At 42.5% G+C, this 72,089-nt stretch overlaps 3 protein-coding genes across 3 annotated transcripts; 2 read left to right on the plus strand and 1 right to left on the minus strand.

The window, feature by feature from the left end:
- Window positions 1-11,006: 11,006 nt before the first annotated feature.
- Window positions 11,007-27,789, minus strand: LOC124272597. The gene is made up of 4 exons (XM_046707797.1): window positions 27,463-27,789; window positions 15,618-16,852; window positions 13,406-13,549; window positions 11,007-12,271 (listed from the first exon to the last, which is right to left on the minus strand). The coding sequence occupies exons 2-4, from the start codon at window positions 16,803-16,805 to the stop codon at window positions 12,095-12,097; spliced, it is 1,509 nt and encodes a 502-aa protein (XP_046563753.1). The 5' UTR covers window positions 16,806-16,852; window positions 27,463-27,789; the 3' UTR covers window positions 11,007-12,094.
- Window positions 27,790-28,012: 223 nt separating this feature from the next.
- On the plus strand, window positions 28,013-39,302 carry LOC124272598 (succinate dehydrogenase [ubiquinone] iron-sulfur subunit, mitochondrial-like). The gene is made up of 9 exons (XM_046707798.1): window positions 28,013-28,169; window positions 29,167-29,244; window positions 30,405-30,463; window positions 31,092-31,235; window positions 34,882-34,960; window positions 35,312-35,434; window positions 36,130-36,239; window positions 36,921-37,035; window positions 38,172-39,302. The coding sequence occupies exons 1-9, from the start codon at window positions 28,092-28,094 to the stop codon at window positions 38,250-38,252; spliced, it is 867 nt and encodes a 288-aa protein (XP_046563754.1). The 5' UTR covers window positions 28,013-28,091; the 3' UTR covers window positions 38,253-39,302.
- Window positions 39,303-42,206: 2,904 nt separating this feature from the next.
- On the plus strand, window positions 42,207-48,862 carry LOC124272599. Its single transcript, XM_046707799.1, has 6 exons — window positions 42,207-42,583; window positions 45,257-45,329; window positions 46,494-46,767; window positions 47,620-47,928; window positions 48,183-48,359; window positions 48,714-48,862. Exons 1-6 carry the CDS (start codon window positions 42,495-42,497, stop codon window positions 48,833-48,835), a joined length of 1,044 nt encoding a protein of 347 aa, XP_046563755.1. The 5' UTR covers window positions 42,207-42,494; the 3' UTR covers window positions 48,836-48,862.
- The last annotated feature ends 23,227 nt before the right edge of the window (window positions 48,863-72,089 follow it).

Below are 72,089 nucleotides of genomic sequence, written 5' to 3' on the forward strand. Positions count from 1 at the left end.
TGTGTTTATTCAGGGTCTGTCTTAGAGCTGAAATTTCAGACAAAATGTCTTTCCGGGACAAGTTTCACCTTTTCAAAGGTAACAATACAACAGTAAATAGTTTTTCTTAATTTGGAATACTCTTTTCTTCTTACTGGAATTATACCTCCAACTGACATAAAACTTAAATGAACATTATATTGAATGTGGAATTTTAACCAAGTATTTTATCAGGTAAATATTTTTACTGCAATTTTCTGTTTGAACACTGTTTATTGCAGGTAGCTTTTTGTGTATTTTAGCTGGATGCAGGAGTTTGGTGCTACTTTTTTGTAGTTTAAAGATGAAGTGCGAGTCTATTTACAGGAAAGCGTAATACCTCCCAGACACAACCACGGAACAACCGATTTTCAACGTTGATAAATATGTCAGACTTCAACATTGATTCCACGTCGGATATCTACGTCAAAAAAACTTTCATATACAACCTATTTTCAACGTTGAGGATCAACCTTTTTTCAACGTTGATAATCGGTCAAACTTCAACTTTGATTCCACGTCGGATATCTACGTCAAAAAAACTTTCATATACAACCTATTTTCAATCTATTTTCAACGTTGAGGATCAACCTATTCTCAACGTTGAAACAACGTTGATGTGCCTGCTGGGAATGTCACACAATACGTCAGACAGACGTACTCCAATATACAATATCACACAATACGTCAGACAGACATACATGCAATATACAATATCACACAATACGTCAGACAGACATAGTGCAATTTACAATATCACACAATACGTCAGACATACATACTGCAATATATAATATCAAACAATACCTCAGACAGACATACTGCAATACACAATGTCACACAATACGCCAGACAGACATACTGCAATATACAATATCACACAATACGCCAGACAGACATACTGCAATACACAATATCACACAATACATCAGACAGACATACTGCAATATACAACATCACACAATACACCAGACAGACATACCGCAATATACAATATCACATAATACGTCAGACAGACATACTGCAATATACAATATCACACAATACGTCAGACAGACATACTGCAATACACAATATCACACAATACGTCAGACAGACATACTGCAATATACAATATCACTCAATACGCCAGACAGACATACTGCAATATACAATATCACACAATACGTCAGACAGACATACTGCAATATACAACATCACACAATACGCCAGACAGACATACTGCAATATACAATATCACACAATACGCCAGACAGACATACTGCAATATACAATATCACACAATACGTCAGACAGACATACTGCAATATACAATATTACACAATACGTCAGACAGACATACTGCGATATTCCACAATCGTTATCAGATTTCATAGTTCAGATCTCCAGTGTAGGTTAAATGATTTCTTAAAGTCAACAACAATGCTTACATTTTGTATATTCGTACTTACTTTCTGTCAGCACTAACAATGAAATCTTTCTGTTCGCATTTTCATCGCGGCCCAAACTGTATGCCAGTACATCATAAGCCTGGAAAAAAGCCTGTACCAATTCCGGGATTTCATACTCTATACCCGAGCATTTATTACCATTCATTATCCGCAAATGACTTAAAATATTTCCTCCTTTGTAATATGAAATATAGTAGGGGATATTCGATTTTGGGGGTATAGTATTTGAGATTTAGAAAATCAATATTCCTTTCACAACATGTTATGAATTTCGCGCAAACCCGCCAGTTTCGGTGCAAGCGTTTTTCATGATGTCCAGGTAAACTTCGATACTGACAATGACACGTGACAGTGTGCTGCTGTACATTGGGCGACAGTTGGCAGAACGACTGTGTTACGAAACCGTGGTCAAAGTGCCTCTCAAATTGGAGATGAGCTGCACAGAGCTACAGGTGTTAGAGTGAGTGGACAGACCATTCGTAGTCGGCTGCAAAGATGGAGTGAGTGAGTTTAGTTTTCCGCCGCACTCAGCCATATTTCAGCTATACGGCGACGGTCTGGAAATAATCAAGTCTGGACCAGACAATCCAGTGATCAACAGCATGAGCATCGATCTGCGCAATTGGTAATCGATGACATGTGTCAACCAAGCCAGCGAGCCTGACCATCCATCCCGTTAGTCGCCTCTTGCGACAAGCATGGGTTACTGAAGGTTCATTCTAACCCGGACCTTCACGGGTCTACACAGATGGAACTAACGTTATGTTTTCTGATGAATTCAAGGTTTACTTTGGACTTCCTTGGCGCAAGAATGGCGTTCAACGACTAATGGAAATCTCTGTATGTCTAAACTGTATGTAATTGGGTCTGCAGAGCTCGTCTGCCAAGCACCAGATGCTGGTCTGCCCGCTAGTGACCGGGTTGTTATTCAGCCCGTGCCCGTCTGGGTTGCATACTCCCCAGGGAGTTGATGATGACCGTTGCAAATCATACGGATTCACTGGTCGGGCTACAAATAAAACGCACTTGAGCTGATACCAATATCTGGATAAGTTTGTCACATAAATGGATGATAAAATACACTCAGGAAATAGAACCGGAACAGAAGGTGTGTGATATCAACAACACGCTCAACTGCGTCATAAAAGGTGAATTATATCTACAACATACCCATCTGCGTCACAAAAGGTGAATTACACCTACAACATAACCATCTGCGTCACAAAAGGTGAATTATATCTACAACATACCCATCTGCGTCAAAAAAGATGAATTATATTGAAAACATACCCATCTGCGTCACAAAAGTGAATTATATCTACAGCATACCCATCTGCATAAAAAAGGTGAATTATATGTACGGCATACCCATCTACGTCACAAAAGGTGAATTATATCTACAACATACCCATCAGCGTCACAAGGGTGAATTATATCTACAACATATCTAACTGCACAAAAAGGTGAATTATATCTACAACATACTCATCTGCATAAAAAAAGGTGAATTATATCTACAACATACCTATGAGCGTCACAAAGGTGAATTATATCTACAACATACCTAACTGCAGCAAAAAGGTGAATTATATCTACAATACACCCAACTGCACTCCAAAAGGTGAAATATACCTACAACATACCAGACTTGCACGTTTATACACTGGGAAACCTACAGTTACAACCTGGCCTTTGAAGAATCAAACTTGATACCAGCATGTTTGTAAGTAGAAGGTCAATAAGACAACCATTACACACATCTTCTGACTGTGGACCTTTGTTCTGCCCTTGGCGTGAGAGATAGAAGCGAATCACTTCGGCACTGAAATGGATCAACTCTAACTTCCTTGTTCTCTGTGCAGAGAGGGACTTCAGAGCAGGGCACCTGTGTTTGTGATTATACTCTCGCTGACTGGAGGGGGTCTGTCTTTCACCCAGCGCCCATCTAGAATCCTCATAAACGTCATTTCACGACATCATAATCACTCATGATAATCAATACCATCAGAAACAACCTAACATTTAACCGGGAGATCCCCGAACCTCGTGCCCCGTCAGTTTCCACATTTGACCTGCGCAAAAGCTTTAAGAAGATGATTTGACTTCAGGTCAAACACACCGAACAAAAAACTTTCATAGGACGTCCTGAAAAAGACTAGTCTTGTGGTTACCTTAAAATGATTGGCGCCTCCCTCTAGAAGTAATCGGTATTTCCTGAGGAGCGCTGACGTGAAATGAGTTTTAACGTTGCTTTCAAGATTACTGCACTTGGATAGGGGCTTGTGTACGTGTGTATCGGATTGTTTTAGTCCACTCCGCTCCGACCAGTTCTTGTTTATGTCCCATTAACACTTCAGTGTTGAAGCCAGCTGTCTCACGTCCTGCCCGTACAGACCAACATGCAGCTGTTCACTACCCACACGTCCTGCGCCATACAGACCAACATGCAGCTGATCACTACCCTCACGTCCGCCCAATACAGACCAACATGCAGCTGTTCACTACCCTCACGTCCGCCCAATACAGACCAACATGCAGCTGTTGAGTACCCTCACGTCCTGTCCCATGCAGACCAACATGCAACTGTTCACTACCTCACGTCCTGCCCCATGCAGACCAACATGCAAGTGTTCACTACCCTCACGTCCTGCCCCATACAGACCAACATGCAGCTGTTCACTGCCCTCACGCCCTGCACCATACCTACCAACATGCAGCTGTTCACTACCGTCACGTCCTGCCCCATACAGAACAACATGCAGCTGTTCACTACCTCAAGCCCTGCACCATACAGACCAACATGCAGCTGTTCACTACCCTCACGTCCTGCACCATGCAGACCAACATGCAGCTGTTCACTACCTCACGCCCTGCACCATACAGACCAACATGCAACTGTTCACACCCTCACGTCCTGACCCATACAGACCAACATGCAGCTGTTCACTACCCTTACGTCCTGCCCCATACAGACCAACATGCAGCTGTTGACTACCCACACGTCCTGCCCCATACAAACCGACATGCAGCTGATCACTACCCTCACGTCCGCCCGATACAGACCAACATGCAGCTGTTCACTACCCTCACGTCCTGCCCCATACAGACCAACATGCAGCTGTTCACTACCCTCACGTCCTGCCCCATACAGACCAACATGCAGCTGATCACTACCCTCACGTCCTCCAAATACAGACCAACATGCAGCTGTTCACTACCCTCACGCCCTGCCCCATACAGACCAACATGCAGGTGTTCACTACCCTCACGTCCGCCCCATACAGACCAACATGCAGCTGTTCACTAAGCTCACGTCCTGACCCATGCGGACCAACATGCAGCTGTTCACTACCTCACGCCCAGCACCATACAGACCAACATGCAACTGTTCACACCCTCACGTCCTGCCCCATACAGAACAACATGCAGCTGTTCACTACCCTCACGCCCTGCACCATACAGACCAACATGCAACTGTTGACTACCCACACGTCCTGGCCCATACAGACCAACATGCAACTGTTCACTACCCTCACGTCCTGCACCATACAGACCAACATGCAACTGCTCACACCCTCACGTCCTCCCCCATACAGACCAACATGCAACTGTTCACTACCTTCACGTCCTGCCCCATACAGACCAACATGCAACTGTTCACTACCATCACGTTCTGCCCCATACAGACCAACATGCAACTCTTGACTACCTCACGTCCTGCCCCATACAGACCAACATGCAACTGTTCACTACCATCACGTTCTGCCCCATACAAACCAACATGCAGCTGTTCACTACCCTCACGTCCTGCACCATACAGAACAACATGCAACTGTTCACTACCTCACGTCCTGCCCCATGCAGACCAACATGCAAGTGTTCACTACCCTCACGTCCTGCCCCATACAGACCAACATGCAGCTGTTCACTGCCCTCACGCCCTGCACCATACCTACCAACATGCAGCTGTTCACTACCGTCACGTCCTGCCCCATACAGAACAACATGCAGCTGTTCACTACCTCAAGCCCTGCACCATACAGACCAACATGCAGCTGTTCACTACCCTCACGTCCTGCACCATACAGACCAACATGCAGCTGTTCACTACCTCACGCCCTGCACCATACAGACCAACATGCAACTGTTCACACCTATGTCCATACAGACCTCAACATGGTCAGCTGTTCCTTTCTTACCTGTGGTCTTTGTGTGTTCCATACATTCTATCCTGGGACTGTGTGCAACTGTTCACTACCTTCACGTCCTGGATGTGTCTGTGTTCTGTCCGTTCTGTGTGTGTGATTCTCGGTGTTCTGTGTGTTCCTTGGTCGGTTGTCCGTTCCTTGTGTGGTCCTTCTGGGACTGTTCCACGTTCTCCACTGTGTGTGGTCCTGGTGTGGTCGGCCATGTGTTCCTTCCTGGATGTGTCTGTGGTCCTGGGTCCTGGGGCGTCCTGGGCGTTCTGTCCGTTCCTGGCTGTTCCACTGGGCTGTGTGTTCCACGTTCCTGGGCTGTTGTCTTCCTTGGTCCTTGGCGTTCTGGTTCGTTCTGTGTGTGTGTGGATCCACGTCCGCTGGGGCTGTGTGTTCCTTCTTCAGTTGTGGTCTTGTGTTCCTGGGCCTGGGTGCTGTTCGATCCATACTGGGTCGTTCTGGGACCAACATGCAGCTGTTCACTACCCTCACGTCCCCCCATACAGACCAACATGCAGCTGTTCACTACCCTCACGTCCTGCCCCATACAGACCAACATGCAGCTGTTCACTACCCTCACGTCCCCCACATACAGACCAACATGGAACTGTTCACTACCCTCACGTCCCCACATACAGACCAACATGCAGCTGTTCACTACCATCACGTCCCCCACATACAGACCAACATGCAGCACTGTTCACTACCCTCACGTCCCCCACATACAAACCAACATGCAGCTGATCACTAACCTCACGTCCTGCCCCATACAGACCAACATGCAGCTGTTCACTACCCTCACGTCCCCCACATACAGACCAACATGCAACTGTTCACTACCCTCACGTCCTGCCCCATACAAACCAACATGCAACTGTTCACTACCCTCACGTCCTGCCCCATACAGACCAACATGCAACTCTTGACTACCCTCACGTCCTGCCCCATACAGACCAACATGCAGCTGTTCACTAACCTCACGTCCTGTCCCATACAGACCAACATGCAGCTGTTCACTACCCTCACGTCCTGACCCATACAGACCAACATGAAACTGTTCACACCCTCACGTCCTGACCCATACAGACCAACATGCAGCTGTTGACTACCCTCACGTCCTGACCCATACAGACCAACATGCAACTGTTCACTACCCTCACGTCCTGACCTATACAAATCGGCACATCCTGTGCTGTGTCCTGTTGTTGTCCCCCAGTTTGATAACCACCCTCTTGCTATACGACGTATTTATGGATGACATTGCTAGGTCACGCCGTTCTCGTGCATCGACAGCTTTCATTTTGGAATAATGCAGGAACTCACCTTCTGTGGCCCGCCTTGAGACTAGACCTGAAGCCCCTGGAGCCCATTTGGGACTTTATCGGACGACGGATCCAAACACGTGTACCACCTGTTCAAAATGTGCGCGAGTTGGAAGCAGCTTTGCATCAAGGATGGCGACAGTTTCATCTGCAACGAATACGACGGGGTATGCGACACATTGGGTAGAGACAGTTATCCAAGCACGTGGAGGGTACTCTGGAACGTTTTTCTCATCACATACAGGCCATGTTGTCTGATCATGTCTCTAGCTCTATACTTGTAACAGATTATCATCCTGAGTCAAAACAGATCATTTGTGTATTGTGCCATATCCAGTATTAAGGAAACTGTCCTTTTGTGTGTTCTTTCAGTCAAGACATGGTCTTACGGTAAAAACATTCAGCTTTTTTATACACCACTGATCTTAGTCGAAACATACAACTTTGTAAAATTTACAAGGGTGCTTTTCCAGGTGTATATTTCTAAGAAACCGTCCTATTAGAAATCACAAGGCTTGCAAAACTTAATCTTTGGTATCATGTGATAACACAATCGGATACAGATACAGTTCCAGTCATAGTACCCATAATTGTTACATCACAATAATCCCAAATCTCATCCAATGACCTGATTTTGTTCATTGCGTGAAAACAGTTTTGTTTTGTTCGTTTGTATGAACAGCTGCCTGAATCACATGCAGGGTTTAGAGCTGGTTACAGCACTTTAGACAACATTTTTGTTTTACAATGTTTAGTACAAAAGTATCTTACAAAGACCAATGTTTGTTTTTACTGCTTGTTTGTTGATTCCAAAAAAGCATTTGATTCTATTAATAGAAAATTATTATGGTATTATGGTATTGAAAAGGGGCATTCATGGTAAACTATTTAATGTTTTGTTTGATATGTATGCAAATGTAAAATCTGCTGTTAAAATAACTAATTTGTCAATATCCAATTGTTTTGATACATTGAGTGGTGTGAAACAGGGATGTGTACTCAGTCCCTTGCTGTTCTCATTGTTTGTGGTAGAACTTGAAAATTTGTGGTATGAATCCAATGTATTTTGTAGGTCAAGAATTTATGGATACATTGTTGTTGTTTTATACAAATGACTTGTGTGTGTTTGATGACAGTGTTGTTGGTTTGCAGACAAAGCTTGATGTACTTAAGCAGTATAGTATATGAATATTGAAATTGAATATGTTGAACGTTTTCACATTACATTTTGTTAATATGTTTTAGGTGTTGGGTATTATGTCTCAAATGATGCTGCTTTGGGTGAATGCGGTATACATGGTCTGTTTATTGATTATCATAAACGATTTATTCATTTTGGTTAAAACTGTTAGCAATGCCAACTGTAACAATGTTATTTATTATGTAAATCATCAGATGAATGCAACCGTATAACTTGGGCATCAAAGGTTAACACTTACTATTTAGTTATGGCTTTGGTTGAGTGTAGATCACACATGGAGTGGGTGATAAAAACATGTTTCTCAATACCTTTGTACAAAGACTTAAAGACTGTAATCAACAAAATTGGTACTCTAAAATTTGTGATTCAAGTAAATTGTGTAATTATAAAGAAAATAAATATCTTTTGTCAATTGAATATTATTTGTGTGCTATCCCAGAAAGAGAATACAGAAGACTTTTATGTTTATTTCGTATATGTGAGCTCCCTTTAATGGTTAATACCCCTGAAGGTCCGGGTTAGAATGTACCTTCAGCAACCCATGCTTGTCGTAAGAGGCGACTAACGGGATCGGGTGGTCATGCTCGTTGGCTTAGTTGGAACATGTCATCGGTTTCCAATTACGCAGATCGATGCTCATGCTGTGGCCACTGGATTGTCTGGTCCAGACTCGATTATTTACAGATCGCCGCTATATAGCTGGAATATTGTGCGGCGTACAACTGAACTCACTGATTCACTTTAATGGTTAATATTGGTAGAAGGTGTGGCATTCTCCGCAGTAATAGAATATGTACATTTAGTGCGTTAGGTTGTGTAGAGGATGAATATCACTTTCTTCTAAAATACCAGTCGTATGACTGTCAGATCAAAACATATACCAAGATATTATTGTAATTCACCCACGATGCTTAGAAAAACTCTTATAACATATAATAAAATAAATTTTGTGTTAAATGTTGCAATGTATATTAAGGAAGCTCTATTTCTCAGAAATTCCCATCTGTCATCAAAATTATTATTTTGTATTATGTTGTACCGTGGCCTATAAACCGAATAAAACGAATTGAATTGAAATATACTGGACAAAATAAGTTACGGAAATTGGTATTTTTATGATTGATATTTTATCAGTGTGTCAATTAATAAATAGATCATTATTCATTATTTCAAAATCCCTAACTATTTTTGTCCAGTATAGGTTCTAAAGACCGATACTAAGACCGGATTTTGTTCATGGCGTGAAAACAATTTTGTTTTGTTAGTTTCGTGAAAATCATATTCTCAGAAACTACTAGGCCCTGTTAGCTTAGAGATTGTTCCATGCACTACAATTTGATTTTTATTTAACCTCGACATTATTATTGAAAAATATAGCGTTTTAAAACGGTTACAAAATGGCTGAGACCATGGAATATCACATACACTTCACAAATGCTGTATCAAACGTTATTATGTAACATGGGTGTTTGTTTCCATAACTTATGTCTTTGGGGAACACATTGACGTCTTACAGGCCAGCGTCCAGTAAGATTCCGGTTAGGAGAGGTTCCAGAAACCCAAGCTTTTAATTCCAAACTCCGTGACTTGTCCATGACATCGATGGTTGCTCATAATATGTGAACGAAACCAAGACCTAGTAGGTATTAGAAACTCTCGATATTTACAATCTCACTGGTTACTAACAGATTACAGTATACACCTGGAACAAAGGCTTTGGATTTTAAATACAGTCAAAATATAACTGCATCCGAAAATATTCAGTCTTTTATGATAATTCATGTAAGAGCTTCTCAGTTGAAATAGACTGACTGACTGACTGACTGAGTTTGGTTTTACGCCGCTTTTAGCAATATTCCAGCAACATCACGGCGGGGCACACCAGAAATGGGCTTCACACATTGTGCCCATGTGGGGATTCGAACCTGGGTCTTCGGCGTGACGAGCCAACGTTTAACCATTAGGCTACCCCACCGCCCCAGTTGAAATAGAGAGAAAACGAATGTTTCCAATCCTTTGTGTGTGATATTGTACAGCCGCTTCGCTGAATAAGTGATCTATTTCCGAGGCGTTAACATTGGTCCAGTGTGTGTACGCATCATTATGTCCATACCAGGTGTTTGTGGTAGTGTTGCTTTATCACTGTATGCACTAAGGTAGCTACACGTATCTCAATTGTCATAAAAGGCGGCTAAAGATGATCAGGCCGGGGAGCCCTGGTGAAGCTCTTGGCTACGACATAACTACACGTTTCTATAGGTTAATGCAAATATGAGTCAGTCTTCTCATCAAGACCTGTTAAGTTTAATTTTCATGCCAATACAAATTAGTGTACATTTCCTGCATCAGCGAAAATGATATGATATGCATGTTCCCAGCTACTTCTACAGTAGAGTAGATTGCCACTACAACGTCAACATCCTGCTTGGACATGTTACTTCTCAGCATGCATTTTGCATCACCAATATCCTTCTGAAGCATGTGATGTAGAACATAACTGATACGTAACATATATGTTATAAAACCTTACCTGTCTGTTTCTTCAAATAATGCTCACTATAGAGGATAGGCCACATACACAAATATTCTTATTTCTCATCAATTTACATCTTTTTAAAATTTTATGTCCAAAACCCCTTGATTTCTGTGGAAATTTACACCTTTCCTCCAGTAGAAAATCAAAACTTAAAAGTGTGGAAAATTCATGCAGGATCAGGGTCGATTTTTCGGGTTGGGCGGTAATGAGAAACAAGAGTATTTTTATATATGGCCATACATAATGTTATGATTAATACATCTTAGAAATAAATAGTCCACATTTTGTGCGAATTGGATTCAGTTTTATTGCTGAAACTGTCATAAATGAAATAGCAACTCCAACATGTGTATGAAAGTTAAGGACTTCTGACAATCCTTTTCCTTGATTTGTGTTCTGTGGTTTGTATGTACAATATAAATAACCCCTGTGTAGAAACATGTCACAGTCATTTGTGTGACCCAGAATGTACACAGATGCACTGCTCAGACAATAAATCACCCACATAAACCTGCTTCCCTAAAACCTCAAGCCTTGTTGTTTCTATATTCCTTCAAGACTTTTGATCTAGTTTTAATGTCCCTGCTGCACAGGTTTTTTTCAGTAATTTTGGCCATTACTGACCCATGTTTCCTTGAATTGTGGCAACATTTGCCATGGAGTTGTAAAATGAATAGAAAACTCTCTCTAACCACACAAGTTAGTCAGACACAGATACCTGACAACCTGTCCACAATAACAGTCACCATACACAGAGTCTGATGGAGGTGTCAAGATGGGCCTTCTTGTGAGACAAATAGTTCATGCCCCAATGATGAACTGTTACATGTATACAGGACATTTCTAAGCTGAATGTTCCTGTAGGCACCTTACATTTTTCTCATGGCACACAAGTCTATTCAGCTTGTAAAGTCCTGAATACTCACACTGGGAACAGCAATCAACCAAGTAGGTCTGCCAGCCTAAACAGTGAGAACATACACATTTAGCAATAACCCTGTAAATGTTTGACATTCTACTATTAACACTCTGGAGAGCTAGACCTGCTTTTCATCACTGCACACATAAAGAGAGCAGGAAGTGGTGTGAGACTGAAAAGCGATGTGAGGTGTTTATTTCCACCTTCAGTTTCCACAATAGCCAAGTAATTTGACTGAAAGGTAATGAAGGAAAATCATGCACGTTTTTTGTAAGTTTACTGGCAATGAAAATATTATGTACCTGACCAGTACTTGCAAGACCATTACTTCCTCATGACTTGTTACAAATGAATATATTACTTGCACATAGTCAATATATATTAATTCTAGTATCGTTAGCAAATCCAATCATATTAGAGGCAACTAAGTTTCGGCAAGCTTTTAAATTGGCTATAAGCTGCCCTCCCATGCTCTGTTGTGTCGGTAGAGGTCAAAGGCCAGCAGGGGTGGTGCAGTGGACAAATGTTCTGATGGGGATGTCATCCCCAGCAGCTTCAGGTCAGGAGCCTCCTTCTGAAGATCATGGCACAGGAATTCCAGCAAATCCGGCTCATGCTGATTTGAGGGCTGTAGAACAATATGAAGATATATACATATAACATTTATACATATCTGGCATACAGAGCTATCAGACTAAACTTTGTTACAGTTCCTGTTGGTATCCTTGAAGTAATGAACTGAGGACCTCTAAGGTCCAGACAACATATGGCCTGGCAGTGGTAGAGACATAGGGTGTAGTGATTCAATGTATTGTATGGGTAGGTCAATGGTACACATATGGCCTGGCAGTGGTAGAGATATAGGGTGTAGTGATTCAATGTATTGTATGTAGGTCAATGGTACACATACGGCCTGGCAGAAGTAGATATATGGGGTGTAGTGACTCACTGTTTTGTATGGGTAGGTCAATGGTACACATATGGCCTGGCAGTGGTGGAGATATAGAGTGTAGTGATTCACTGTATTGTATGGGTTACACATATGGGTAACAGCTAAAATGGTTGGCACAAATGCAATGGTTTAGATTAAAACAAAATACAGATTCCATTACATTTAGGTTTTTCAGCAGCAATGCCATAGTGGTCACATTGAAAAATTAAGTTTTTTGAAGGAAACTATATGATTATAATTAAGGGAGACAGACACATGAAAAGCAGATCATAACATGAGCTCTCTTGACTTCCAACTGTGCAGATTGATGGTCATGCTTTTGATCACTGGATTGTCTGGTCCAGAATCGATTATTTACAGACTGCCACCATATAGCTGGAATATATTGCTGAGTGTGGCATTAAACGACAAACAACAACCACAACAATCCATGCAGAAAAGCTACAACAGTAACATCAAGTATTTAATATGATTAAGGGACCTTTCATAATTTATGACTAGGGGGGGTGATGATGATTTTAAGGGGGTCACCCATTTTGTTCTGGGAGGTAGGGGGTCAACAATTTTGCACACGTTTGTAGAGGGGTCAGCAATTTTGCACATAAAAATATTTAAAAATTATGCTTTAAAAATACGGAAAAGGGGAGGGGGAGGGTCATTGACTTTGTACATGACATGCTGGGGGGTCACTTACTTTGTACATACATTTGGGGGTGGGGGGTGGTCCCATTCACATTGTACATGCTTCACCATAAAAATCATCATCATACCCCCTAGCCATAAATTATGAATGGTCCCTAAGAAATTCACCTTACGACTTTGATGCATGACAGTTTTTCCCTTCAGAGTTATCTCCCTTTCGGTTTTTCGTTGTAAGTCTTCAGCAGATGCTTGTAAGCCAACAAGACCATTAAACTGACTGGATTTGAAACACAGGTTCACCTTGGAAGATGCCTGAAATGACCAATCAGTTCATCTGTGTAACAACACATAAGGATCAACATGATTAAAAGATTTAAGCCAGTGAAACAATGTTTGTCAACATATTACTTTCCAAACATCAATGTAATGTGGTTCTGATTACTCATTCTAACAATACAGACCAACTGAAACATGTATGTGGGTTATATAGGCCATCTCGGTCCATCAGTCTACACAAACTTTACTGATGTTTTACTGAAGTACGGAATTGTCTACTCATAACCTAAAGGCAAAACTGTATTTCACCAGAGGTGCAGATAAGCTGCATATCCGGGTCAATACGCATAGAAACTTTCTAATTACGCATTGAAAAATAACTGTTGCATACCAATTACGCATTTATAATGTTATATACGCTAAAAGTTTAAAACAAATGCGTACGGAATATATTTATAAAAATCGCTCGCGTAATTAAAAAGACACCGATTGCTATCAAGTTGTACTGTTAGTAAACACTAGTGTTGTACTGTCAGTATAGGATGAGAGATTTTTTTTATGAAATTATTTCCATTATATTTAAGTTGATTTGGATTAGGTATGACATAAGGCAGAACATACCTGCTTTTAAACCTACTCAATGACATAATACTTAGGTGAGTAAAATAACTGAAATACGCACATATTTGAAAGCAGTGGGAAATGGAAAATGAAATACCCACTCAACATTCATAATACCCACTCCAAACAAATACAGTGGGTACAGTACCCGCATGAGATAAATCTTATCTGGAGCTCTGTTTCACAATATCAAAACATTTGAATGCATGACCAAAGTCAAAGCAGATATTAGGTTATCTTAGGATTTGCTGAATATGCATTGAGAGTAACATAGTCGAGTTCAACAGTATTTCATGAGTAATTGACTTAAGAGAAGGGTTGGAGGTCCTTGAGTTGATGGCCACAGGATTAGCTGAATTGGTAAAAATGCTGGCCCACTATTTGGGCAGTTTTGACCTTTTACAGCTGTGTCACTATTTCTCATCATGCTAAAGTTAATAACATCTCACTATGCTGAACATATATATCATGTACATATTGGGCCCTACTATTAACCACAACACGCATGCCAAAATAAATGACAAACTTATAACGGTCATTAATGTGTTCTTAATATGACTGTTGTGCATCATTTCTAAAAGGTTTAAACAATCTTAATGTAGTCATGTTAAAAATTCAAATGGACAATCTATTTTGCATTACAAAGTGAGGTACATCGTAATTAAACCTGTTAAGTAATGTGAAGTTGTTTTGTCCATGATCTATCACACCACCAACTTACGGAAACATCAAGATAAATATCTAATAACATGTTTAAAACTGTTTTTGTTCTGTGTGGGGATAGACTATTCCAAAATCTGATATTTTACCATGTTAACAGTTAAATATTATTATTTATCTCAGATATCAAAGTCTCAGGTAAAGAACATAAAAAAATAGATGCATTATTTGCATCACATTTGTTATATTTAACAGATGTGAGTAAACATAATATTTTGCCAGGTAGGTCCACTTTTTGTTTCATTTTTCAAACAGCCATACTCAACATTCTGAAAGGTACTTGAGAAATCTGTTTTTATTTCAGCATTTCTGTCTTTAAAAATGTCAAACACCACAAGGCAAGGGACAGGTGAAATCCAGTCTCCACAGTTTCATGCTTGCTGAGGCAGTTAGATTAGCTTGGGCTGTGGTAGATAATGCTTCATACCCAGTGGTTTTAGGGTGATAATGATAAAGTGTACATTCTTGTCGATGTGTCCTTGTAGTCAGAGCATAATACTGACAAAATGTACTTTCTTGTTGATAATGTCGAAAATATATTGATAAAGTATACTTTCTCACTGATGAGTCAGATATATCGTAAACTGTAGCTTGAGGTTGATATTGATAAAGTGTACTAACTGTACTTTCTCACTGACAAGTCTTGATATATTTGACCTTACATTTCGAGAGCAATATCGACAAAGTGTACCTTCTCACTGATGAGTATGATAAATTGTACCCTGTATCTTAAAGTGATCATGGTGATATCAGTAAAGTGTACCTTCTCACTGATTTCGGTCCACTTTTCCTCATTCAGGTGTTCTTGGACAGCAGATGCCACATCAGGGACCATCCCATCAACTTTCCTCATTTCATTATACACTTTCAATGAGTTATTATATTCAGGACGTGAAAACACATGTTCCACATCTGATTCTCTGTCCTCTGCATCAAAGGGGTATTGATACTCTGTGACAATAGGATGCTCCTGTAGTTCCCGTGTGACAACAACCTTCCTTTTTGATGGACCTTTATTAGAGCTGGAAATGATGAAGTCTGGTCTTTCACAGCCTTCAAAGGCACTTTTATCAGGCTTCCTAATTCCCTCAGATTCATTTTTCAACTTGGGATCTTTGCCAGCATTTACATCAGAATTCATGTTTACTGCTCTATGAGTACGAGTTGTATCTGATGAGGGACATGTCATATACTGGCTAGTTCTTTGTTGTGATAATGGTTCATGAAAATCTTCATCTGGTTTGTCCTCTTCAAAATATAAATCAGGCTTGTATACTTTGCTTATAGTCTTTCCAAAACTTGTTTCATTATCTGTTACGACATCTTGTCCAAAGCTTTTATCATTTGCATTACTGTCAGCAGCATTTAGATCAAATCTTACTTTGTATTTCAGTTTATATTTTGCCTCTGGGTCATTTCTTTCAGTCCTCAAACTACTTTTGGCTTTAGAACTGCCAGATAATTTATGTTCTGGTGTCACAGTCAGAAGCGGATCGGGCACCAACACTGTAGGTACAGCAGGAACCACACCAGTATCCAATTGTTTTGCACCATGTCTAAGTCTTGATGTTGTTGTAATGGACTGGGGTGTAAGACTCAGACGTGGATCAGGGCTGGGAAGAGCTTGGTAGAAAGTTGTTCCCTCAGAGGGCAAGTTCTGTTTTCCTGAAGTTACACCCTGACATGACTTATCTGGAGTGATACACAGGGTAGGATCAGTCTGAGACCTAAACAGTGCTGCTGGCTTTACAGATGGTATGGGCGCAGAAACAAGTGGTATGAAATCGGCAAGAAAGTCTTCATTACATGCAAACATAGTGTGTAATTCTTTTGAATAGGTTTGAGGTTTATATTCAGAAACAGGTTCGTAGTCCCTGTCACCGCGTCCAGGAGGGCAGCTGCGAGGGATGGACTCCATCCTGTGACAAACAGCATGAGCCATGACAACCATGTCAAGCTGTCACTATTCAGCAGCTCCTTCTCTGATCATTTCACATTCTGGAATTTAGAAAAAATACAGTCAAGTTTGAGAATCATTAAAATATCTTAAGGCACACATTGACTGATTGAGTTAAATTTATGCAATACCAAATTATAGTGTGGCAAGAACTAGTCTAGCTAACCTAATTATCAAATACTTTCCCAAATAACAACAAACAAAAACAGACAGGACCTCAATTATTTTGTTGATGTTGGGAAGATTGCAGTATTTCGTTTACGTATTTAACCCCCTTGATGCCCGAGTTTTTTTCAGGAGCACATTTTCATACAGTTTGAAAAGTGAACGTTGTGCGAGAATTGCGCTCGCGTGGTCCTGGATCTACGTACGGCTATAAAATTACACAGAAATGTAGAATATTAAATTTCCTTTCCGTTGGTATAAATATAAGTGCAACTACCTTGGCGGTTTGAGAAATATACACTGCTAAATGATGTCCAAAATTTTGCTATGCGTTAAAAAACAGTAATATTATCCGCTTTTTATCGCGCACCGATAAAAGCACTGTGCTACGAATTTTTTAATGTGGCTTCTTTATGGAAAGTGTGAGCGAAGAAAATACAGCCTGATATCTGAACGACATAAGTGTATATGAATTGGGTTTATGTGCTTGTGCATAACGTTATGCGCTCAACATTAAATATGACTCGCAATAAATGTCAAAAATGGATTTTCTTCTATGACGTCAAACGACGACAGAGAGGTCATACACGTACAATGATAAGGGGGCATAACTCCGTTATGGCGTAACACTAGGTCAATGTAACTCAGATCACTTGGTGAGAATTTGTTGTGGATACGGACGCTATATTTTCGTTATTTTATGTTCATGGTGAACCAAACTATTCCAATTCAAAGTTCCCCAATGTGAGCGGATGCAGTTTGGTAGTTTCACAATTTACAAGAAAAATTACAACGTATTACATGTGAAAGCACGTAATAGCGATTTGGATGGCCCTATCCAATATATAAGTTAGTTCTTAGATTCCCATATTCTCCTGTTTGTGTAGATGTAATTTGACTAATTTTGCATCGTTATTACCAGAATACTAGCCATATCTTCAAATGTAATGAAATTGCTGAAAATAATACAACATTTTAGTTGACGTCATTGCTTGACGTTTATGCATTTGCGACGTCGGAAAAAGACGACATTGGTATGCTGATTAGTAGATATCTCACCTAATGTCCATTAATTGTATAAAAGGTCTTGGCTTCTACGTCAGAATTTAACACTCTTTAGACAAAACATAAAATGACTGATTTTTCCATTTAAACAGTGTCCTGAATATATCAACAATTAGACGGTTTGATAGCGTATCTTATTGTGAACAACACGCGCACCTGTTTGGCATAAACTTAACGTAAATAAAAATAATATTTCACAACACACGAATATTTTGTTTGGGAAAAGAATTTTGTTTGTTTATGATTATGTAGCTATTTCTTTTCATACGTACGCAATGAAAGAGGCAAAAACATAGCTTTTTATATATGGAACTATATATTAGAATATGGATGTAAGATTTGTCCCGAATTAACACATGAGATGGTATATATATTTTTCAACAATTTTCCTATAAATGTAGTTAGAGTTTGATATCCTGTCATCACAATATTATTTAATCGAATATGAATTGATTATATTATCGAAAACAATGATAGAGAATTATAAAACGTTTCCAACAAACGCGCACCTGGCCGATCAATATGCATCATTCTTTTGTCTATAAAACGACACAAAATTATGCAATGAACAAGACATTCCTTTAAATATGTGTGCATATACATTTCTTAACATATATAAATCATTTTCATTAATATTATCAGTTTTACATATAACGTTGAATTAAATATCATATATGAGATTGCAATATTAGTCCAAATAAATTGAATATTATACATCATAGGAACTACAGTAGTTGCAGTTATGGCTACGTTTGATCTTCTAACACTTGTGTAAAGGTTTAGAATATGGTGTATTGCACTAAATATGTCAATTTCTTATGTAAATATGATTCAAACAATCAAAAACTTTCAAAGAATAAAACACTGTAAACCCTATATGCACGTATGATATGATATTGAACAAGGCTAAATGTAGATACTGAAGTCAGTTTCATGAAAAAGTATCTGAACTATACCCAAAATATACACCATAATATACTGACAGCGTAGTCGGAAAGATTGGGCGATTGTGTTTACTCTTGTTCAACCGACTTTCACCTCAAAGAAATTGCCTAATATGTACAACAATGTTGACGTATGACATCACTACCGCTGACCGATTTCTTACAAAATGGCGGCTTTGCTGACAAAGGTACACAGGATTTCGCGAGGACCCTTCCATTGATTCAGGGATCGTTTGTACATAAATATGACATGTAAGTAATCAGAATGATTCTGACTATCTGTGTATTGTTATATGTTTTTATCGTTTTCACTATAAGTAAGAGAAAAAGCCAGAAATGCAGATAATTACCGTTGTCGATTCTGCGTGATTTTCGTCAGTCATGGCGTCGCGCTGCACGGAAACTTTGACAATTTCTTATGAATTATCAAATCATTGCATTGTATCCATTTATAATTTCCTATTGCTTGCTACGATACTCTTTCCGTGCATATTCCAAAGGTATTGAGCCATTGCAAGCAATGAATAGACGGATGAATGTTGAAAAATTTCAGAAAATGCTCACGAGTGCAAAAATCGAATTTGTCTTTGTTTACATTTCAGACATAAGCGCAGTCTTTCAATCATAGTGTTCGTTTTCACACCCAATATGTTTTCGTCTCATTTTATCTAGACAGTTGGTATTGGTGACAAAGACCAGTTGCAATTCGATTCTAAAATGTATGGGGAATTCAGTGATACATGTTTCGAAGCTGAATATGAAATATACGTGATGTAATAGGCGTCTCAATACCGGCCTTCGCGAAACGTGATTTTGTTAACACAATCCAATATGGCGGAAAGCGCTCTACGGCATTAGTGTAAGTGCATTTTCGAAAACATCCCAACCGATTCTAGATTCATCGGCAACGTTTCACAATTATAATAAGCGATTTTATGTAAAACTGATACCAGTGATCATGAATATGTTATTTTTGAAATTCAATAGTGCCAGTAATTATCCGATTTTCACATTTCAAAACATACAGCAAATAACGCTGTGAATCACGATTTCGTACTGTGTCAAAAATGGCGACATTTTCGATGAAGCCTATTGTAGTGAAAACTAGTTCACCACTACGGCGGAACACCTATGGAGCTAGCTATGGCTCACACTCTGTGGTAATATAGCCCTAACCTAAGGATTTAGGTAGACCCCAGATAAGGCGTTGTGTACTCACAGAATGGCTGGCATAGACTCGCTGTTTTTCCGGCTGTTCCTATCACCTCCCGACACCGGTCATTACCACTATCTCTAGCAAGGGTGACCGGCGATCACCATATTCTTCCCCGTTTTAAAAGGCCCCCTCCACAGGAAGTACACCATGCCATCCTCAGCCAAGGGGTCTTCTCGTAACTGTCTCCCGAGGGGTATCCTTTCTGTGCGGCACACCAAGGGGTCCTCCCCTCAGTCACACTGATTCCGCAATCACCTAGCTTCCGGCTCTCTGGTGTGGATTCCACCGTATCCTCGGTGGGACCAATCGTCCATAACATATAGGGTTCGGGTCCCACTCGTACCAACAAGTAAGACCCGCAGTCTTTTACAGTCTCTAGGAAAGTCCCACTCCGCTTCGGAGCGACACTGATGACCTGCCAAAGGCCATCCAACCCCACCTAGCCATTAGGTGGGGCCAACTGGCTGCTACTGGCGCACACAGACCCCACCCCGTCTTGGGTGGAGCCCAGAAAACATTAGGCATTACACGAGCCTCACCCTACCATTGGATGAGACCCACGGCGTCCCCCAGAGTGAACAGCAGAGCCGCGTTGACTTTTGTGGTCAAGAGAAGTCCCTCTTTCTTGCTACCACTTGAGCCACATAGCACAGCAACACTGGAGCTCAGGGTGCAACCTTCTGGCCCAGTGTCGGGACAGTCTGTCCCCATCAGCACCCTATCCTCTGGCACTGCCCTTAACCACACCATCTGGCCCTGGGGAAATTCCACCACCCGGGAAGTGAAACTGAAACAAGATTGTGAGAACCCCTCCAACCATTCCTGGTCCGTCCCCTCCTCTCTGGTAAAGTTCGGGACTACCAAGGGTTTATCTTGGGGAAGGCATTCCTTCAACACCCGGATGACCCGGGTGTGGGATGATCCGGCCAGCTCATCCCCCTCAGGCCCACGAACCCATACCACTACCGGGCACCCAGCCGGGATGTTCGGTGCCAGCTACCTCAACACTTCTTCCTGTCCTCTCCACTTGTTGGCCTCTGCGGTGTCGTCCAGCCCCACCACGCAGAGGACGTCCCGCCAAAGACTTAGCGGCAGGCGGAGCGCCCCGTCAACCAGATTGGCGTCCACTCTGGGGTGCAATCCCACAACTGTCCTACACTTGGGATCAGTGTGAATCTTCTCCGGGTAGGATTTGGGGTCACTCTGCGCTTCAAAAGAATGCCCCTGACCTTCTGTCTGATTCTTGTTCACCCCACTGGGGTCCCACCTGGTAGGGATCTCTCCCAAGTAGCTGTTATCTTCCACCCCTGTCACCCCCCTGACTGTCCAACGTCGGCCAGCTAATGGAAGGATGTACTCTACGTCCTTGTGGAACTGGTCCCCATTTTGACAGCCCCCGCATGGGAGCTTGTGTAACTCAACCAACCTCTGGCAGCTGTCACAGTCTGCTTCATCGGCCAGGTCTTTGGTCCCTGGACGATATTCAACCCTCATGTCATATGGGCTCAGTGTCTCAGGCCAGCAGGCCAGCTGTCTGTCAGACGATTCGAAATTAAGCGACCACCTCCAACTGTTGTGGTCCATTCGCATCAGAAAATACTGCCCCAACAGGTAGTGGCAATACTCTCTTGGAAGGCGAACATCCACCAGCATCTTCTTGTGAGTTTGGCCATACCCCCGCTGCTCTGGGGTTAATGAGCAACGACCAACACTGGCCCCTCTCTCTTGCCCTAAGGGTAGCTCCATCCTGACAGCTAGGCCAGAGCCGTCTGTGTCCAAAATACACATGTCCATCTCGTTGGGCATGTCTAGCAATGACAGTTCCGTAGGACACCCTCCCCTACCTTTGCAATGGAAGAGGCCCTACAGATAGCGCTGTTGGTCTCCTCATAATGTCTGTCCTCAACTGCATTGCCAACGTGCTGACCCTTTTGTACCTTCACTAAGGGGTCAGCTGGGTTGATCAAGTACGCCAAGGCAGAGCATTGCCCTTGATGTAGGTTCCCCAAACTTAATGCACACCGTCTGGTTTCTGAAAGAGGCTCCACCGGGGATTGGTTCAACTCTTGACTGTCAAGGCATGGTAGTCTGGTAGCTGTGTGCGGTGCACACAACACTGCCCTTGGAATAGCCCCTTGGCACACAACAGACTCTCTAGTCCTGATCGTTACCGGGATCTCACACCCGCCAATGGTAACTGTCCATGGTTGCATATCAATGTTTGTGCAGTGCCTGTCGGCTAAGTGAAGTCCCAGGATGAGCTGATTGCTGATTTGTGCCACCAGCACCTCCTGCCGGTACGTCTCTCCATCCATTTGGAGGCATGCCTTACCTGTTATCGAAGCCCCCATCTCCAAAACGGGAGACTGACCACCCTCCCTGGTGTGACCGTCAGGTATCCACAGCAGCAAACATTTAATGTTCGGACCTGTGTTGCTGAGGAGAACACCATCTGCATCCTCCTTACCACAGCTCACTAGGGCGCCATCTGGTGGCCAGGGGGGTAGACCCCCTTCTGCTATCATGCTTAAACCCCCTGTTCTCGCTTTGATATTCTCTCCGCAACCTCTCACAACCTCATCAGTTGTCTCTGTCAGCAGTCTTTCTTTCTCCATCGTTCTTCTTCTGGTCCGCAACAATCTCATTCATCTGAGTGTCATCAAGACTCACGTCAAAAGAATCATCTGTTTGGTCGAACAGAGTGACCGGATGCTTAGGAATGTTCCCTTTTTCTGTTGCTGTGTTTGCTGATACAGCTACTTTAGGTGAAGATGATCGAGTAGCATTCCCAGCAGGAACTCCCTGTGTCGCCTGTGACTTTGCTGCCAAAGCACTTTTGGTGGGTGATCGTGTCGCTTTAGCTGCTGCAGAACGCGTTGATTTGTCTGCCGGAGCAACAGTCTTGATATTTGCTGGTGTAGTAGGTGTAGCAAGGGCAGGAACCAAGGGTACTTCGGGGACAGTCAAACCCTCCCTCACTCCTTCATAATCTACAACATCCCCCCTCATCCAAGTCTACTGAACCATCATTATCCCTGAGGTCCAGGACTGCATCATCCTGAGTGTGTTCACTCTCGTCAATCATTGTTTCCACACCTTCACTCTCAATGAGGACTTTGTACTGAAACAGTGCATTAACCAGTCTCTGCTTCCGCCATTCAGCGAGTTCCAGACGTCTCTGGTAACAATAGTCAATATTATTCAATCGACTCCTGACCAAATGACATTCACAGTACTCCTCTCCCAGACCGATGGCCTGCTTATGCAGGTTCACAATAACATTCTGATAGCTCTTGAGCTCCTCAGTCACCTCCTCATGTTTCTGGAGAAGCGATAGAACACTGGCCTCATCCTTGCCAACGTCTTCCATGGACCCTAGTTGTAAAGTGTCCTTCATCCAAGTGTCAACCTTGCCAGAATCAGCAACGAACTGGTGGAAATCCATGGCAACAAACAGTCGCTTCCTTCGTTCATCAGCGAGGTCCACCAGGCTGCGCCACTGCTGTTGACCTCATTGATGTGTTGCTGAATCTTGTCAGCACAGAAATTGCCTGCAGCAACGAGGATGTCTCCCACTTGTAGTACTGACTGGAGATGGCTGTGACGGGCATTCATCTCATCCTCCATCGTGTCATGCTTGTTCAGCAGCAGGCGAGTACTGGTGGGGTTAAGTCCAAAGTCAAGTGATGACATAAGTTGTTTCTTCCCCCTGATCCATCCTTCCTCATCTTTCATGTTCCTGTAGAGCTGCCGCTGCTTGCGATCCTCTTCCACACGAGATTGTCTCTGCTCAACAAGTTTTTTCAGTTCATCATAAGCCGATTCCAAAATAAGCATTCGTTTTTCGACCACATCAGGGTCACAGAAGTCCCACAAGTCGTCTTCAGTAAAACGGGAGGCTGAACTGTTCACAGTTTCCACCTTCTCTGCCACTACATGGATGTCTGCTTCCAATAGGCGTTGCTGCTGCACGAGATCCTCCACCTCCATCAGGTGCCAACCATCACCCTCAGATGTAAGCCAGGCTGTGGTCCCTTCCATCCAGGCCAGGTTGCACAGCATCTCCTGGAAGATCTTGTGCAGGCTCAGTGTCAACTCCAAATTCATGCAACGAGTGTGAAGAAGCTCTAGCAGGTAATTCCATAGTCTCAGCTCTTCATCAGTGTCAATGTCATAGTAGTCATCTAGTTCCATTTCTGATATTGCAGCAGTCACTGCCTGTAAACGCTCCTCATTGGCATAGACATCGGTCATACATGGTTCATGGTCAAATCTAGCAACAAGTCGCTCCAGTTCCTTTATTCTGATCCACTCCTCCCTCACTGCATGCACAGACGGTAACTCGGAAGCGGACCTCCTGGCAGTTCTCTCATCCAGCATCTTACTCATAGGGTCATATCCTTCATTGCACTCCCCAGGTTTTGTTTTCCTGCACACAGGGGCTTCATGATGCAATCCCGCCGCTTGCTCTGGTGTGGCTGGCTCCGGCTTTACGCCCTGGAACCAGCCCTCCATCCCTCCGCCACCTTGCTTTCATCTCACAATAGGGTTTGGTCCACTGTGTACGTCCGTCCAGGAAACTGGGGATCTGAAAGGCATACCCCTGGGACAGGGACCATACGGACTGAACCCATACGGCGATGTCAGAGGATGTCCTGCGCTATCTAGCCGGTGAATTGCTCTCTCCACTGCCTCAGTGCTATCTTTCACTGCTGCGGAGGTGTTTTTACACAATTCTACACTGTTAATGGACATTTCGCTCACCGTCCTCATCATAAAATCTGCGTTCCTTCTGTTCAAGTCCCCCATTGACCGCATCATTCTGTCCATCATGTTTACCATTCCGGTATCCCGTGAACCGAAACTGTGTGCTCCGCGTGCCGATTCCAATCCTGAGCTCTGTTGGGTATTACTCCCATTGGCCTGCATCTGTGTATCTTCATTGTCCTCGCCCCCCGCGTGCCAACCTTTCGAACCTGTGGTATCCTCTGGCTCTATGTTATCTTCCAAACTATCCTGTTTGATGGGTTGGATCCGGTTCTTCAATTTCCCACTTGGGGTGTAATCAAATGTTGACACTAATTCTGCATCATGATTAAATTCTTCCAAGTCCGGTATGTCTTCCGTGGTAATATTAAACCCTGTTTTCTTCAGTGTCACCAATGATTTCACTTGATTTGGAGACAGTCCTCTCTCCCTCAAATCCTTCGCGCTTGAAAGATTTACATAAATGGGTTGTTGGGCCATATTGTTTTGTTTATAAAGTCCACTTTATAATACCAACTAACTACCCTGGTGCTAGTGGCTTCAGAGCATTACCCTTGTTTATCCCTCTAGTGGCCAACCTCCATGGAATGGTACCAACACAACATGTCCCTTACCTCTACACTCTCTCAATAATCCGTCCGTGAATATTCTTTTCCGTGAATAATCCTCCAGGTGAAAACACAACATAAGTGTCCTGGCACTTGTCCGTCGAATTGACCTACAGTTAGTGTCCTTTAATCCTCCGCTGTTTCTGTGTACTCCCGGAACAACACATCCCTTGAATGTAAACACTTGCGCTTTCTTCCGCGCATGCGCAGAATGTTATCCTCATGCTGTTCGGCGCGCACTATCGGTAAAGGCACCAAAATCCACAAAGTCGCCCGGCGTACTATGAATGTACTATAGTCTCTCACATAACTCCTGAAGTTTAACAAAAACACTGCCTGTGTTGTATCCGGTGCTTACCAGGCTAGCTGGAGCACCCGTGGGGTGAGCCAACCACGTGACCTCCACGTGAGCCCACCCAAGCTGAAAAATCCTTATTAATTTATTGTAAATAAGATTTTTTCTAGCCTAAACTTCCGAGACCGCCCTGGAATAACTTTAAAATTATTATAACCTGCAATGCGCTTGCTGACAAACAGTAGATCTAGCTGTAACTAATCCCTTTCCTAAATGGCGGGAAAACTGAAAACCACGCTGCGATTCCCCGAGATAGGAAAACTTAGATTCCCACCCAGGAACGGTGTTCGCGGCGTCACTGTAGTGAAAACTAGTTCACCACTACGGCAGAACACCTATGGAGTTAGCTATGGCTCGCACTCTGCGGTAATATAGCCCTAACCTAAGGATTTAGGTAGACCCCAGATAAGGCGTTGTGTACTCACAGAATGGCTGGCATAGACTCGCTGTTTTTCCGGCTGTTCCTATCACCTCCCGACACCGGTCATTACCACTATCTCTAGCAAGGGTGACCGGCGATCACCATACTATTTTGAAAGGTCATTTTCAGCACTTGAGCTTTGTCTAAAATAATAGTGGATGGTATCAAGAAACAGGAAATTTCCCACAGAATTCGAAACTGTGAAGTGTATTTGTGTGCATGGGATATTTTAATTTTTATAGGACTTGAATTTGAGGGTTGAAGGGGGAAGGACATATATCAGTGTTCACAAATTGTGTCTCAAAGTAACAGGACATTGGGTCCTGTAAGTTTCAGATGTCTGTCTGACCCATTAGAAATTCACAGGACCCATAGAATAAAACTAAACACACATTTCAGATTTAACATTTCTTATAATTGGCATTGAAATTATAAACAAACATAAGATTTATAAACAGCAAACAAGTGACACATGTCATATATAACAACTTCAGTCAAAGTCATTGTGAAATATACGGTCAGACACTGGGGCTGGCGGGTTGTAGACTTCTGTCCGACCGTTGGCGAATCTGCCAGATTTGTCAGAGGGTCAGATGCTATTCGTGAACACTGATATATGTCCCTGTGGCATCCAGGGGGAGTACTGCACTTTACCGGGCGCACTGTTTCAGATTAATTAGCGTTGCTGGGGTTCCCTAACCCTAACCCCTAACCCTAAGGATCGTAAAGGGTGCCTAACCCTAAGGATCGTAAAGGGTGGCATACCCTAACCCTAACCCCTAACCCTAAGGATCGTAAAGGGTGCCATACTCTAACCCTAAACCCTAACCCTAAGGATCGTAAAGGGAGCAGCGAGGGCTGCGCCCGGTAAAGTGCATTCTAGCCCACTTATTTACCCATTCAAATTGCATAGTGTTAATTTTATTACATAATGAACGCTCAGTGAGAAAAACGATAGATATCTATATACTTCTTCAGTTCTTGTCTGAACATGTCTCATGTTATCGGTTTGAAAGTACACAAACGAAGAAAAGACGGGCGAAGTGACAAACATATAAAAAGTAAAGAATTAAAATGAAATAAAACATTCCGAAAACCAAATATACTTACAATGTAAAATAGCGATTACTTTTAGATGATGCACAGACCAAGACAAAATTTGATAATTTCATAACACTCCAGCAACCATTTGTTTGAGCCGCCACACGATGACCCGGAAACACTTTGTGCGCATGACGGCCACTAAAAACCGATATTCGTGTCAACTCATATTATTCCGGAACAAACCAAAAGCAATTCGTCGCCAGTAGCCTTTCGATATCGGCTTCTGGAATGTCAGTTTTAGTCGGATGCTCTAAAAGTGCCGCTTCCTCCATTCGTCACCAATCACAAGTTTCAGTAACTGCAACAAGTTCCCATTGGCCTAATCTGGGCGCCGTCTTTTTAAGCCGCTCATAGGAAACCAGTACTGTTTATTAGACTGGTGTCCTTGCCCATCACCACCTGGTAAAGCCGGTTCCCTGCTCCCCATGCGCGCGTCATCTTGCGCCAAACTATAAGGCGATATGCGAGACGGGGCCCAGCTTAGCAGTAGGGCGGCGGAGAGAAAGCGCTCTTCGGCAGGCAAATCCAGTCTCAGGATCCCATTCGTTCTTGAAGCGACACCGAACGGAGGATCTTGGAACCAGTCTACTCGAGCGCCACCTGACCCGGACATTAACACTATATTCGAGTTCTGAATGCAAGCGAGCATGGCTGGCAGGAACCTGCTCACGGGAATTTCGCCTCTTCGTAAGGCACTTGTCCAGGTGCACCAGGTACTGAAATCGGTATTGTGAAGTATTTATGGTTTAAAGAAGTACATATCTCGACAGATGTAAGGCAAAATTGTATGCTGTAAAGATTTGCTCATTATATATCGTTGTCACCTTGGTCAGATGGGGAAATGACCTTGGCCTTGGGCTTGATTTGTTTATGCAAGTCTTGAGTTATGTAAAATGATTTTATGGAATAGAAGAAAAAGTATCTCCTGATGTTTGTTTTATTTAAGTAAAGTGCTAATTAAAGCAGTTTCATGCCTCCATTTATGTATGATTTATCAGTTTTCCACACGTAGAATATAATCTGATAAAGGAAATTATCTTAAACTTTCATGTTTCTATACATGCATTAAATAACAGAGCCTGTTAACGAACCGAAACATTTGTAAACATCCAGTATAAAAACAACAACAACAACTAAAAACAAACATGCTGAGAGGTTTGTGACCTACATTGAGTTGGCATATGTTTTAAAAAAGCAATCTGTTTGACATTGCGTGTCTGAACCATTAATTATTATGCAGAGTTGTAGTAACAACATGCTTCAGAATAATATAATGCACTAACTGCCAAATCATCATTTCTGTGGAGGGAATTCTTTAATTGTAATGTGTAGTGTAATTGGTCTGTTTCCAAAGATGATTAATTTACCAGTTTCTTAAAACCAAATCTGATAATGCAGCAATGTTAATTCGACTTTGAACAATGAATTTCAATCACAGCACTGCTAATGTTTTTGTTTTGTTGACAATGTAAATCCACACAGACTTTTAAATGTGGTCAGTACAATGGTAAATCCCGCCAAGCAAAGATTGATCTAGTTATTTGACCTCAAATCTGCCACAAATGTACATAGAAATTCCTACTTCGGAAGTACTGATTTCTCAGTTCATATTATATAGTGATAACTAATGTTACAGCTTTGTAAAGTAACTTGAATTTCATTGACCATTTGGAGCAGCAGATAACTTTGTCCCTTTGTTCTTGTTTCCAGACACGGTTAGCCCAGACTGCTGCAGCTGCCGCCCCACAACTCAGTCCCAAGATAAAGAAGTTTCAGATCTACAGATGGGTAAGCATCATGTAGTGCATTTACTCCATAGAATTCATGTTCACCTTTTTGACAGCCACTGGTATTTCACCTCCACCATGGTCATGTTATTGTTACATCACTGGATAAGGGCGGCTTCCTGTATGTGATATTCTGGGTTCAGATGAGGATTCCATCTTTTCATGGATATGACTAGATTCTTAACAGCTACCAGTAATAAGAAATAGGAAAATACATACAAGCAAACAGAACCATGCCATTCACCAGTTATTTTGTAAAAACTACAGTCTCAGCTATTATAAGCTCACTATGATCAACTGATATCATTCCCAGAAAGGTGCATTTCAACTGTTTTGAGTGACCTTAAATGAAGGTCAGGGTCACTGTAATGATCATTTCTGAAATATTTCTGCTTCTCAGTGTCCACATTTTCTGGGTCAACATGTTGATAAGATCTAGGACATTGTGCCACTTCCTCCCATTACCTAATTTCTTTATTTCTGTAGCTATTTAGTTTAAAACTACCAGTCCATGGAGCCTAACTGTACATCAGATTGAGGATTTGATGTGTCCAGTAGGGATTGATTATCAAGGGGAGATACAATATCAATCACCTGTTCTTTGGGGTCTTTTTCACACGTCCAAGAATTGCATTTCTGTTCCTCAATAAAGTGGCATGTGATGCAGCCCTTAGTGTATCAAGCAGTCCGTGGAGACCTGTCGGTTGATTGTTGAGTTTCCTATTGTTTAAGCAGGACATAAATTAAACTGTCAACATGGTCAAGACATGTCAAATACATATGGTGTTATTTTGTCCTAGTTTTACCAGATATATTGCATGATACACCAACTGCTGACTTGTTATTGTATTTGTTATGCAATATCTGTGATCTGTATCAGATTTGCCTTGGTGGTTTCTTTGCAGGAATATAGATCATCAATACTGGTTTTGTCAAATCATGGAATCGATCCTGACTGTAATATGGAAGTGTTTCCACCTGGTGTTATGACCCACCCTGTTGTACATCATTCCATTCTCATTTCTAAAAATGCTGCACTGATGAATATGCCTGTTCTTAACCAATATCAATAAATCCAATTTGTGGAAGATGTTCTGTTCAAATTCTAGTGTGGTAACCATATTGAAAACAACAACAACTGTAGCCTCACATTTGTTGCAGGACCCTGACAAGGCTGGTGACAAGCCCCGTGTTCAAACCTATGAAGTAGACTTGAATCAGTAAGTGCTGCATGTATTCTACATGGGATTAATGGTGTATTGTCCATCGTCAGCTTCAGACTGATCACAAAAGTGGTTTGTTAAAAACAACTTTGAAGGAATTGTTGAAGTGCAACACTGTATCTAGAACAAATGAAATCTTCTCAATGCATGATGACTTGTGGACAAGAATTAAACATATACGATTTAAAAAAACCCATATTGATATTTACCAGTGATCCTGCTGCAATTATGTGTGGATGGTAATGGTCACAAGAATGGACATGTAGAACATTCAAAGTTTGATGTTGTTCATAGTTTATGTTAGTGTCAGGCTAAAATCACCTCTTTTCTAACTGATTGTGGAGCGATGGGTTAGCCTAGTGGTTACCATGGTTAAAGCATTGGCACATCATGCCTAAGACCCGGGCTTGATTCCCCACATGGGTACAATGTGTGAAGCAAATTTCTGGTGTCCCCTGTCTGGATCAGTATACTGATGGGCAGGGAAAAGTTGAAAATATTTCAGATATTCTCTTGAAGCACCTAGACAGCTGCAACTCTTTAAGGATATGTTGATCCAGAGTTTGTTTGTATTTGGCATTACATGAAAATGATGTTTGAAATGTACAATCCTTTCCATTTTCAGATGTGGTCCAATGGTTCTTGATGCTTTGATTAAGATTAAGAATGAGATGGACCCAACCTTGACCTTCAGAAGATCCTGCAGAGAGGGTATCTGTGGGTCCTGTTCCATGAACATTGAAGGGACAAACACCCTCGCATGTATATAGTAAGTCTTCCTACTCAGCATCTTAAGTCTTTAGCATTGTTAAACCTTTGATAATGAAAGGATTTGGCATCAGTAAAGTGGTGGAGATGCTTTTAGTGTTTTTGACATCTTTTAGAGGTCTTACATATTATTTTTATTGTTTGGATATTTGTTTGTGGTGAGTCTTTTTCAACTTATAATGTTGAACTTCAATTTGAAGTCATGTGGTTTTCGGATATCCCAGAGACATGATTTTCAAGAATACATATACATGTCTCCTTTATGACCTTGGAAAATCATTGGCACATTGAATGCCGATTTTGCAAAAGGTCATAATGACCTAAGTTGGGATTTGAAGGTAACTTTGATTGTTATTAATATTTTGTTTGACTTTATGCCTTTTGCTACAGGTATTTTTAAAGTCTTAGACATGTATTGGTTATATCATTTGAATGCTTTTGTGTGACAAGTGATGACAATCTTAGATCAGTGGAAGGTCACTCTGACCTAATTTGATTAAGAATCATGTGCAGCTTTGTTTGCTGTGTTGATCCCCCTGGAGACACCATAGTTGATTTATATGCTAGATAGCTGACTGGACACGCTACGTCATACACATTAAAAGATACTTTGTGTTTATCATAACTTGAAAAGTTTTTTACCGTAAGTGGATGAAATTGGCACATATTATCTTTAAGATTAGACATTTAATTGGTGAGCATTTCAAAGTTCTCACTTAGGTGCTTTCATTTTTATACATTTACAAGTACATTATGAGCCGACAGTAAGCTCTGGGAACAAAAAGGTTAAGGTAGAAATAAGACATGTCGGTGGTGAACAGGTCGAGAATGACCCCAGCAGTGTATCAAGCATCTGCACTTATGCCTTTAATTCCACTGATACCTGACCGTGGTTCGGTAACCATCACTCTTTGTTGGATCCAAGCAGGGTCAAATATGGTCAATGCATCCAACTTGGAAGTTCAAGTAGCAATCATTGATTTAAAGATATGAGATTGAAACATCTTGTTCATTAAAACAGAGGATAAAGGCCTCAAGCTTTGTTGGTAATACAGGCCCTTGGTGTACCAATTTGTTCAAGACATATTGACAGGGGTGGATGCCAGTGGCAGTGATGGAAAATGCTCATATACCATGTAAACGTAGTATATTTCGCGCAGGTTTTATTTTCGCGAAAACATTTTAGCGCGAAAATTTATACACCGCGAATAAACCTGTCATTCATTCAGTCTAGCCACGCTCGCCCCTGAGTTGTTACCATAACACATCAAGTTTGAAGACAGAAATCTACGGGAATCTTACAATGACGACTGATAGTAGCATAAAGAATCAAACTTAACTGTCGCTGTAATGGATTTCCCAAAACATAATTAAATAATGAGCCAAATCCCATCGCCGAATTAGCGAAAACAGCAATGTGTGTTGTGGCCGCCATGGAAATTGGTCACATGACAGATGGTTTGATACAAAACAGATTACCACGAAACGACTCGGAAAGAAATAATACAGCAGTATTTTATTTATTCATTTAGATACAAACGTTTCGTAATGAAGCGAATAGTCACTAACACTCAATCATCTCATTCACAACAACCCGGCTTGTTTGAAATCACAAAGAACTTCATATACAGTATAAGTTAATTAGTCAGATCGTCAGAATTCGGAACATAATACTGATGTGTTTTTCATCTCTTCCGGGAGTAAACGGGTTACTGTGTACTTGTATATCGCACAGACAGGGATTTCCTGTGAGTAAGTAATAAATGCCGCCTGACAGGTTCGGCCACTCTGTTTGTTTTCACTGCTATTAGTGGCGGCCAAAGAGACGGCTGGCAGTTCCGGCAATTACTGATTGCGCGAATAATTGACCGCGCGATGTAGTCTAAACTGTCAATTCCGCGAAAATTGCACCACGCGAAAATAAGTACGTTTACAGTAGTCTTTTCATAGGTGCTTACAATACAAATAACTAGACCCTAGGTATATATGTGTATTGTCACCGATGGGGTCTCAGCACTATATGAAAGGAAAGGGATGCATCAACGTCGAATTTCTGATTTCAGAGTAGTAAAATGCATTCAACGGATGAGCACTGTGATCTTAGCTATGAATTAGTTATCAAAACATTGGATCATACCAAAAAAAAAGATGCAAGGGGTGTTGGATTGTTTGACTCTCTATATTTTTGTACTTTTGTACAGTATTCATCTTTGCCTACTCATATGATACAATGAGAAATTGATGCATTAAATATATGTTTGGACTCTCTCTATTTTTTAACTTTTGTACAAAATTGAAATTGCATTTAATAAAATGCATTCATAAGGAGAAGTATATAGTTTGTGATGTTCAACCTTCTCGAGTAGTAATTTAGACTTGGTGCATAAACCTGGGAGTATAATAATGTAAGGTATACATAGTCGCACGGTAGGGATTAAACTTAGGTCTCTCTAATCTCAAATATCGTTGTTATAAAAATTGCTTAACATAAGGTAAGTTTTTCATTTTAGTTGGCTAGTGGTCCTACAAACTTAACCAAAAAAATGGGTGCTTTGTATAATATTCTGGTAGATACTTTTGTCTGCTCTCCTCATACCTAGGACATACAAGGAGGACATAGAACCCGTCTTCATCTGTGTTTCTACAGAAAGGGCAGAGCTATGCATCAGGGTCAGGGTTTTTAGCCCAATAGAAGCCGACCCCTTAATTAATGAACTTAAACTCTCCCAGTGTGTTAACACAGTCTGAAATTCGACCGATTAGCACAGAACCACTCAAGCATGATTTGACGGATTGGCACTGCTGGCTGTTCAAAATTCGACGGATTACCCTGTAATCAACCCAAGTTCATTGCAAGATGGACTCAATGATGGTCACTGCAAATAGCCCTATAAAACTATGCATGCAATTCATGCCTATAGATTTATCTTCAAAATGAGACAAAGATTACAAAAGACAAAACGTCACTTTGTAAGAAAGTGTCTTCGGAAGGTCTAAGTGTTGTGACTTTGTGATTCCAATCCCAGGTCCGAGTTTGTTGTTGATTGTATTGTGTACACACATGCCAGGCACCATAACATGATGATTCAACAGCCCTTGTCGGGGGACCCATCGACATTCTCTCCGACACAAAAGGGCCTAACCATTGTAATGAGTTGACCCTCATTTATTCATCTCATTCAAATCTGTTCCCATCAGTTTTGAATGAAAGTCTGTATGAATATTAATGTAAATCATGGAGATGATTACAAAAGCGTATTGTGGTATATCGGTAATACCATGCAGTTGTACTGAAAATGCATAGTTGATTCTTCAAACGTCTCTCCTCCCTTTATGATATCATATTTTGTTCAAACCATAAGTGTCAGTTTTATTCTTCAGTAGTAATGCAGGAAAATATTTGAATGTCAATACCGACACGTTTTTGTGAGGTGCTGTCTTTGTCGACATTTTAAGCTGTTGACTTCATATCCAGGCAAGCTTCAGTGGTTTGGCACAACTTGAGTTCACTCGGTGATCATAAATCTGATACTAATTTTCTGATAAGGTAATGGAGTAGTATGTTTATATCGCTCAAGTCAATTCTATTACAGAAACTACGCTGGCCAATATGTTCAGTATGATATATGGGACTTTCTACTTTCCAGTAAGACGGACACAAACCTGAGTAAAACCTGCAAGATCTATCCCCTGCCCCACATGTATGTTATCAAGGACCTTGTCCCGGTAAGTATGTCAGCCTATCATGTGATGTGAAAGTTTCACAACAATATTCTAGTTACAAAATGTTAACAATGTCTTTGATTGTGTTTATATTTATTGTGACTTTTGTGCTGAAAATAAGAGACAATTCAGCCTATTTATTGTTACACAGCTGAAGTAGGGGATGAGTTGCCTGCCATGCTGGTGGGGGACAGCCTTAAACCAGGGAAGGATCTATCTGCTGACAAGTGCCACCTGTAATATGTACTGCTCTGGTTGCAGTGGGGTGTATATGGGTGGAGTGTTATTTGTCTCTGTTTGCAGTTTGTTCATTGTGTTAACCTTCCTGCACTCTGATGTTATTTATTTCTGTAGGACATGAGCAACTTCTATGCCCAGTATCGTTCCATTGAACCGTACCTTCAGAAGAAGAATGAGACTGAGGCAGATGTTGGCAAAGAGCAGCACCTGCAGAGTGTGTCTGACCGGGCCAAGCTGGTAAGTTGCCTTAAGTAGGGTATTTCATGTAGCAATGAGTTCTTGTGTTGTTGTAGGCGCGAGCCTTGTTGGTAAATATCCTTACTCAGTGATTGTTGTTACATTTACCAGAGGCTCCAGTGGAACATTTCCTTGTGTTAAATGGGGAGGTGGGGTATATTAATGGTTAAAGGGTTTGCTTGTCTCGCTGAAGACCTGGGTTTGATTACCCACATGGGTACAATGTGTGAAGCCCATGTCTGGTGTCCCCCTCCGTGATGTTGCTGGAATGTTTCTGGAATATTGCTAAAAGCAGCGTAAATGCCTACTCACTCACTCACTCTGTGTTGAATGTCTAGCTGATGTGTGTTGTAATACAAGTCCATATGAACCCTGTGGCAGTTTGCTTGTATAAGATGTACATACAACATGCGGTCTGTGGTCGTTCCCAGGGCCCACCAGCTTTAGACGTAGGTATTTTCTATCTTTAAGGTATGAACATTAGGTTGGAGCAAATCTATTTAGCTCACTGTTAATATTAAAGTTCAATTGAATGTCATGTTAAATAGAATTACCATACTACTTTGCATTTGTGAAACATGTACTTTATGGTTTCCGAGATGTAAGACAAAGAAAGTGCTTAGGCTCCATGTTGTTGGTTGTGAAGATGTTGGTTGTGAAGACGTTGGTTGTGAAGATGTTGCCATGTGTTCCAGGATGGGCTGTACGAGTGTATCCTGTGTGCATGCTGCTCCACGTCCTGTCCTAGCTACTGGTGGAACTCGGACAAGTACCTGGGACCAGCTGTCCTCATGCAGGCTTACAGGTATATCATACACAAGGCACAATTAGGGCACAAATCATTGTCACAGTCAAGTCATGATTTCAGAAAGGCAAGGATCATATAACTTCTACACATGATCAGCTATACAATATATGTCTTTTGTTAACTGATAAACTTCGCGTTTTATGCTGCCAAGTGCATGAAATGTTGTCAGACATGAAGCTAATGCACCAAACTTGGAATGGCTTTTGAGCAAACCCGAACATACAGCTAGTTCTGCAATTGTTGTAAAACTTTAACGGGACTCATTGTTAGGTGTTGGGTTTTAATGTATTAAGTAAGCAGATAAAGAAATATCATATGATGTAATGCACAGCCAGTCATCATGCTTTTGAAGTCAGTGAAGTATGTATCCTGAATACTGATCTTAATCATAAAATCCATTAAGGCCTTGTGTCAGAAATGATAAATCATACATTTTGAAGGGCATTGTGAATACTGGCTCACTTTTCATACAAACAACACTTATTTTTATGTCATACTCATAGGTCATCCATGGTCTTAAATCAAACCTATCATGAATCAAATTCCTGACGTATTGTTGATTAAAAGCATCAATTGAGGGCACTGACTTAAGCAAAAGAACATGCATAAAGCAATTCCAGTTATGATGGCTGCTTGCCTGATATGTCAGCAGTATAATTAGTTGAGTTTGTTGTGTAGGTGGATGATTGATTCTCGGGATGACTTCACCGACGAACGGCTGGCCAAGATGGAGGACAAGTTCTCAGTTTACAGATGCCACACTATCATGAACTGTACCAAAACTTGTCCCAAGGTAAATACAACTGATGGTTCAACTGAACCCCTTCAAGTATAGGTTTACATCAGAAACTTTATAGAGGTCATAATACAAGTTTTTTGGGTTGGTGAACAGCTATATTTGGAATACCTTGTAGTAAGTGGCATAAGTTTAAATGCATAGTCCGTATTCTGGTACTGTACATGAATACTATAGTCCGAGGGAGGAGTGCAAAGAAAGGGACAGCCAGGTGTGCGAGAAAGGATGGAGACGGCACAGTACAGGTTCACGAAACAATAACTTTGTCGGCACTTGTGCACGTGCTTCTCTAACTTCTGGCTGTCCCTTTCTTTGCACTCCCCCCTCGTAACAAATAGTGAAATGTGTCCATATTTTAATGATAGTTTGTTAAACAACTTTTTTATTTTTAAGACATAAATTCTGCAAATAAATCACAGAGTTTGTGTGATGTTTTGATTATGATCAGCGTTTCATTGAGTATTATATGTTTATTAGTTTTCGAGTTAGATTGCAATTCATCAGTCCGCTTTTGAGCCAAACGGACTATAGGTGTGATAATCTCCTTATCATAAAATGTCAATCCTAAATTCTGTCATTGAAAAGCCTGTTATAATCTCTCAGAAGTTCTGAAATGTTCACATCAATATATGTGACATGTGATGATCTGTGATGAGTCAGCAATCGGTACACTTTGGAGTGAAACCTGTTTCTTAGGCAATATAGCAAATACACATTCGCCAACTATAAACTGCAGTTTTGCCATTCTTGGCCAGCAAGAGTAACTGCCCTTTGTCAAAGGGAAGCAACTCCAACCCTAGGCTTTGTGATGTGTTTACTTTGAATATGTGGTCTGTCTTCATGCAGATGGTGATAATGTCAAATTGAAACCAGGTAGCGATTCAGATATATTTCAAACATTTTCAGATGTTGATGTTTATTAATTGGGGAAAAAGACCTGAGCTACAAGAGGTTTACAAGCACCCGCATGGACAGTGATACCACTGGTTCTTACTGTTGAACAATATGTCCAAAGCTGCCCAAACTGGTGAACTTGTCTCAGCTCTGACATGATTCTTTGTTAACCGTTTTATTATGAGTCGGGGCCTGCAACTGTGTATTGTTTTAGTTTTGCACATTGCGTATGATTTCAGGGTCTGAATCCAGGACGGGCGATCGGAGAGATGAAGAAAATGCTCCTGTCCTACAACAAGAGTGCTGCAGCTCATGCATGATGATACAAGCACCAGCAGACTGTCACATGCAACCACAGGTCACCAGCTTTGCTGAGTGATCCTTCAACCAGCTATACTAGGACACTCATGCCCTTGCTTCACTGTCAGTCTGACCGTAGCAATGTAGTAACACAGACAATGTAGAATAAATGTCAAATGTTGAAGACTTGCATATGTTGCAGGTTGAATTCAATGGGTTTCAGATGTTATTTGGCAATGATGTTATTTCAAGGTATTTATGACACTGGTGTGAACATATATATTTGCGATTATTTTCAGTATACATGTATGTATATGCATGAAAGGTGGTTGAGGAGGACAGTGCTATTCTGCCTCAGAGTAAGGATGATTATGCTTGTTATGTTTGTGATATTGACTTGTTCATGTATTTTACTTGTTAAGCAGGTTGAGAAGAAGACCCTTTGATGCTGCCATCAAAAATCTGTTGGACATTTGCCTAGTTAGCTGTGGACAGTAATGTTGACTTCACTAAATCCACACATTCTTCTATGCAGCTACATCTTACACGGTGGCATTGGTCAGACCGTGTACTAGGTATCTAGTCACAGCTAAGGTTAACAAAATAAGTAAAGTTTGTGTGTGGAATAAATTGATTCTCATGACCAATTTATTTTGTTCGATATGTAAATGTCACAAATGTGACACTGTAATGAATTGGTTGCTGTGACATCTGCACTATTTGTTCCAAGGTTTGCCGAGGTACGTCAGGGAGGTGTGCAGGGAACCATGCACTACATAGAGCAGCCACCTTCCCTCTCGGACAGCACTTGCAGTTGATCTTCCTTAGTGGTGTCTTCATGGCCCTCGTGGACAATCAGTCTGCTATAGACCATGTTCTAATAGATGTGGAAACACTACTGCTAGGATCTTGTGGTCAGTTACATGGCTATCTGGTGTTAATGAACTGTGTTTCACTGACTTTTGCACTATTTCGACCAATGAACAAGACATTTTACACACAACACTTGTTTTAGGTTATTGTGTAAGTGTACATATATTTGTAGTGAATAAAACTTGGTCTATGCATAACTTTTGTTTCTGAGTAGTCAGTTCTACATCCTTGGTTGGCTTCAGGTTTTTATGACCTCATGTTATTCATCCTTCTATCAGGAATGAAATCGACATTAACATGGCATGTACGATCCCACCAATGTCCTCAGAAAGTTGTTGACAGATGACATGGCAGTCATATTTAAACTTCTAATTTCCTTCTTGGATATTTGTATTATGTATAATTTGAGACCTGATGATGGGCATGTGTTTGGTTTAGCATGTAGGGTGTACATGAAATGTCTTTGTGGCTCAGATCTGCGTGTTTGTTTGATTGTGTATAAGTACTGTTGTGCATAAATATCTACCATTGCTGGAGGATCAGACAACTTTCTTCCCTTGCTTCAGCCTTGCTTCGGCCCTACTTATGGAATGAGGTTCTATGTTTTTGGTCACCTTCAAGTTATTCGAAGATGCATTTCTGAAATTCACTGCTAATATCTCAGTATGACATTTTATTCTTGTTGAAATGCAAAATAATCTTTTTTGGAAATAAATTGTTTCATGTTAATGAAAGGCTGTGTTTTATCTGAAACATCGATTGCCCACCCTGAGATAGTAAGATTAGTATTTCAATATTCAATGGCTCGAGAGCCAGTGGTACTTGTTGTTACCCTGACTGGTGCTTGTCATTAAGGGAATAGAACAAGGAGTCACTAGAATGTGTCCGTGAGGTATCCATATTCAACTGGCATGCTATATGTGGGTTTGCAATATACAATTGGTCTAGTTGACCAAGCAGTCACACACATGCAAGTAAGATGATAAACACCACTTCACCTAATCCCATCTGTTTGAAAAACATGATCTTATATACACATGTAGTAGAATACCTGCTTGAGTATATCTAAAGTTAAACAATTGTTTAGTCATGGATTCAGAAGAAAAAGTAAGATGTCCGAGTTTCCCCCCTATTGCCACACAGAAGTGCCTTTACAACACAGGCCTCTTTTGGAACTTGCAAAGATGATGGTCAGTTTTTAATGTGCCAGTTTGTAACAAGCATCAGGGGAAACCTTAACTTGATTATGGAACATTTCTTGAAAGTGGCTGGGCTGGGAAAATATTATGATGTTCGAATATTTAAATCCTGGTAAAATAATAGTGTCAGATACAATTGCTTCCCTGCATCTAAATTCCTTTGAGTTGGATTATGAAGTTCATCCATATCAGATCTAAAGGTTTCCTCCGGTACAGCTACAAGAACATATGATATTGCTTGTATAACTGGATGTTTTATAAATGAATCCCCAGTAGTAGATCTGGGAGACGATCTGTGTGCAGCTGATTTACGAGTCGAATACACGCTGAAATGCAGTCTGGTTCCCTGGGCGTGTCATCTGAACAGGAGAGAGACAAACTTCTAAAAACGGAGATCTGCTTTTAAACAGCAAAAGTACGATAAACAACACTAGTTACATACATTTTTGAGATGCTGCTCACATACATAACATCATCTTCGTAGTCAGAGGTGTCTCAGTTCGCTGTGCAGAATTGTCTAGTCTTCATGTTTGCTGTCATACCGGTCTAGTGATGCAATATATAGTAGATCAAATGTTCCAAATAATTATTCCATCCGGGATTTGTTGATATGTCCAGTGATCGTTTCTGTCTCTTCTCTTTCGGTGTCGGGGCGTTGGGGTAGCCTAGTGGTTAAAGCGTTCGCTCGTCACGCTGAACACCCGGGTTCGATTCCCTATGTGGCTTCAATGTGTGTAGCCCATTTCTGGTGTCCCCCGCCGTGATATTGCTGGAATATTGCTAAAAGCGTTGTAACCATACCCATTCACGATTCCCCACATGGGTACAATGTGTGAAGCCAATTTGTGGTTGCCCCCACCGTGATATTGCTGGAATATTGCAAAAAGCGGCGTAAAACTAAATTCAGCCATTCCTTTGTGGTGTCGGCACGAAGAACCGGGTAATGTTTACACGCAGATGCACACACCTTGTCCCAGACTAACATCTAGTCTCTGAAATCAACATTTTACAGAAGGAAAAAACGATTTCGAAATCATGTTAATAAAATATGATAAATTGGAGCCCAGAGGCTTTCTTCATCCTGAAGCTGGTAATCTAGACTTGCCACACATTCTAGACATGTATTGAGGATATTTGTTTCAGGGTCGTTGCCGTGAGACTTTGCTCGTCTCATTACTTTTATAGGGTCACGTGCAATACCTAGGAGAACCGCATGCAAGGAAATCAGCAGCTCACATCAAGGTGTCTTGCATGTGTCGCCCAAGATGTGCAATCACCGGACTTCTCATCGACTCATCCTGAACATTTAGCGTCCTCAGTCCGACACAAGGAAACAATGCAGCGTTACTTGTTTCGTACCTCGGCGAAAAAAACCACTTTTCATTTTGTGTTTAACCTCGAAATGTGAGTGAGTATGGTTTTACGCCGCTTTTTAGCAATATTCCAGCAATATCACGGCGGGTCCTCGAAATGTGTATGAATAAATATACTTATAAGTTGGAAAAGAACCCGTATGGAGCAAATCCAAGGCAACAAACCTGACCAGGTCCTTCTAGATAAACCAAATGGAATTACTGAATTTCTTGTCATTTTGACCCAAATCTGCATGACAAGACACAACATGGCAAAAATATGGCCCTAAGTTGATGGTGAGCTTAACGAGCCTGTTCTGTATCAGGATCACCCGAACCTTCTTTGCTACATTCATTAATTTTAATCCTTAAAAGAGACAAGAGCCTGTCAACATAGTGAAGCCCATTTCTGGTGCTGAATTTCGTCCTGGACTGTATGCCTGTGTCAGTTGCTTCGTCGTTAGACACAGGGAAGTTCCGCACTGCTGGGTCCTAGCCCCACACCAGACAAGGAAGGTAAATTCAGCGCCCAATAAAAGATGACCTATTTCAATTGCATGGGTTTATCCACACTGCTGTATATACATTGTAGTGAGGGAACGCTTAGTCTACTCTGGAATACTGGAGCCACGAGGTGCCGTGTCATTACTGACACTGGACATTTTCACAGTCTTATGTTCGGACAAGTGTCCGTAGCACCTGACGAATATTGACTCTTCTTGTTACGTACGATACAGCAAACTACACGCAGGAGACGGAAACTAAATGACTGAATATTTCTAAAGCAGGAAGTAAATTTGCGTCGCGTCACGGCTGGGAGATCGGGCTCTGAAACACCATGCCGAATTGGCGAGCAGTGGCAACTAGCTCGGTGGTCCTGGGGGTTGGGTGTGTCCTGTCAGGATTCCTGACCACTACCTCGCAGCAGTAAGTACAGTTTGTCTAATTCCTGTTTGTTAAAGCACAAGCATATCACTACATACAGTACAGCTTGCCTACTTCATGTTTGTTAAAACATAAGTATATCACTACATACAGTGCAGCTCGCCTACTTCCTGTTTCTTAAAACACAAGTATATCACCACAGATAGTACAGCCTTTCTACTTCATGTCTGTTAAAAACAAGCATATCACTACAGATAGTACAGCTTTTCTACTTCATGTTTGTTAAACACAAGTATATCACCACAGATAGTACAGCTTTTCTACTTCATGTTTGTTAAACACAAGTATATCACTACAGATAGTACAGCTTTTCTACTTCATGTTTGTTAAACACAAGTATATCACTACAGATAGTACAGCTTTTTTACTTCATGTTTGTTAAAATCAAGCATATCACTACATACAGTACAGCTTGCCTGCTTCATGTCTGTTAAACACAAGTATATCACCACAGAAAGTACAGCTTTTCTACTTCATGTTTGTTAAACACAAGTATATCACCACAGATAGTACAGCTTTTCTACTTCATGTTTGTTAAACACAAGTATATCACTACAGATAGTACAGCTTTTCTACTTCATGTTTGTTAAACACAAGTATATCACTACAGATAGTACAGCTTTTCTACTTCATGTTTGTTAAACACAAGTATATCACTACAGATAGTACAGCTTTTCTACTTCATGTTTGTTAAACACAAGTATATCACTACAGATAGTACAGCTTTTTCTACTTCATGTTTGTTAAACACAAGTATATCACTACAGATAGTACAGCACTAAACACAGATAAACACAGATAGTACAGCTTTTCTACTTCATGTTTGTTAAACACAAGTATATCACTACAGATAGTACAGCTTTTCTACTTCATGTTTGTTAAACACAAGTATATCACTACAGATAGTACAGCTTTTCTACTTCATGTTTGTTAAAACACAAGTATATCACTACAGATAGTACAGCTTTTCTACTTCATGTTTGTTAAACACAAATTATATCACTACAGATAGTACAGCTTTTCTACTTCATGTTTGTTAAACACATATCACTACAGATAGTTACTTCATGTTTGTTAAACACAAGTATATCACTACATACAGTACATCTTTTCTACTTCATGTTTGTTAAAACACAAGCATATCACTACATACAGTACATCTTTTCTACTTCATGTTTGTTAAACACAAGTATATCACTACAGATAGTACAGCTTGCCTACTTGTTTGTTATGACTACTTCCTGGCTAAAATACTAAACGTTAGTGTGTTGGTCACAATAGTAATCAATTTCTTAAGTCAGCCCCCAAAATAGGTCTGTATGTGAACAATGTGTGGACGCCATGTCTACTATACACTAACCGGAAATTGGCGTTGTAGTAGACATGGCGTCCACATCTAGTACAACGTGTCTAATTTACATCTACTACTGTGTTTTGGTACAAGAATGTCAAGGCCCGGGATTCCCATAACAGATGTCTAGTATGGAAGCTGAGGTTTGTATTAAAGCTGCCATTTAATGTCAGTTGCTTATTACCGCCATCTGGGGGCGGTGGGGTAGCCTAGTGGTAAAAACGTTCGCTCCTCACGTCCTTCTCGAAAACCCATTCTCACTCTTTTTGCGGCGTAAAACGAAAGTCACTCACTATTGCCGCCATCTCATTATTTAATCTATATAATAAAATAAGGATATAATTCGCGACTAAATCTTTCCTTCACTAGGATGTCCGTGTTGACACGTGTCTTTACTTCCTCTCATATTACATGTCAGTATATATGCGGAGTAAGGTTCATAGTTTATCGACAGTTTGTTGGGGTGTATTCAGAGGGAAGAAATATTCCCTGAACAACACATGATACAATCGTCCGTACTTGTATTCCACTTTATGAAAATATTCAAGCAATATGACGATTTTGTAAATTGACGGTCTGCAAATTTGGTGGTCTGGACCAGATAATCCAGTGATTGACATAGTGAGCATCTATTTACTCTATTGCGATACGATGACAGGTATTAACCAAGTCCGAGAGCCTGACAACCCGATCCTGGTTGTCACCTCTATACGACAAACATGGGTCTCTCCATTACATTACAATGTACAAGGGTATTCTAGATCAGTCTTGCACTGCACCCAGACAGGGCCCAGAAAATGTTCCGGTGCATTTGTTTGTGTCAAGGATGTCATAAGGCATAAACATTTTACCTGTGTCGTTTGGCTGTGGATTCTAGTTGCCAGCTTTGTCATCCAACATGTCAGCGGTAACACACGTGATATTGCAGATTACTCTTTCTGAGACGGGTAAACATTCTGGTACACAGTTGGGGTTGAATCCCACCCGGGATTCTGAGAGAGGCACATAATCGCCAGGACGAAAGTAAATAACATAACCGCACCAGCCACCAAGCCTCGGTGTAATCCCAACCGTAACATTTGTTACATTTGACCACTTTCAAAAAACTATCTTACTAAGTGACTCCAGAGCATGGCTTATGTGAAACACACATTCGACTGACGTGAAGGTGACTGCTAAATGCATAACTGACCTTATGGCATTGAAATGAATGTCTCGACTGGAATATGCGTCCAGGAAAGACTCTAGAACACTTACCAACAGTCGTGCTGCCTCTTATCATCAACATGTATTTGATTTGCCAGATGGGCTGCACACGCCAACACTACAGGACGGCCTCGGTCACGGCTGCACACGTTCGACCACTCCTTCTTCATGGTAAGATCACCCATCTACCCACTCACCTACCTTACCAACCACACAACCACCAACCCACCCACCTACCTACCCACCCACCCACCGACCTACCTACCTACCTACTACCTTACTGCCTACCCATCTACCTACCTACCTACCCACCCGCCTACCTATCTCCCACCCACCCATCTACCTATCTCCCACCCACCCACCTTACTGCCTACCCATCTACCTACCACCCAACTACCTACCTACCAACCTACCTACCCACCCCACCTACCTACGTACCCACCAGCCTAAACACCGACCCAACCTACCTATCTACCTACCTACCTACATACCTATCTACATTCATACATACCTATCTACCCACCTACCTAAACACCCACCCAACCTACCTACCCACCCATCTACCCACCTACCTTGCTACCAACGTACCTACCCACCCCACCTACCTACCTACCTACCCATCAACCTAAACACCCACCCACCCACCTACTTGCCTACCTACTTACGGTACCAACATACCCACCTACCAATCTACCCACCTACCTACATACCCACCCAGCTATTTACCTACCTACCCACCTACTTACGGTACCAACCTACCTACCCACCTACTTACGGTACCAACATACCCACCTACCTACCCACCCATCTACCCACCTACCTACATACCCACCCAGGTATTTATTTACCTACCTACCTACCTAACTAACACACACACACACACACACACACACACACACACACACACACACACACACACACACACACACACACACACACACACACACACACACACACACACACACACACACACACACACACACACACACACACACACATACATACATACATACCTGGGTGCGGTGGGGGTAGCATAGTGGTTAAAGCGTTCGCTCGTCACGCCGAAGACCCGAATTCGATTCTCCACAGGGGTACAAGGTGTGAAGCCCATACCCGCCGTGATATTGCTGAAATATTGCTAAATGCGGCGTAAAACCCAACTCACTCACTCACCAACCTAACTACTGACCTAATTACCTATATTTACCTACCTACTTACAGTACCCACCTACCCACCAACTTCGTATTTTCGCGTGTGAGAACATCTCGGTAAATCACACGTACATAGCCTTCTTGACATGTCGCCACGCAATGTAATATTAACGTCTGTTTCAGCAAACATTCCTATTCCTAGGCCAACTGTCGTGCCTTGGACTTCACTCCATCATACGTAAAATACGCGGTCCGCAACCTGCTGTAGAGGAGGACCAGGTGCCAGATGGAAGAGTCGCGGCCCAGAGGCGGGCTAGAGCAAGAAATAAGATGGAAGAAAATAGAAAGCAAAACCCTCAAGTTAGGAATGAAAGGTCCATAGAGGAGGAGCTCGTCGAAGCAGCAGTGGACGTGAGGGTGCGTGGGAGAGAAGACAAAACCGTAAAGGACGCTGCGGGTAAGTCATCATCAACATGTCTTCATCGTCTTGTAGATATCGGACGAGCTGGCATATTACTTCAGATCTATTTATGGCGGATTTTATAATTACACTTGACATGAAATACCGTTTGTTTTTGTCCTTTTGTAAACTTAAATAATCAGAGACAATTAATGGGACCACTTTGCTGAATACCAAGAGATTTTTATAAAGGGAAATATGCCACTGTTTATACTCAGCAATACAATTGGCGGCCAGGAGGAAACATGAAGTCCTTCCCCAAACCATTGTGAGGAACTAGGGGAGAGTGTGCGCCCAGCACCGATGCTGGTCAATAAAGGCGACTACATTTGCCAGTTTGTTTGTTGTAGTTACTTTCCTTTGCAAGAGTGAGTGAGTTTAGTTTTACGCCACTTTAGCAATATTCCAGCAATATCACGGCTGGGGACACCAGAGGTGGCCTTCACACTTTGTTCCCATGTGGGGAATCGAACCCGGGTCTTCGGCTTGACGTGCGAACGCTTTAACAACTAGGCACCACCACCCTTCGCAAGATAGGGAATCTGAGTTTCGTTAGTTTCGTTTCTTTGAGTTGTTTTCAAAAAACGTACCTTCATTCAAATGAAAACAATTAATTAAAGTTCGTAACTGAAAATACATCCACGTTACAATAACGTTTGTTTAGGGGATATTATTGAATTTATAAAACAACTTTGTTAATCAAAACATGCTCTTCCATAATGTGTTCACGTCATAATGTGTAAGTGAATGCTGAATCGACGTCAAGCCAGCATGGTATTCAGTTGTTTTGTTTCGGAAAAATATGATTGCTTCCGTCACATTACGGGAGTGATAATCTTCGTTACATAGGGGAAGATGTCCGTGGACAGGTTCAGGCAGCCGGGGATGGAGTTATCGGGGGTCCCGTGGTCGGCGTTCAGGTGGAGGAGACGGAGGAGGGCCTGAGACAGAGGCGCCAGAGGGAACAGAGAGAACAGATGATACGAGAAGCAGGCCCCAGGAGAGGACCCAGGCTGGCCAGAAAAATTAAACCAAAGGACAAAAAGGAATACAACAAGATTATATTTCTGCCATGTGCGCTCTGCGACTTTGCAAGAACAGGGTTACTGTTTATTGGACTGCGTCAGACATTCCCTAGTAGTTTCATCATGCTGCAGGGTGAGTGGTATGTGGGATCTACCCCACCCAAACACATTTGGGAACCGTCCTCTACCATTATCAAGTTTTATGAAACTGTACGTATTTCATTCGATATCAATAAAAAGGTAAAGGGGTTTTAATAAATACAATACCATACAACAGCGATTGGACAATAACACAGCGAGGATTCCATCTGAGATTATTTCATGAGGACAAGCTAGAGACATGTTTGAATCGAACTCATTATTACGTGATATTATAATTGTTTGAAGGTGTTGGGTTGCTGGCAACATGTACATTGACCGTGGCGTTTGTTGGCCGCGAAAAGACCGTGCGTAAACTGCAGTGGGTTGGTGCCTCGATATGTGCTGTGGGACTGGCGGTGATCGGCCTGAGGGACTATGTGTGGGGGAAGGACAACACATATGACCCGTACGGGATAGCTGCCGGTGAGTTATTGTGCGGTATGTAAACATGTAAAACATTGAATAATTGTTTGCAAAAAGTCAAATTGTTGGATGTTTATTTTCTTGACTGAATGTAGCCTTCGGGATGGTATGCTCTTAATGACGGGAGCGAGACGCCTAGCTAGATTCACAATCAAAATGTGTCTGCCAGTTCCAATCCCAGATTCTGACTGATGGTGATTCGCGATTTCTCAGCACCATGCACCACTTTACCAAACTGTGATACGCATCACTCTTCTCCTACCTAAAGCTGACACACACCAGTAAGGCTACAGTACTACTGAGATCAACATTGGATCCAACTCTCTCACTAGTGACTATGGTCGGTTTTTTCAGGGGACCTGCTGATTGTCATGGCACAGCTGATGACGTCAATTCAGGTGATCCTTGAGCAGCGCTTTGTGAAGAAACACGATATAGATCCACTTGTGGCTGTTGGACTTGAAGGTATGCAGTGAATATAAGCAGGATGTGAAACACAAGGTATCAGAGCGCCACGGTAAAGCCTATATTTGTTTCACGTGTACTCGATGTCACACACTACTGGTATGTTTATTGTTCTGTGGGGTTTGTAAGCTCAGAGGGGTTTTGAAGAACTGCTTTTTCGCCAACGTGCAGAGTAAACGGCATGGGCGGATCCAAGAATGTGGAAAAGGGAGGGGGGGACCCCCTGACCCCCTTGGCTCCGCCAACGCCAAAAAAATCTTCAATGTGGTCATAAGTCATTTCCCCTGAAACCCACCCACCCCCAACCCTTGGATCCGCCCATGAACGGGTGTGTTATATACCATATAATGGTTTTAATTTATCCCAGAGTAGATGTGAATATACACACTGCTACAAATCACATTACTGTTGTTGTGAAAATTTGAAATGCAAGGGGCGGTGGTGTAGCCTAATGACTAAAGAACCGGGTTCGATTCCCCACAATGTGTGAAGCCCATTTCTGGTGTCCCCCGCCGTGATATTGCTGGAATAATGATAAAAGCGGCGTAAAGCCATAGTCACTCATTCACTCACAATTAAAGTCCAATTTCTTGAAGGCGTGCTTATGAATAATCAAAAAGCTCATTCCGACCTTAAGTTTCTTTCAGAAGTGTCTACCAGGATCACGGCTCTTTGTGACATGGAGCTACGTTGTAATGTCGAAACCTCTCATTCTGAATTCCATGCTGTATTATCCATAGTGTTTATTATTACGTCAGAAATATGATGCTTAAATCATCACAATTTCACTCGCAACATACAGCATCAGAAACTGTAACCTCTTAATGATTTGTAGGTATACACAGGGCACTGTAACCTCTGCTATTTGTAGGTATACACAGGACACTAACCTCTGTGTCAATTGTAGGTATACGCAGGACACTGTAACCTCTGTGTCAATTGTAGGTATACACAGGACACTAACCTCTGTGTCAATTGTAGGTATACACAGGACACTGTAACCTCAGTGTCAATTGTAGGTATACATAGGACACTGTAACCTCTGTGTCAATTGTAGGTATACACAGGACACTAACCTCTGTGTCAATTGTAGGTATACACAGAATACTAACCTCTGTGTCAATTGTAGGTATAAACAGGACACTAACCTCTGTGTCAATTGTAGGTATACACAGGACACTGTAACCTCTGTGTCAATTGTAGGTATACACAGGACACTAACCTCTGTGTCAATTGTAGTTATACACAGGACACTGTAACCTCTGTGTCAATTGTAGGTATACACAGGACACTGTAACCTCTGTGTCAATTGTAGGTATACACAGGACACTGTAACCTCTGTGTCCATTGTAAGTTACCCAGGACACTGTAACCTCTGTGTCAATTGTAGGTATACACAGGACACTAACCTCTGTGTCTATTGTAGGTATACACAGGATACTGTAACCTCTGTGTCAATTGTAGGTATACACGGGACACTGTAACCTCTGTGTCAATTGTAGGTATACACAGGACACTGTAACCTCTGTGTCAATTGTAGGTATACACAGGACACTGTAACCTCTGTGTCAATTGTAGGTATACACAGGACACTAACCTCTGTGTCTATTGTAGGTATACACAGGATACTGTAACCTCTGTGTCAATTGTAGGTATACACGGGACACTGTAACCTCTGTGTCAATTGTAGGTATACACAGGACACTGTAACCTCTGTGTCAATTGTAGGTATACACAGGACACTGTAACCTCTGTGTCAATTGTAGGTATACACAGGATACAGTAACCTCTGTGTCAATTGTAGCTATACACAGGACACTGTAACCTCTGTGTCAATTGTAGGTATACACAGGACACTGTAACCTCTGTGTCAATTGTAGGTATACACAGGACACTAACCTCTGTGTCTATTGTAGGTATACACAGGATACTGTAACCTCTGTGTCAATTGTAGGTATACACGGGACACTGTAACCTCTGTGTCAATTGTAGGTATACACAGGACACTGTAACCTCTGTGTCAATTGTAGGTATACACAGGACACTGTAACATCTGTGTCCATTGTAAGTTACACAGGACACTGTAACCTCTGTGTCAATTGTAGGTATACACAGGACACTGTAACCTCTGTGTAAATTGTAGGTATACACAGGGCCCTGTAACCTCTGTGTCAATTGTAGGTATACACAGGACACTAACCTCTGTGTCAATTGTAGGTATACACAGGACACTGTAACCTCTGTGTCAATTGTAGGTATACACAGGACACTGTAACCTCTGTGTCAATTGTAGCTATACACAGGACACTAACCTCTGTGTCTGTGTATCACCTCTGTGTCAATTGTAGGTATACACAGGACACTGTAACCTCTGTGTCAATTGTAGGTATACACAGGACACTAACCTCTGTGTCAATTGTAGGTATACACAGGACACTAACCTCTGTGTCAATTGTAGGTATACACAGGACACTGTAACCTCTGTGTCAATTGTAGGTATACACAGGACACTGTAACCTCTGTGTCAATTGTAGGTATACACAGGACACTGTAACCTCTGTGTCAATTGTAGGTATACACAGGACTCTGTGTCTGTATAACCTCTGTGTCAATTGTAGGTATACACAGGACACTGTAACCTCTGTGTCAATTGTAGGTATACACAGGACACTGTAACCTCTGTGTCAATTGTAGGTATACACAGGACACTGTAACCTCTGTGTCAATTGTAGGTATACACAGGACACTGTAACCTCTGTGTCAATTGTAGGTATACACAGGACACTGTAACCTCTGTGTCAATTGTAGGTGTAACTGTAACCTCTGTGTCAATTGTAGGTATACACAGGACACTGTAACCTCTGTGTCAATTGTAGGTATACACAGGACACTGTAACCTCTGTGTCAATTGTAGGTATACACAGGACACTGTAACCTCTGTGTCAATTGTAGGTATACACAGGACACTGTAACCTCTGTGTCAATTGTAGGTACACAGGACACTGTAACCTCTGTGTCAATTGTAGGTATACACAGGACACTAACCTCTGTGTCAATTGTAGGTATACACAGGACACTGTAACCTCTGTGTCAATTGTAGGTATACACAGGACACTGTAACCTCTGTGTCAATTGTAGGTATACACAGGTCACTGTAACAGGACTCTGTGTCAATTGTAGGTATACACAGGACACTGTAACCTCTGTGTCAATTGTAGGTATACACAGGACACTGTAACCTCTGTGTCAATTGTAGGTATACACAGGACACTGTAACCTCTGTGTCAATTGTAGGTATACACAGGACACTGTAACCTCTGTGTCAATTGTAGGTATACACAGGACACTGTAACCTCTGTGTCAATTGTAGGTATACACAGGACACTGTAACCTCTGTGTCAATTGTAGGTATACACAGGACACTGTAACCTCTGTGTCAATTGTAGGTATACACAGGACACTGTAACCTCTGTGTCAATTGTAGGTATACACAGGACACTGTAACCTCTGTGTCAATTGTAGGTATACACAGGACACTGTAACCTCTGTGTCAATTGTAGGTATACACAGGACACTGTAACCTCTGTGTCAATTGTAGGTATACACAGGACACTGTAACCTCTGTGTCAATTGTAGGTATACACAGGACACTGTAACCTCTGTGTCAATTGTAGGTATACACAGGACACTGTAACCTCTGTGTCAATTGTAGGTATACACAGGACACTGTAACCTCTGTGTCAATTGTAGGTATACACAGGACACTGTAACCTCTGTGTCAATTGTAGGTATACACAGGACACTGTAACCTCTGTGTCAATTGTAGGTATACACAGGACACTGTAACCTCTGTGTCAATTGTAGGTATACACAGGACACTGTAACCTCTGTGTCAATTGTAGGTATACACAGGACACTGTAACCTCTGTGTCAATTGTAGGTATACACAGGGCCCTGTAACCTCTGTGTCAATTGTAGGTATACACAGGACACTGTAACCTCTGTGTCAATTGTAGGTATACACAGGACACTGTAACCTCTGTGTCAATTGTAGGTATACACAGGATACAGTAACCTCTGTGTCAATTGTAGCTATACACAGGACACTGTAACCTCTGTGTCAATTGTAGGTATACACAGGACACTGTAACCTCTGTGTCAATTGTAGGTATACACAGGACACTAACCTCTGTGTCTATTGTAGGTATACACAGGATACTGTAACCTCTGTGTCAATTGTAGGTATACACGGGACACTGTAACCTCTGTGTCAATTGTAGGTATACACAGGACACTGTAACCTCTGTGTCAATTGTAGGTATACACAGGACACTGTAACATCTGTGTCCATTGTAAGTTACACAGGACACTGTAACCTCTGTGTCAATTGTAGGTATACACAGGACACTGTAACCTCTGTGTAAATTGTAGGTATACACAGGGCCCTGTATACTCTGTGTCAATTGTAGGTATACACAGGACACTAACCTCTGTGTCAATTGTAGGTATACACAGGACACTGTAACCTCTGTGTCAATTGTAGGTATACACAGGACACTGTAACCTCTGTGTCAATTGTAGGTATACACAGGGCCCTGTATACTCTGTGTCAATTGTAGGTATACACAGGACACTAACCTCTGTGTCAATTGTAGGTATACACAGGATACTGTAACCTCTGTGTCAATTGTAGGTATACACGGGACACTGTAACCTCTGTGTCAATTGTAGGTATACACAGGACACTGTAACCTCTGTGTCAATTGTAGGTATACACAGGACACTGTAACCTCTGTGTCCATTGTAAGTTACACAGGACACTGTAACCTCTGTGTCAATTGTAGGTATACACAGGACACTGTAACCTCTGTGTAAATTGTAGGTATACACAGGGCACTGTATACTCTCTGTGTCAATTGTAGGTATACACAGGACACTAACCTCTGTGTCAATTGTAGGTATACACAGGACACTGTAACCTCTGTCTCAATTGTAGGTATACACAGGACACTGTAACCTCTGTGTCAATTGTAGGTATACACAGGGCCCTGTATACTCTGTGTCAATTGTAGGTATACACAGGACACTGTAACCTCTGTGTCAATTGTAGGTATACACAGGGCCCTGTATACTCTGTGTCAATTGTAGGTATACACAGGACACTAACCTCTGTGTCAATTGTAGGTATACACAGGACACTAACCTCTGTGTCAATTGTAGGTATACACAGGACACTGTAACCTCTGTGTCAATTGTAGGGTATACACAGGACACTGTAACCTCTGTGTCAATTGTAGGTATACACAGGGCACTGTAACCTCTGTGTCAATTGTAGGTATACACAGGACACTGTAACCTCTGTGTCAATTGTAGGTATACACAGGACACTGTAACCTCTGTGTCAATTGTAGGTATACACAGGACACTGTAACCTCTGTGTCAATTGTAGGTATACACAGGACACTGTAACCTCTGTGTCAATTGTAGGTATACACAGGACACTGTAACCTCTGTGTCAATTGTAGGTATACACAGGACACTGTAACCTCTGTGTCAATTGTAGGTATACACAGGACACTGTAACCTCTGTGTCAATTGTAGGTATACACAGGACACTGTAACCTCTGTGTCAATTGTAGGTATACACAGGACACTGTAACCTCTGTGTCAATTGTAGGTATACACAGGACACTGTAACCTCTGTGTCAATTGTAGGTATACACAGGACACTGTAACCTCTGTGTCAATTGTAGGTATACACAGGACACTAACCTCTGTGTCAATTGTAGGTATACACAGGATACTGTAACCTCTGTGTCAATTGTAGGTATACACGGGACACTGTAACCTCTGTGTCAATTGTAGGTATACACAGGACACTGTAACCTCTGTGTCAATTGTAGGTATACACAGGACACTGTAACATCTGTGTCCATTGTAGGTATACACAGGACACTGTAACCTCTGTGTCAATTGTAGGTATACACAGGACACTGTAACCTCTGTGTCAATTGTAGGTATACACAGGACACTGTAACCTCTGTGTCAATTGTAGGTATACACAGGACACTAACCTCTGTGTCAATTGTAGGTATACACAGGACACTGTAACCTCTGTGTCAATTGTAGGTATACACAGGACACTGTAACCTCTGTGTCAATTGTAGGTATACACAGGACACTGTAACCTCTGTGTCAATTGTAGGTATACACAGGACACTGTAACCTCTGTGTCAATTGTAGGTATACACAGGACACTGTAACCTCTGTGTCAATTGTAGGTATATACACAGGACACTGTAACCTCTGTGTCAATTGTAGGTATACACAGGACACTGTAACCTCTGTGTCAATTGTAGGTATACACAGGACACTGTAACCTCTGTGTCAATTGTAGGTATACACAGGACACTGTAACCTCTGTGTCAATTGTAGGTATACACAGGACACTGTAACCTCTGTGTCAATTGTAGGTATACACAGGACACTGTAACCTCTGTGTCAATTGTAGGTATACACAGGGACACTGTAACCTCTGTGTCAATTGTAGGTATACACAGGACACTGTAACCTCTGTGTCAATTGTAGGTATACACAGGACACTGTAACCTCTGTGTCAATTGTAGGTATACACAGGACACTGTAACCTCTGTGTCAATTGTAGGTATACACAGGACACTGTAACTCTGTGTCAATTGTAGGTATACACAGGACACTGTAACCTCTGTGTCAATTGTAGGTATACACAGGACACTGTAACCTCTGTGTCAATTGTAGGTATACACAGGACACTGTAACCTCTGTGTCAATTGTAGGTATACACAGGACACTGTAACCTCTGTGTCAATTGTAGGTATACACAGGACACTGTAACCTCTGTGTCAATTGTAGGTATACACAGGACACTGTAACCTCTGTGTCAATTGTAGGTATACACAGGACACTGTAACCTCTCTGTGTCAATTGTAGGTATACACAGGGCCCTGTAACCTCTGTGTCAATTGTAGGTATACACAGGACACTGTAACCTCTGTGTCAATTGTAGGTATACACAGGACACTGTAACCTCTGTGTCAATTGTAGGTATACACAGGACACTGTAACCTCTGTGTCAATTGTAGGTATACACAGGACTGTAACTGTAACCTCTGTGTCAATTGTAGGTATACACAGGACACTGTAACCTCTGTGTCAATTGTAGGTATACACAGGACACTGTAACCTCTGTGTCAATTGTAGGGTATACACAGGACACTGTAACCTCTGTGTCAATTGTAGGTATACACAGGACACTGTAACCTCTGTGTCAATTGTAGGTATACACAGGACACTGTAACCTCTGTGTCAATTGTAGGTATACACAGGACACTGTAACCTCTGTGTCAATTGTAGGTATACACAGGACACTGTAACCTCTGTGTCAATTGTAGGTATACACAGGACACTAACCTCTGTGTCAATTGTAGGTATACACAGGACACTGTAACCTCTGTGTCAATTGTAGGTATACACAGGACACTGTAACCTCTGTGTCAATTGTAGGTATACACAGGACACTGTAACCTCTGTGTCAATTGTAGGTATACACAGGACACTGTAACCTCTGTGTCAATTGTAGGTATACACAGGACACTGTAACCTCTGTGTCAATTGTAGGTATACACAGGACACTAACCTCTGTGTCAATTGTAGGTATACACAGGACACTGTAACCTCTGTGTCAATTGTAGGTATACACAGGACACTGTAACCTCTGTGTCAATTGTAGGTATACACAGGACACTGTAACCTCTGTGTCAATTGTAGGTATACACAGGACACTGTAACCTCTGTGTCAATTGTAGGTATACACAGGACACTGTAACCTCTGTGTCAATTGTAGGTATACACAGGACACTGTAACCTCTGTGTCAATTGTAGGTATACACAGGACACTGTAACCTCTGTGTCAATTGTAGGTATACACAGGACACTGTAACCTCTGTGTCAATTGTAGGTATACACAGGACACTGTAACCTCTGTGTCAATTGTAGGTATACACAGGACACTGTAACCTCTGTGTCAATTGTAGGTATACACAGGACACTGTAACCTCTGTGTCAATTGTAGGTATACACAGGACACTGTAACCTCTGTGTCAATTGTAGGTATACACAGGGCCACTGTAACCTCTGTGTCAATTGTAGGTATACACAGGACACTAACCTCTGTGTCAATTGTAGGTATACACAGGACACTGTAACCTCTGTGTCAATTGTAGGTATACACAGGACACTGTAACCTCTGTGTCAATTGTAGGTATACACAGGACACTGTAACCTCTGTGTCAATTGTAGGTATACACAGGACACTGTAACCTCTGTGTCAATTGTAGGTATACACAGGACACTGTAACCTCTGTGTCAATTGTAGGTATACACAGGACACTGTAACCTCTGTGTCAATTGTAGGTATACACAGGACACTGTAACCTCTGTGTCAATTGTAGGTATACACAGGACACTGTAACCTCTGTGTCAATTGTAGGTATACACAGGACACTGTAACCTCTGTGTCAATTGTAGGTATACACAGGACACTGTAACCTCTGTGTCAATTGTAGGTATACACAGGACACTGTAACCTCTGTGTCAATTGTAGGTATACACAGGACACTGTAACCTCTGTGTCAATTGTAGGTATACACAGGACCTGTAACCTCTGTGTCAATTGTAGGTATACACAGGACACTGTAACCTCTGTGTCAATTGTAGGTATACACAGGACACTGTAACCTCTGTGTCAATTGTGTACAGGTATACACAGGACACTGTAACCTCTGTGTCAATTGTAGGTATACACAGGACACTGTAACCTCTGTGTCAATTGTAGGTATACACAGGACACTGTAACCTCTGTGTCAATTGTAGGTATACACAGGACACTGTAACCTCTGTGTCAATTGTAGGTATACACAGGACACTGTAACCTCTGTGTCAATTGTAGGTATACACAGGACACTGTAACCTCTGTGTCAATTGTAGGTATACACAGGACACTGTAACCTCTGTGTACACAGGATTAACCTCTGTGTCAAGGTATACACAGGACACTGTAACCTCTGTGTCTGTGTCAATTGTCAATTGTAGGTATACACAGGACACTGTAACCTCTGTGTCAATTGTAGGTATACACAGGACACTGTAACCTCTGTGTCAATTGTAGGTATACACAGGACACTGTAACCTCTGTGTCAATTGTAGGTATACACAGGACACTGTAACCTCTGTGTCAATTGTAGGTATACACAGGACACTGTAACCCTCTGTGTCAATTGTAGGTATACACAGGACACTGTAACCTCTGTGTCAATTGTAGGTATACACAGGACACTGTAACCTCTGTGTCAATTGTAGGTATACACAGGACACTGTAACCTCTGTGTCAATTGTAGGTATACACAGGACACTAACCTCTGTGTCAATTGTAGGTATACACAGGACACTGTAACCTCTGTGTCAATTGTAGGTATACACAGGACACTGTAACCTCTGTGTCAATTGTAGGTATACACAGGACACTGTAACCTCTGTGTCAATTGTAGGTATACACAGGACACTGTAACATCTGTGTCCATTGTAAGTTACACAGGACACTGTAACCTCTGTGTCAATTGTAGGTATACACAGGACACTGTAACCTCTGTGTCAATTGTAGGTATACACAGGGCACTGTATACTCTGTGTCAATTGTAGGTATACACAGGACACTAACCTCTGTGTCAATTGTAGGTATACACAGGACACTGTAACCTCTGTGTCAATTGTAGGTATACACAGGACACTGTAACCTCTGTGTCAATTGTAGGTATACACAGGACACTGTAACCTCTGTGTCAATTGTAGGTATACACAGGACACTGTAACCTCTGTGTCAATTGTAGGTATACACAGGACACTGTAACCTCTGTGTCAATTGTAGGTATACACAGGACCTCTGTGTCTGTACAGGACCCTGTAACCTCTGTGTCAATTGTAGGTATACACAGGACACTAACCTCTGTGTCAACAGGACACAGGACACTAACCTCTGTGTCAATTGTAGGTATACACAGGACACTGTAACCTCTGTGTCAATTGTAGGTATACACAGGACACTGTAACCTCTGTGTCAATTGTAGGTATACACAGGACACTGTAACCTCTGTGTCAATTGTAGGTATACACAGGACACTGTAACCTCTGTGTCAATTGTAGGTATACACAGGACACTGTAACCTCTGTGTCAATTGTAGGTATACACAGGACACTGTAACCTCTGTGTCAATTGTAGGTATACACAGGACACTAACCTCTGTGTCAATTGTAGGTATACACAGGACACTGTAACCTCTGTGTCAATTGTAGGTATACACAGGACACTGTAACCTCTGTGTCAATTGTAGGTATACACAGGACACTGTAACCTCTGTGTCAATTGTAGGTATACACAGGACACTAACCTCTGTGTCAATTGTAGGTATACACAGGACACTGTAACCTCTGTGTCAATTGTAGGTATACACAGGACACTGTAACCTCTGTGTCAATTGTAGGTATACACAGGACACTGTAACCTCTGTGTCAATTGTAGGTATACACAGGACACTGTAACCTCTGTGTCAATTGTAGGTATACACAGGACACTGTAACCTCTGTGTCAATTGTAGGTATACACAGGACACTGTAACCTCTGTGTCAATTGTAGGTATACACAGGACACTGTAACCTCTGTGTCAATTGTAGGTATACACAGGACACTGTAACCTCTGTGTGTCAATTGTGTAGGCTATACACAGGACACTGTAACCTCTGTGTCAATTGTAGGTATACACAGGACACTGTAACCTCTGTGTCAATTGTAGGTATACACAGGACACTAACCTCTGTGTCAATTGTAGGTATACACAGGACTGTAACTCTGTAACCTCTGTGTCAATTGTAGGTTGTATACACAGGACACTGTAACCTCTGTGTCAATTGTAGGTATACACAGGACACTGTAACCTCTGTGTCAATTGTAGGTATACACAGGACACTGTAACCTCTGTGTCAATTGTAGGTATACACAGGACACTGTAACCTCTGTGTCAATTGTAGGTATACACACAGGACACTGTAACACTCTGTGTCAATTGTAGGTATACACAGGACACTGTAACCTCTGTGTCAATTGTAGGTATACACAGGACACTGTAACCTCTGTGTCAATTGTAGGTATACACAGGACACAATTGTAACCTCTGTGTCAATTGTAGGTATACACAGGACACTGTAACCTCTGTGTCAATTGTAGGTATACACAGGACACTGTAACCTCTGTGTCAATTGTAGGTATACACAGGACACTGTAACCTCTGTGTCAATTGTAGGTATACACAGGACACTGTAACCTCTGTGTCAATTGTAGGTATACACAGGACACTAACCTCTGTGTCAATTGTAGGTATACACAGGACACTGTAACCTCTGTGTCAATTGTAGGTATACACAGGACACTGTAACCTCTGTGTCAATTGTAGGTATACACAGGACACTGTAACCTCTGTGTCAATTGTAGGTATACACAGGACACTGTAACCTCTGTGTCAATTGTAGGTATACACAGGACACTGTAACCTCTGTGTCAATTGTAGGTATACACAGGACACTGTAACCTCTGTGTCAATTGTAGGTATACACAGGGCCCTGTATACTCTGTGTCAATTGTAGGTATACACAGGACACTAACCTCTGTGTCAATTGTAGGTATACACAGGACACTGTAACCTCTGTCTCAATTGTAGGTATACACAGGACACTGTAACCTCTGTGTCAATTGTAGCTATACACAGGGCCCTGTATACTATGTGTCAATTGTAGGTATACACAGGACACTGTAACCTCTGTGTCAATTGTAGGTATACACAGGGCCCTGTATACTCTGTGTCAATTGTAGGGATACACAGGACACTAACCTCTGTGTCAATTGTAGGTATACACAGGACACTAACCTCTGTGTCAATTGTAGGTATACACAGGACACTGTAACCTCTGTGTCAATTGTAGGTATACACAGGACACTAACCTCTGTGTCAATTGTAGGTATACACAGGACACTAACCTCTGTGTCAATTGTAGGTATACACAGGACACTGTAACCTCTGTGTCAATTGTAGGTATACACAGGACACTGTAACCTCTGTGTCAATTGTAGGTATACACAGGACACTGTAACCTCTGTGTCAATTGTAGGTATACACAGGACACTGTAACCTCTGTGTCAATTGTAGGTATACACAGGACACTGTAACCTCTGTGTCAATTGTAGGTATACACACAGGACACTGTAACCTCTGTGTCAATTGTAGGTATACACAGGACACTGTAACCTCTGTGTCAATTGTAGGTATACACAGGACACTGTAACCTCTGTGTCAATTGTAGGTATACACAGGATACTGTAACCTCTGTGTCAATTGTAGCTATACACAGGACACTGTAACCTCTGTGTCAATTGTAGGTATACACAGGACACTGTAACCTCTGTGTCAATTGTAGGTATACACAGGACACTAACCTCTGTGTCAATTGTAGGTATACACAGGATACTGTAACCTCTGTGTCAATTGTAGGTATACACGGGACACTGTAACCTCTGTGTCAATTGTAGGTATACACAGGACACTGTAACCTCTGTGTCAATTGTAGGTATACACAGGACACTGTAACATCTGTGTCCATTGTAAGTTACACAGGACACTGTAACCTCTGTGTCAATTGTAGGTATACACAGGACACTGTAACCTCTGTGTAAATTGTAGGTATACACAGGGCCCTGTATACTCTGTGTCAATTGTAGGTATACACAGGACACTAACCTCTGTGTCAATTGTAGGTATACACAGGACACTGTAACCTCTGTGTCAATTGTAGGTATACACAGGACACTGTAACCTCTGTGTCAATTGTAGGTATACACAGGACACTGTAACCTCTGTGTCAATTGTAGGTATACACAGGACACTAACCTCTGTGTCAATTGTAGGTATACACAGGACACTGTAACCTCTGTGTCAATTGTAGGGGATACACCTCTGTGTCATTGTAGGTAACCTCTGTGTCAATTGTAGGTATACACAGGACACTGTAACCTCTGTGTCAATTGTAGGTATACACAGGACACTGTAACCTCTGTGTCAATTGTAGGTATACACAGGACACTGTAACCTCTGTGTCAATTGTAGGTATACACAGGGACTACTAACCTCTGTGTCAATTGTAGGTATACACAGGACACTGTAACCTCTGTGTCAATTGTAGGTATACACAGGACACTGTAACCTCTGTGTCAATTGTAGGTATACACAGGACACTGTAACCTCTGTGTCAATTGTAGGTATACACAGGACACTGTAACCTCTGTGTCAATTGTAGGTATACACAGGACACTGTAACCTCTGTGTCAATTGTAGGTATACACAGGACACTGTAACCTCTGTGTCAATTGTAGGTATACACAGGACACTGTAACCTCTGTGTCAATTGTAGGTATACACAGGACACTATAACCTCTGTGTCAATTGTAGGTATACACAGGACACAGGACACTGTAACCTCTGTGTCAATTGTAGGTATACACAGGACACTAACCTCTGTGTCAATTGTAGGTATACACAGGATACTGTAACCTCTGTGTCAATTGTAGGTATACACAGGACACTAGCCTCTGTGTCAATTGCAGGTTAACACAGTGCCCTGTAACCTCTGTGTCAATTGTAGGTATACACAGGACACTAGCCTCTGTGTCAATTGTAGGTATACACAGGACCCTGTAACCTCTGTGTCAATTGTAGGTATACACAGGACACTCTAACCTCTGTGTCAATTGTAGGTATACACAGGACACTGTAACCTCTGTGTCAATTGTAGGTATACACAGGACACTAACCTCTGTGTCAATTGTAGGTATACACAGGACACTGTAACCTCTGTGTCAATTGTAGGTATACACAGGACACTGTAACCTCTGTGTCAATTGTAGGTATACACAGGACCCTGTAACCTCTGTGTCAATTGTAGGTATACACAGGACACTGTAACCTCTGTGTCAATTGTAGGTATACACAGGACACTGTAACCTCTGTGTCAATTGTAGGTATACACAGGACACTAACCTCTGTGTCAATTGTAGGTATACACAGGACACTAGCCTCTGTGTCAATTGTAGGTATACACAGTGACCCTGTAACCTCTGTGTCAATTGTAGGTATACACAGGACACTAGCCTCTGTGTCAATTGTAGGTTTACACAGTGCCCTGTAACCTCTGTGTCAATTGTAGGTATACACAGGACACTGTAACCTCTGTGTCAATTGTAGGTATACACAGGACACTGTAACCTCTGTGTCAATTGTAGGTATACACAGGACACTGTAACCTCTGTGTCAATTGTAGGTATACACAGGACCCTGTAACCTCTGTGTCAATTGTAGGTATACACAGGACACTAGACCTCTGTGTCAATTGTAGGTATACACAGGATACTGTAACCTCTGTGTCAATTGTAGGTATACACAGGACACTAGCCTCCGTGTCAATTGTAGGTTTACACAGGGCCCTGTAACCTCTGTGTCAATTGTAGGTATACACAGGACACTGTAACCTCTGTGTCAATTGTAGGTATACACAGGGCCCAGTAACCTCTGTGTCAATTGTAGGTATACACAGGACACTGTAACCTCTGTGTCAATTGTAGGTATACACAGGACACTAACCTCTGTGTCAATTGTAGGTATACACAGGACACTAACCTCTGTGTCAATTGTAGGTATACACAGGACACTGTAACCTCTGTGTCAATTGTAGGTATACACAGGACACTGTAACCTCTGTGTCAATTGTAGGTATACACAGGACACTGACACTGTAACCTCTGTGTCAATTGTAGGTATACACAGGACACTGTAACCTCTCTGTGTCAATTGTAGGTATACACAGGACACTGTAACCTCTGTGTGTCAATTGTAGGTATACACAGTATACACTGTATGTAACCTGTGTCAATTGTAGGTATACACAGGACACTAACCTCTGTGTCAATTGTAGGTATACACAGGACACTGTAACCTCTGTGTCAATTGTAGGTATACACAGGACACTGTAACCTCCATTGTGTCAATTGTAGGTGTAGGTATACACAGGACACTGTAACCTCTGTGTCAATTGTAGGTATACACAGGACACTGTAACCTCTGTGTCAATTGTAGGTATACACAGGACACTGTAACCTCTGTGTCAATTGTAGGTATACACAGGGCCCTGTAACCTCTGTGTCAATTGTAGGTATACACAGGACACTAACCTCTGTGTCAATTGTAGGTATACACAGGACACTGTAACCTCTGTGTCAATTGTAGGTATACACAGGACACTGTAACCTCTGTGTCAATTGTAGGTATACACAGGACACTGTAACCTCTGTGTCAATTGTAGGTATACACAGGTATACACAGGACACTGTAACCTCTGTGTCAATTGTAGGTATACACAGGACACTGTACACCTCTGTGTCAATTGTAGGTATACACAGGACACTGTAACCTCTGTGTCAATTGTAGGTATACACAGGACACTGTAACCTCTGTGTCAATTGTAGGTATACACAGTAACCTCTGTGTCAATTGTAGGTATACACTGACACTAACCTCTGTGTCAATTGTAGGTATACACAGGACACTAACCTCTGTGTCAATTGTAGGTATACACAGGACACTAACCTCTGTGTCAATTGTAGGTATACACAGGACACTAACCTCTGTGTCAATTGTAGGTATACACAGGATACTGTAACCTCTGTGTCAATTGTAGGTATACACAGGACACTAGCCTCTGTGTCAATTGTAGGTTAACACAGGACACTGTAACCTCTGTGTCAATTGTAGGTATACACAGGACACTAGCCTCTGTGTCAATTGTAGGTATACACAGGACACTGTAACCTCTGTGTCAATTGTAGGTATACACAGTAGGACACAGGACTAGCCTCTGTGTCAATTGTAGGTATACACAGGACACTAACCTCTGTGTCAATTGTAGGTATACACAGGACACTGTAACCTCTGTGTCAATTGTAGGTATACACAGGACACTGTAACCTCTGTGTCAATTGTAGGTATACACAGGACACTAGGTATAACCTCTGTGTCAATTGTAGGTATACACAGGACATAACACAGGACACTGTAACCTCTGTGTCAATTGTAGGTATACACAGGACACTGTACTGTAACCTCTGTGTCACTAACCTCTGTGTCAATTGTAGGTACACAGGACACTATACATTGTAGGTATACACTGTACACTGCCTCTGTGTCAATTGTAGGTATACACAGGACACTGTAACCTCTGTGTCAATTGTAGGTATACACAGGACACTAACCTCTGTGTCAATTGTAGGTATACACAGGACACTGTAACCTCTGTGTCAATTGTAGGTAGTGTGTACTGATGAACTGCATGGTATACGGGGAGATAATATGGTGTTTGCCGGAGACACGGTGCTTTACGGTGTTGCAATTGGTCTATTATGACGCGATTACGACGTCACCGATACGATTGAACTGCGGAGGGTTGGTCACCAGTATTATACCGGTGAACGCGATTTGGTGATCTGATATTGTACTGCGATGGGCACCGGAGGCTATACGTCTCTGTCATGCTACGGTGTTGCGAGTGCGAGGAACAATCGGAGCCACGGTGTCCTGATGCTACCCACGGTGGAACGCGGAGACCGCGGGGCGCTACCGTGTTCGGCACCGCGGTACCGGAGAACGGTGTCCTGATGTTATGCTGCCACGGTGACGCGGAGGGTACGGTGTCACTGATATTGCGCGGGCTTGGTGTCTGATGCCACGGTGTTGCCGGAGATTGATGATACTGATATTATGCGGTGGGCGATTTTGGCGCTGATATTACGGTGACGCGAGGGAGCTGGTGTCCTGATCATGCCACGATTGAACTGCGGGGTTACGGGGCATTGACCTGCGGTGCGGAGACTGTTCGATGTACCCACGATTGGACGGAAGGTTACGATTGTTCATAATCGTACCTACGGTCGAACGCGAGTACGGTCGTGTCATACCGGTGACGAACGTCCGTATCACTGATACCTGATTGTTACGGAGGGACCGGTGTCGATTGATACGATGAACGGAAGACCAATTGATGGAATGTCATACTACGATTGTTTGCGGAGGTCCTGAGGACCCACTGATACCGGTGGTACGGAAGGCCTGTTGATTGACGCGGAGACGGTCGGTCATAGTATTGTGATTGTTTGCAGGCCTGATGGGCCGGTGAACGGTCTGATAGATTGACGCGGATACGGTAATCTGATATTGTAACGGTCGACATGTTAACCTACGATTGACGCGGTATGCGGGGCCTGGTTACATTGACGCGAAGACACGGTGATCTGGTACAATTGACGCGGAAGACACGATTGATACTTTATTACGGTGTTGCCGGAGACGGTCTGAACGTACCTGATTGGGCACGGGTCGTGTATACCACGATTGTTGCCGAACGTTACGATCACCGATGAACAATACCGCGAATGGTCGATTATTATACCTGATTGACTGCGGAGACGGTCGATCGGTCGATACTGATTGTTTTGAGTACGAGGACTTGATGATAACCTGATTGACACGGAGATTACCGAATGACAACATTACCTACGATTGTTGCGGAGATTACGGTGAACACCGGAATTTTTGAGGGCCGTGTCAATGAAACCCGGTGAACGCGGTGTTGCGGAACACGGTATCACCGATGACGTACGGTCCCGCGCGGACTGGTGATGCTGATGTAACACCGATTGGGCACCCGGGTACGCAATGTTGCGTATCCGATGTATACCACGGTGGAACTGCCGGAAGATTACGATGATACGATTGTTGCCGGAGACCCGCGGTCGTCACTAGCGTATACGTACGATGATGCCGGAATTTTGATGTCAATACCACGGTCGACACGGAAGACTGAATTGATCCTGATGACGATTGACACGGGGTTACGGGGCGACGGAGATTTGGTGTCTGTGTTGCTACTACGATGCCGAGTTCAGTCGATCGTTATACTACGGTGTTTGCCGGAGACGGTCGATGCGTGTACAGTTGACGCGGAAGTTCGGTCGATACTGTACCCGATTGACGCCGATACGGATACGATGATAATACGGCGTCTGTCAATACTGACGGGGATACGGTATCATACGGTCGGAAGGTTCCAGTTGTACCGGTCGAGACGGTGTCTGATACTGATGGAGCACGGAAGACTTTGATACAGTTGAACGCGGAAGATTACGAACTGATGAAACCACGATTAATTTGTTCGAATCTGATATTATACGGTCGATACCGGAATACGAACGATTGATTGACACCGGAGACTACGGTTGACACCGGGTACGATCACCGATATTGTACTGATTGACGGAGATTGGTCGTCGCGATGCCACGATTGACTTGAACTGATGATAATCTGATTATTGACTTTTAGTACGAAGGACTATTTACAGTTACGCGAGATACTTATTATGCTACGATTGGCATCGGACCCTGTCTATACTGATTGTTGCAGACGTCTGTGTTATTACCACGGTTGAACGGAGATTACGTGTCATGATATTGTACTTACGATTGAACGCGAAGGTTGATGATCGCAATCCCCGGTACGGTTACGTTAATGACTTACGATGGACGCGGATGTTACGATTACGATTGACGGAGTTGTGTCCTGTGTTGCAACACAGTTGACGCGGAAGACCGGTCATGATAATCTATGATGACGCGAGACGGTGTCTGTTGCGAGTTGATTCGATATGACGATACGATGGACGCGGAAGGTTGATTGATATATTAATACCCTGATTGAGGACGGTACGGTCTGTTATCTGGTACGGAACAGTCTGTCGTGCTTCGGTCGACTGCGAATACGGGCCCGCAATGACGTACTACGGTTACGCGAAGTTGATGTCCTGTTATTATACGATTGGACGAAGATTACGGTCGATACTGATGTTACGGTCCGACGCAGACAGTGTCGATATTATACTGATTGAACGCGAATGCACGAGGGCCTGATATTCATACCTGATTTACGGAAGATTACGATTGATACTGATGTTATACCGGTGTTTGCGGAGATTACGGTGATCTGTGTGACACGATGGACACGGATGCGGTCGATATGTTATTACTACGGACACCGGAAGACGATTCACCGATGATTGGTACGGAAGACACGGTCGATAGATATTCTGATTGTTTGCGAGATTACGATATCGCAATGTTATTGCCACAATGGAGATTGGTGTCTGTGTGTACTGGTGAACACGGAGATACGGTGTCGCAATATTATGATTGACACCGGTACGGTGTCCTGATATTGTAACTACGGTGTTGCAGGTTACTGTGTCGATATTACCGGTGTTTACCGGAAGTTACGATGATCATGTTCATATACGGTGTTTGCGGTGTTGCTACGATTGTTTGCGGAGATTCGGTGTTCTATTGTACTTACGGTGTTGCGGAAGTTACGTCTGATATTGCCACGATGAACGCGAGTTGATGATACGACGGAAGATTACGGTGTCTGTTAATACCGGTGTTTTGCCGGAGAACGCAGTAACGTACCCGATGGTTGCGAGTACGTTGATATTGGCCATACGATTGACGGAAGACGGTGTCTGATGTGTACTACGGTGTTGATGCTGTTATCCCTGATTGACGCGAATGTTACGATTCTGTTGCTACGGTTGACACCGGAGGTCGATACTGATGATGTACCTGATTGATTGGTGTCTGTTATCCCTACATTGACGCAGGTATACGGACTGTTGCCTGCACGGAGATACGATTCTGCTGATTGACGCATGAGGACTGTGTTTACCCGGAGATTACGGTGTCTGTTACCACAATTGAACGGAGATTACGTGTCTGATATTGTACGAACGCGGAGGTTCAGTGATATGATATGCTGACACCCGGAGTACCGGAGATACGATATTGCGCGAGTTACGGTGTCTGATATTACTTACGATTGACACCGGAGAACACGGTCGTGTGACACGATGGATGCTGTTATTATTACCGGTCCCGACGATTGTTCTACGGTGATGCGGAGGTACGATTGTCGTCGATGCCTGGGTGACGCGAAGATTACGATTCATCCTGTGTTATTATACAATGAACGCGAGTTGATCTATTATTCATACCACGATTGAACACGGAAGATTTACGATGATCTGATGTATACGATTGAACGCGAAGTTACGGTGTCTGTCAGTAACTACCGACACGGAATATCAACAATGTAGACACGGAAGGCAGTGTCTGTGCTGCCGATTGAACACGGAGAACCACGGTCTGTTGTACCTACCGCGGTGTATTGTACCGATTGAACGGAACTACGGTGCCTGTTATACCTGATGCGGAAGTGCGGTGTCTGTTATACCGATTGACGCGGAACACGGTGATCGTGTGGCATACGGTGCGGATATGTTACGGTCTGGTACCACGATTGTTTACCCGGAATTACGGTGTCTGTGTACGGTACCGGAAGGTATTGATCGTGTACCACGAACGGTTTGTTGTCTGATGACATTACAACGGATTTACGCGAGGACCCGGTGATCTTGATATACAGTTGTTTAGTCATATTTTGATTTTGCCGGAGACGGTCACTGATATTCGCTTCAACTACGGTTGACACGGGGACCCTTTGTCCTATTGATACCGGTGTTTGTTACGGTATCTGATATTACCTGATGAACACGGAGATTGGTCTGTTAATACCACGGTGTTTACCGGAAGACCCGGTCTCCTGATATTCGCTACGATTGACACGGAATTTACGGTGTTCTGTGTACGATTGACGCGGAGGTTACTTTGTGTCCGCAATATTATTACCACGAACACCAGCGGAAGATATTTCTTACTGTTACGGAAGGTGGTGGTCTGATATTACCCACGATTGACGCAGGTGAGGACCTGATATTATACGGTGTTTGCAGGCCACGGTATTCATATTAATGATCTGATTGTTTGCGAGATGTTACGATGATCTGTCCCCACGATTGTTTGCGGAGATTGATACCGGTGTTATTGCCACGGTGACGCGGAGGTTCGTTGGACGCGGGTATGCGGGGCCCTGTGTGCTGCTACGGTTACGCAGGAGACGGTGTCACTGGTATACGATTGGTGCATCGGTGTGGGACACCGATACCACGATTGACGCGATTTTGTCTGTTGTATACCGATTGGACGGTGCAATCGGTATTACGATTGTTTGCGGAGATTCTGGTGTGTACCCACGATTGACGCAGTGTGCGAGGGATTTTGTGCTTTGTTGCGCGGAGTTGCGATTGATGTCACCAGTACCCACGGTGGGCACGGAGATTACGGTCGTCGTCTTAATGCCACGATTGACGGAGGTACGGTCGTCATGATGTGACTTTGATGGACGGATCGTTACGATTGTCGCGGTAATTGTACCTACGTTGGGCGCGGAGACGATTGATAACTGGTCTGGCTGATTGACGCGGAGTTGGTGTCACTGTTTATTGCCTACGGTGTTTGCCGGAGTATGCGATTGGCACTGATGTGTACCTGATTGACGCGGAATTTTGATGTCGCCGATATACCCACGGTGACGCGGAGATTTACGGTCGACTTTGATGGTTTGCCGAGATGTTACGATTGATATGATGGTATGCTACGATTGGGCACGGAGATTACGATTGATACTGATGTTATGCCTACGGTGTTTGAGTGCGGTCGATCGTGTTATACCTACGGTCGTTGCGGAGATTACGGTATCTGATGACGTACCTGATGAGCGCGGACCGGTGTCGTGTTATTGCCTGATTGATTGATACTGATATGCAGGCGCGGAGATTGATGCTGATGTGGCCTGATTGACGGAGGATTACTTTGACGTCATGATGACGTACCTACGGTTGCGGAGGTTACGGTCGATGTTATGCCGACGCGGAAGATGCGACGTCGCAGTGTTCGTACCTGATGAACGCGGAGACGGTGTTCCGCAGTGGCTCCTTACCACGGTCCGAACGCGGAGACCTGATGTTATTACCTGACGCGGAGATTACGATGATCTGATGTTTATTATTTGGTGTTGCGAGTTGCTGTCTGATGACAGCCGCCTACGGTCGAACGCGATTACGGTCATGATATTATGCCACAGTTGAACTGCCGGAGGTGGTGTTCAATGCCTACAGTTGACGCAGGCCTGTTGTGCCTGGTGTTGCGGAGATACGGTGATCGTGTCGATTGGTGCGGATGCGGTCGTCATGTCGGTGTTTGCGGAGATTATTGATACTGATGATGCAGTTGTTGATCTACGGTGTTGCCGGAGCAATACGAGGGATGTTATTGCCACGGTTACGCAGGAGGGCGATTGATGCGATGTTCGTACGGTGAACGCGGAACCGGTATGATGATTATGCTACGATTTACGCGAGTTGCGATGATGTACCTGATTGACGCGGAGTTACGGTGTCTGTGTGACACGGACGCAGTCGTGCGGTGTCTTATTGTGTACCCACGATTGTTGCCGAGACACGGTCATAATGTGTACCTGATTGACGCGGAAGTTACGGTGTCGATGTGCCATTACTACGGTGGGTGCGGATACGACGATACTGTTATTATACCGATGAACGCGGAAGGTTAGTGTTGTATACGGTGTTGCGAGTCTGTGTCGTACACGGTTGTTGCGGAAGTTGCGATTGGTCTGTCATGCGTACGGTGTTGCGGAGGTTATGACATCATGATAAACCGCGGAAGTACGGTGTCGGTGTTTACCGGAGGTCCGGTGATCATATTGGTACGGTTGACGCGGGTATACCTGATGATAATATACGGTGTTTGAAGTCTGATGTTTAATGCTACGATTGAACGCGAGATCACCATTATTGACTTACGGACGCGAATGTTGCGATTGATCTGATATTGTACCACGGTGGAGCACGGAGATTTTATTACCGATTGACACGAGATTGATCGATATGATTGACGGTTACGGTGTCCTGTTATTGTACCGCCTGATGAACGCGAAGGGTTGGTCGTCACCTGATGCCTGATGCGGAGAACACGGTCGTCACCGATGTTATACCTGATTGACACCGGAGAGATTACGGTCTGTTCAGCAGCTGATTGACGCGGAATTGCTGACGATACTGAT

The sequence above is a fragment of the Haliotis rubra genome, unplaced genomic scaffold (genome assembly GCF_003918875.1).
Source record: "Haliotis rubra isolate DU_JTF1 unplaced genomic scaffold, ASM391887v1 Scf1709, whole genome shotgun sequence".
NCBI classification, from domain to species: Eukaryota; Metazoa; Mollusca; class Gastropoda; order Lepetellida; family Haliotidae; genus Haliotis; species Haliotis rubra.

What these genes read in the sequence shown, in the direction of transcription:
- LOC124272597 (XM_046707797.1), bottom strand. Translation starts at nt 16,805, where the DNA reads ATGGTTGTCATGGCTCATGCTGTTTGTCACAGGATGGAGTCCATCCCT. An exon ending in GGACCGAAATCAGTGAGAAG is followed by an intron (nt 13,550 to 15,617) that starts GTACACTTTACT and finishes TGGTCATTTCAG; the next exon opens with GCATCTTCCAAGGTGAACCT. An exon ending in TCATGCATCAAAGTCGTAAG is followed by an intron (nt 12,272 to 13,405) that starts GTGAATTTCTTA and finishes ATTGTTCTACAG; the next exon opens with CCCTCAAATCAGCATGAGCC.
- LOC124272598 (XM_046707798.1), top strand. Translation starts at nt 28,092, where the DNA reads ATGCAAGCGAGCATGGCTGGCAGGAACCTGCTCACGGGAATTTCGCCT. An exon ending in TGTCTGACCGGGCCAAGCTG is followed by an intron (nt 35,435 to 36,129) that starts GTAAGTTGCCTT and finishes CATGTGTTCCAG; the next exon opens with GATGGGCTGTACGAGTGTAT. An exon ending in GTACCAAAACTTGTCCCAAG is followed by an intron (nt 37,036 to 38,171) that starts GTAAATACAACT and finishes GTATGATTTCAG; the next exon opens with GGTCTGAATCCAGGACGGGC.
- LOC124272599 (XM_046707799.1), top strand. Translation starts at nt 42,495, where the DNA reads ATGCCGAATTGGCGAGCAGTGGCAACTAGCTCGGTGGTCCTGGGGGTT. An exon ending in TCGACCACTCCTTCTTCATG is followed by an intron (nt 45,330 to 46,493) that starts GTAAGATCACCC and finishes CGTCTGTTTCAG; the next exon opens with CAAACATTCCTATTCCTAGG. An exon ending in CCCGTACGGGATAGCTGCCG is followed by an intron (nt 48,360 to 48,713) that starts GTGAGTTATTGT and finishes CGGTTTTTTCAG; the next exon opens with GGGACCTGCTGATTGTCATG.